Source organism: Cucumis melo, chromosome 6 (assembly GCF_025177605.1).
Source record: "Cucumis melo cultivar AY chromosome 6, USDA_Cmelo_AY_1.0, whole genome shotgun sequence".
In the NCBI taxonomy this organism is placed as follows: Eukaryota; Viridiplantae; Streptophyta; class Magnoliopsida; order Cucurbitales; family Cucurbitaceae; genus Cucumis; species Cucumis melo.
The window spans coordinates 29,058,409-29,129,689 of record NC_066862.1 but is presented as its reverse complement, the minus strand read 5'-3'; the positions used below and the strand labels follow the sequence as shown (position 1 = coordinate 29,129,689).

General features: G+C 30.4%; 7 protein-coding genes, 2 long non-coding RNA genes and 1 other non-coding gene across 22 annotated transcripts; 3 read left to right on the top strand and 7 right to left on the bottom strand.

Annotated features, from left to right (window-relative positions):
- Positions 1-6,939: 6,939 nt before the first annotated feature.
- LOC107990965 (glycine-rich protein 23-like) lies at positions 6,940-7,272 on the bottom strand. The gene has a single exon (XM_017045102.2). It carries the CDS (start codon positions 7,270-7,272, stop codon positions 6,940-6,942), a length of 333 nt encoding a protein of 110 aa, XP_016900591.2.
- A 4,067-nt stretch (positions 7,273-11,339) lies between these two features.
- Positions 11,340-16,874, bottom strand: LOC103490852 (uncharacterized). 8 transcript variants are annotated; one of them, XR_007821840.1, is made up of 5 exons: positions 16,607-16,746; positions 14,824-14,892; positions 13,458-14,318; positions 13,041-13,056; positions 11,340-11,606 (listed from the first exon to the last, which is right to left on the bottom strand). XR_007821840.1 is itself a non-coding variant. In XM_051086450.1 (3 exons), the coding sequence occupies exons 1-3, from the start codon at positions 16,872-16,874 to the stop codon at positions 11,570-11,572; spliced, it is 321 nt and encodes a 106-aa protein (XP_050942407.1). In that variant the 3' UTR covers positions 11,340-11,569. The 8 variants fall into 8 exon arrangements, 2 of the variants coding, with proteins under 2 accessions (XP_050942407.1, XP_008448788.1); XR_007821842.1 differs by having other exon boundaries at positions 13,582-14,318; XR_007821838.1 differs by having other exon boundaries at positions 11,340-13,056.
- Positions 16,827-20,679, top strand: LOC103490854 (F-box protein At5g39250). 4 transcript variants are annotated; one of them, XM_051086449.1, is made up of 4 exons: positions 16,827-16,976; positions 17,828-17,935; positions 18,296-18,353; positions 19,352-20,317. In XM_051086449.1, exon 4 carries the CDS (start codon positions 19,392-19,394, stop codon positions 20,139-20,141), a length of 750 nt encoding a protein of 249 aa, XP_050942406.1. In that variant the 5' UTR covers positions 16,827-16,976; positions 17,828-17,935; positions 18,296-18,353; positions 19,352-19,391; the 3' UTR covers positions 20,142-20,317. The 4 variants fall into 4 exon arrangements, with proteins under 4 accessions (XP_050942406.1, XP_050942404.1, XP_008448789.2 ...); XM_051086447.1 differs by lacking the exon at positions 18,296-18,353; XM_008450568.3 differs by lacking the exons at positions 16,827-16,976; positions 18,296-18,353 and adding an exon at positions 20,427-20,679 and having other exon boundaries at positions 17,688-17,935; positions 19,352-20,181.
- Positions 20,680-20,760: 81 nt separating this feature from the next.
- LOC127143769 (NAC domain-containing protein 2-like) lies at positions 20,761-24,418 on the top strand. 2 transcript variants are annotated; one of them, XM_051086445.1, is made up of 4 exons: positions 20,761-20,977; positions 22,618-22,686; positions 23,285-23,669; positions 23,821-24,418. In XM_051086445.1, exons 3-4 carry the CDS (start codon positions 23,287-23,289, stop codon positions 24,404-24,406), a joined length of 969 nt encoding a protein of 322 aa, XP_050942402.1. In that variant the 5' UTR covers positions 20,761-20,977; positions 22,618-22,686; positions 23,285-23,286; the 3' UTR covers positions 24,407-24,418. The 2 variants fall into 2 exon arrangements, with proteins under 2 accessions (XP_050942402.1, XP_050942403.1); XM_051086446.1 differs by lacking the exon at positions 20,761-20,977 and adding an exon at positions 21,630-21,647.
- An 847-nt stretch (positions 24,419-25,265) lies between these two features.
- LOC103490837 (uncharacterized) lies at positions 25,266-29,502 on the bottom strand. Of its 2 annotated transcripts, XR_537938.3 has the most exons (6): positions 28,771-29,502; positions 28,007-28,105; positions 27,773-27,817; positions 26,910-27,047; positions 25,725-26,310; positions 25,266-25,645 (listed from the first exon to the last, which is right to left on the bottom strand). XR_537938.3 is itself a non-coding variant. In XM_008450550.3 (5 exons), exons 1-5 carry the CDS (start codon positions 29,161-29,163, stop codon positions 25,954-25,956), a joined length of 1,032 nt encoding a protein of 343 aa, XP_008448772.2. In that variant the 5' UTR covers positions 29,164-29,465; the 3' UTR covers positions 25,266-25,953. The 2 variants fall into 2 exon arrangements, 1 of the variants encoding a protein (XP_008448772.2); XM_008450550.3 differs by having other exon boundaries at positions 25,266-26,310; positions 28,771-29,465.
- Positions 29,503-30,122: 620 nt separating this feature from the next.
- Positions 30,123-31,734, bottom strand: LOC103490836 (uncharacterized). Its single transcript, XM_008450549.3, has 2 exons — positions 31,103-31,734; positions 30,123-30,370 (listed from the first exon to the last, which is right to left on the bottom strand). The coding sequence occupies exons 1-2, from the start codon at positions 31,419-31,421 to the stop codon at positions 30,354-30,356; spliced, it is 336 nt and encodes a 111-aa protein (XP_008448771.2). The 5' UTR covers positions 31,422-31,734; the 3' UTR covers positions 30,123-30,353.
- A 3,568-nt stretch (positions 31,735-35,302) lies between these two features.
- On the top strand, positions 35,303-35,374 carry TRNAW-CCA (transfer RNA tryptophan (anticodon CCA)). The gene has a single exon. It is a non-coding gene; the product is annotated as a tRNA-Trp (tRNA).
- A 2,376-nt stretch (positions 35,375-37,750) lies between these two features.
- On the bottom strand, positions 37,751-58,750 carry LOC103490835 (uncharacterized). The gene is made up of 5 exons (XR_007821835.1): positions 58,209-58,750; positions 58,026-58,095; positions 57,871-57,935; positions 57,076-57,269; positions 37,751-38,166 (listed from the first exon to the last, which is right to left on the bottom strand). It is a non-coding gene; the product is annotated as an uncharacterized LOC103490835 (long non-coding RNA).
- LOC127149952 (uncharacterized) lies at positions 41,883-57,066 on the bottom strand. Its single transcript, XR_007821836.1, has 2 exons — positions 52,049-57,066; positions 41,883-45,524 (listed from the first exon to the last, which is right to left on the bottom strand). It is a non-coding gene; the product is annotated as an uncharacterized LOC127149952 (long non-coding RNA).
- A 1,745-nt stretch (positions 58,751-60,495) lies between the features above and the next one.
- On the bottom strand, positions 60,496-64,422 carry LOC103490834 (serine/threonine-protein kinase SRK2A-like). The gene is made up of 9 exons (XM_008450548.3): positions 63,954-64,422; positions 63,141-63,215; positions 62,344-62,445; positions 62,169-62,222; positions 61,969-62,061; positions 61,773-61,865; positions 61,502-61,606; positions 61,293-61,391; positions 60,496-60,998 (listed from the first exon to the last, which is right to left on the bottom strand). The coding sequence occupies exons 1-9, from the start codon at positions 64,074-64,076 to the stop codon at positions 60,720-60,722; spliced, it is 1,023 nt and encodes a 340-aa protein (XP_008448770.2). The 5' UTR covers positions 64,077-64,422; the 3' UTR covers positions 60,496-60,719.
- Between the last annotated feature and the right edge of the window lie 6,859 nt (positions 64,423-71,281).

The window sequence follows — 71,281 nt, the reverse complement described above, 5'->3', positions numbered from 1 at the left end:
TGTAATCATGTCCTAGTGTAAGTATAGAGACATTACGTATCTATATATTGAAATGCTTAATTATATCGATACTGTAATCTTTGATTTTGAGTGATCATCAACGTTGATCTCGAATCCCTACAAAGAATCGACGACAACGAGCTTTGTTATTTGATGGTTGTAATTTAATCTCATAACTTACGGACAGTTCGTAGATTATTTTCATATGATATTTACATTAAAGTAATATAAAATAATGATTACATGTATTAGTACTCAGGGTAGGGGTGGATTAATAATGCTTTTCATACAAATCTAAATAACATATTTATATTAACCATTAATCAAATCCTAATGATATTTTAATCATAAATACATCATATCTTAAAATAAATCATGGTTTTCTTGACCACAAGATTTTTTTCCTTCTAGAAAATGATATTTCTACGCAAATCACGATAAACAATCGATATATCCCTAAATTGGATCCGATTTTAGTCATGTTTATAAGATGTTTCAACCTTTTTATTTTATTGAAAGCGACTTGAATTTTTTTCTTTTTTTTATTTGTGCTCATCTCAATTTTAAGAGACATTGCTAAAAATAAAAAATTGATAAAATATTTACGTTTCACTGAAAAATTAAGAAAAAATATTTTTTTTCATTTTTTTCTAGTTTTTTTTTTTAAAAAAACCTTTAAATATTTTATCACTCTTTATATATTTATTTCTAATTTTAAAATTTGTGTAATTATCTTTTTAAAAAATTTGAGTAAAATCTCATAATATCTAATTTCTAAGTGGACATTTATTGGCATGACAATTTGATTTAACTAATTTGTTTGTTGGCACCTCAATTCATAAATGCATATTTATATCAAACTATTTATTTATTGTTAATTTCATATAGTGACAAAAATTATATATATATATATATATATATAACATTTTATAGATAACAATTAATTTCCAAATCCATAAGAGTAGCAAAACTTTATGCATATGTAATTTTATTTTTCATAATTATTCAATTATTATTACATAAGATCTTAATAATTTGTGTATAAATTCTTATATTTGTTACACATCACATCACAACCACTTCTCTTTCTAATTTGACAATATTTCCAAGGGAAACTTATAAACTTTATATTCTATTTTAATTGTTCAAATTTGATATTTTGTTACAAATTTTAAATAATTATTCAATAAATTTCTATTACATGTCAATTTGATGTATATTATTATTAACATATATTTTCTATTTCAAAATTTCATTGGAAATCAGTCTTATATTATTTTTTTTAAAAGAAAATTCTTAATCTCAATCTTCAAAAATTTTAGATGGGATAGTAAAAAAAATAAAATATTAAAATTATTTACATAATATAGCAAAACATAAAGGAGAATAGTTGTGGATAGCAAAAAATTGAAACTATTTATAAAATATAACAAAAAAATTTAAATAGACTGCATAGAATTTGTAGATTTTACTATACTTTGTAAATAATTTTAATACTGTCTTTGTATATGTATATGTATATATATATATAAAGAAACTAGGTTAAAATATTAATTTGTTCTATTTTATTTTAGTCCCTATATTAGTTGACGTTTAAATTTAATCTTTATACATTTGATGAATTTTAGAATTAATCTTTATTTTTTTTATAACTTAAAATAATAATTAGTTTATTGTTATTCTTTTCTTTCTTTAGAAAAAAAAAAAAAACTCACTAGTTTTCTTTGTATAATTTTGAAAACATATTTACATTATTTTTTTTTTATAGAAATTTCAAGACTTGATTAAAATGGCACATTTTTAAAATATAAAAAATTAGTATTGAATGAAACTTAAAATACATCACTAAAATTTTAAAGTGAAAAGCACGTATTTATTTCTTTTTATTATATACTCATTTTGGTCTAAACACATTTTGATTGCACCTTTCAGTAAAGTCCAAATTTAAAGTACTCTTTATTTTCTTTTCTTTTCAAAAATCTAAAGCTTTCTGTCATTACATTTTTTTTTTTTAACGCACAAACCCTAAACTTCACTACTTTATATTTTAGCTACTATACATAAAAAAATAAAAAAAGTAAAATTTTGTTATATTTGTGAAGTAAATTTGTTCATTTTGTAATATTTAAAGCATGGTCTCGACTTTTTAGTTTGATAAATATCTAATTTAACCTTAAGGACAAACCTGACTTGTCACGTCGATGAAAATTGGATGCTTGGCTGGAATGGTACTTGCTTTTGTGTGACATGGCCCTCTTTGTCTTTGGGGCACATGAATTGTTTAGAGGGAGAGAGAGAGATTCTCTCTCTATATGTTCTTTTGAGCATTTTGAATCTTAGCCACACAGATGGCTACACCAAGAACCATAGAACATGAACAAACTTACAATTTTAAATATATATATATATATATATATATATATTATGTATATATTTGTATTCAAAGATTTAAATGCAAAAATACTACTTCTTTAATGAACCTTTTTTTAAAATCACGACGAAGAAAAAAAATGCATACAAATTTCGACATTTTTTACTCACCAAGTTTTAAAGAATATGTGTGTTGGATAGTTTTGGAGAATATATAAGTTTTAGAAATTATTTTCTTTAATTTAAAACGTCGGATAATTGTTTAAAATAAAAATATAAAGTTATTTGAATTGCTTTTTAAACTTATTTTAAAAAATTCATAAATACGAAAAATATATTTTAAAAATTCATCAAATTGATTTGTTTTTGTATTCACAAAGACCGAAAGAAATGTATATTTTTAAAATTCAAAAACCAAATCCACAAGTTTGAAATTTAGAAATTTAAGAAGGTAATTTATTTCTATTTTTTAATTATAATTATTGATTTAAACGTTATTCCATAAAAGAATAAGATGATTTTAGTAATTATTTTAATTTTTTTTGGATATTCTTCAACTGCTTTCCTAGGATTGTTATTTGTGTAATGAAGATGTTAATTAATTATGCACTATTGATATATCTTTGACTAATTAAGTACTTCTTAGTTCAAATGTCGTGGTCGGATTTAAACAAATACGTCTTAGTCAGTTAAATTGTATTTGGATTTGGTTTTATAAAGTGGTAGTTGATAAAAGAGGATTATCAATATATGTGTTATTGTCGAGAATGAGATAGATATACCATAAGTATAATTCAAAATTTTAAATCAATATTCATTATTCTATTTATAGGTTCGTGAGTTATTTTAGTCAGCTAATATAATAAATTTAGTCTCTAAATACTCAATTTGTGTCTAAAGTATTTTAATGGATCTTGAAGTTAACCGATTAAAAAACTGGTCTAATAAGCTCTTAAACTTTTAATTTTATATCTAAGAAATTAATAACTTCTCGAACATGATTAAAAATTCAGGGATATATTAGACATTATTTAAATTTTATAGCAAGATAGGCATAATAAGAAGTATTTTCACAGACTAAACTTACTACAATCAGTCTAAGTGAGTTTTCCGAACAAATCAGACCATAAAACTGACTACGGCCTAGCAAATGTTTAAACCAACCTCAACCATCGAGGAGTAAAAATCGGTCAGTTAACCAACTTTATTATTTTAAAATTGTCAATTTGGAATTTTCCAAATCAACACGAACTTACCTCTCCTTTTCTCCACCCGATTAACTATCTTCGATGCGACTGATCGACTCGATTTTTTGATCTATCAGGTTGATCGTCAAGGTGACAAATAAAAAAGAAGTGAGTAGAATATAGGTATGGTGTACATGCACATAGAGGATTATATTAAACCATGGGGGCTTTTTCTAGATTATTCCATGTGGTTGTGCATTTTATCAAAATTTATATGGTCCTCTATAATATATATATATATATATATATATATATATATATATATATTATAATGTATGTATGGTCCACTAATGACTTGTGCTCTATAAAGTCAATGGCTAAATGGGAGATGAATACAATCACCACAAATTTCAAGTTTTTACTTTTCAATACTTTGCTAAACTTTCACCACTAATAAAAAGTACTTTTTATTTTTATGTATAAAGAATATGAGTTATAGTTCTACTTTTACATTTTTTTAAAGAAAATATTCTTTTTTCTTTTCTTTTTTTTGCAAAAAGTAGAGCATAAAAAAATTTATTTAAAAAAAACCATCAATTTTAAAAATTTTAAAAAGCAAAATTAATTGACTTAAAAAGAAAATCTTTACCTAAACCACAATTACCATATAAAACTTATAATCTCGACTATGAGGTTATAAGTTTAACTTTTGACTCCACATCAGGTCAAGAAAAAACCATCAACAATAACAAAAATTGAACCAGCAATAAATGATTGATATGCAACTTTTTGTTGAAATAACTGCAATACATCAAACTCACAAATAATTTCAACTGAATTTAATACAATTTCTTAAGAAGTTATGAATGTATTAAAATATATAGAGAAAAAAAGTGACACATTAAAAAAAAACACTAGAAAGTTTGTGGGTATTATGTGTATATAAAATCATGAATGAGAATGAAACAATGAGACTTACAATCATGCATTATACTCATTTAAAGAGGAATTTTAGTTTTGTATGTGATGATTTTAAGGTTGAAGTCACTGTTCTTAGTGGTCAATATATAGACCATTTATATAATATCAATATATTAAGTTTTTGTTGAGTGGTTTTCATTCTTATTGCAAACCCCACAATTCTTTTTGACATATATATGAATAAAGTTTAGCCTTTGTGTGGAAATGTCCTATTCCTCACATTGTATTATCTTCTTCTTCTTCTTCTTCTTCTTTTTTTTTTTTCAATATATTTGGAAGTTTATTAAATCAATTTAATATTAGTTTTTGTATTTTGAATAAATATTAGTCTGACGTTTTCGTTGTGAGAAAATTAATCTAAAGCCTCTTAGTTTTTAGTACATACCGATGATGTTTCAGTTAAGTTAAAGCTCTTTTGAAAATATATTGCACATATTACACTTTCTTACATTAAAATCGTCATCATTATTTAACCAATTTCAATACAAAAATAAGTTTGAGGAGCTAAACTTAATATTTTAATTAAAACGATAGAACTAAAATTGGAAAGTATACAACAAATTTGAAAATACGAAGACTAAAATGATACTTTATCCATTTTAATTGTATATATGTTTTAAATGAAAAAACTATTATAAATAGTAAACGTTAAGTAACATAATGTCACTGTTTGTCAATATCTATCAGTAATAAACGATAACAGTCTACTAATATTTCTCGCTGGCTATATTTATAAATATTTTGATTTATTTTAACACACACATATATATATATATAACACTTTTTATTTTTTGTTACTCATTTGCATTTGTCCTCAAGGGTCCTTTCTCTCTCTCTTTTATTTATTTAGGAAGAAAATGATATTACAAGTGGAGGGCACTAAGTTTTAGAATTTTTTTTTTTATTACATAGAACTATACTTTAAAGTATTCCTTTTAGAAAGTAGTCTAGACCATTTGTGGGCTATATGCATGCATTTTTCATATATATATATATATATGTATGTATTTTTTTTATAAAAAAAAATAATTTAAAACATTTTTACCAAATAAATTTGATTGGTTGATTTTAGACAAACATGACCAATTGATTTTATTATTGTTATTATTATTATTATTATTTGTGTGAAACAAAGGCATTGGATTTGATAATTGGATAACAAAGAAAGTGTATGAGAAAGGAATGATTTTTGTGAAATAGGCCAATAGGGGATGGAGGGCAATTTGGGGAAAGAAATTAATTTAATGGATTCTAAATTGTAATAGGACCAATAAATAAAATTAAATTAAATACCAAAAAGAATTTTTTTTTAATAAAAATACTTTTCTTTCACTTTTTAGTTTTTTTTTTTTAAAAAGAAAAATATTTTGTGGTTAAAACTATTTTTCTTTCTTTTTATTTGTATTTCTGATATCTAATTGTATTAATTGAAAAATCTAAATTGATATCTTAAAAACTATTATGTGGTTGGTTCAATTTTAGTTTGTATGTTTCAAATGTACAATTTTTGTTTTGATATTTTAATAAATTTTAAATTTAATTGTATTTAATCCAAATTGAGCAAATAATAATATCTTTTCCACATAAAAAAATATTATAGAATATATTTTAAAATGTTAGAGTTAAAATACTAATAATAAAAAAAAGAAATCAGCAATAAACTATCGGTGAAGATTAAATTTAGGATTTTTTGAATGTATATGAACTAAAATTGAATAAAGTTCAAAATTTGTAATTTAACCTATCTGAAAATAGAAATTTTTTTATACGAATGTCTGGATCTTTAAGGTGTTAATGCAAAATAATAGAATTCTAAAAAAGAATGAAAATCAACATTTTGTTGATGTTAAGGAGGAGAGACGTCACTCCATCACAAAATATTCGAAGCTCTAACACATTTTTTTTAAAATCAACGACTAACCAACAAGTGGTTAAAAACAAAATTACACTAGAACTTCGACCATTTTACGATAAGTGAAATATCCGTAATGCAATAAGATAATGCACTTGGGATGCTTTAGGACGTAAGTAGAAAGATAATTTTCATTGATGTTTTAGAATTAAGTCACTCAACATTAACGTTAATGTTATTGGGTCATCTGTGTAAAAATCTCTAAAAAAAAATAAAGCGATGACGTGTTGGAATTTGGAAAGGGTTAGAGTAGGTAGCATGGAAAAAAGAATAGAGTGATGGGTAAGATTAAATTTGGCTCTATGAACTTTCCTTTTATCTTTTTCTTTTTCTTCTTCCTCTTTATATATTAATGATTTTCCCCCATCTTCTCCCTCGCTTCAATCTTTCTCCTTTCTTCTGCTTCACTTTCTTCCCAGCTATGGCTTCCGCACGTGCCATGCTCGTGCTCCTCCTCTCTCTTCTTTCTCTCTTTTCCTCCTCCATTGCTCAATCTCCCTCCCCTTCTCCAGGTCCCGCCTCCTCCGCCGCACCTCCCCCGTCAACCCCACCGCCAGTAGCACTTCCCCCGACCACACCTCCCCCTGCAGCTTCACCCCCGCCTAGCATCTCAACTCCACCGGCAGCGACTCCTTCCGCCACCCCCCCACCGATGATGGCATCTCCGCCGCCAATGGAACTGAGCCCAGCCCCAGGCCCAATGCCCGACAGCCCACCATCGCCTCCAAGCGAAAGTCCAGGCCCAATGTCTTCACCGCCTCCAGCTCCAGCTCCAGGTCCATCCCCGCCGTCGTCTCCGCCGCCTAACGCGGGATTGTCCATCTATCAAGGTGGGTACAAGGCGGCTGTTGCGGCGGTGTTGGGTGGCGTGGCCGTCGTATTGGTTTAACACAGCATAGTACTTGAATTTGCTGTAGATTATTATGAGCTCCATACTCATTTGTGTATTCTTTTTAATTTTATTTCTTCACCATTTCCATCTCTTGAGAGCATCCTTGAGTGAGTGATATTTGTGGGATTTGTTAGCATTTTCATTTTTTCTTTTTTTTTTTTTTTTTGCTAGTTGAATAAGAGAGACTTGTTTCTTGTTCATGCTTTCATAATAATTTACTCAATTATACGTTTTATTTTCCTAGAAAAAAATAAAATAAAAATCAATCTTGGGTAATTTCCTAAAGTTTATAGATGAAAAGATTTGAACTATAGACATTCTAATTGTTATCGTATCGTAAATGTTAATTGAATTGTTCTGGTTATGATTGTCTATGGTTCAATCTCCATTGCTTTAGTTATTCAATTAGGTTAGAGATGTCTGATTAGAATTATGGAGGTAGCGATATTAAATAGTTTCTCCATAAGAGAAGGAGGGGGTTGCAATAATTTGACAATGGGGCAATAATGCTATTCTCAACTATTTAATTGTGGAGTTAGAGTAAGCAATTATCAAGGAGAATGCAAATATGAATCCAAAAGGCCAAAGTTAAAGTAGTTGAATGGTAAAGAAGGGGGTCACAATGAACTGAGTTCAATAATAATTGATATGAAATTATTCTCCTCATCGACATGTTGATATTCCATCCTCAAAATTAGTTATTAAAAGAAATTTAGTAGTGTCAAAATGAGTCAAGTTCAAACATAATTGAACTGGCTTTCTTCTTTAGAGGTTCGAACCTCATTGACGAGTTAAAAGAAAAGGTGGGGTTAGTTGATAGGGGTAGATGGAGGAGTTGTAGGGAAGAAGAAAGGAGTAATGAGGTAATGGATGGGTGCTTTGTGGTGGGGAAGGGAATGGGGGGGTGAAGAAAAAGTTAAAGAGACAGCTGTTGAAATAAGCATTGTGTGGAAGCCAAATTCCCCTTTGGTTTTGGGAATTTTGTCCACTTGAATCTCTTTTTAGCTAGAAGGGATAGGAAAAAAAAAAAAAAGTATCCAATTACAACCTAGCTATTTTCACATTATTTTTAAATACGTCGATATAAACATACATAACTCATCACATACGGTACCGATTGTCATTTTAAAAGAAAATGAATTTATTTCGACAAAACCTAAATTCTCTTAAACACAACAATACAAACTCATCGGTCATCAATCATCAACCATTTTTTCTCACTTGGGTTTTAACTATTAGAGGATCATATTAAATTAACAATCTTTTAAGATCGAAATCAACATCTTATCTCTTGAACAATGCTCAAATTGTGTAAAGTTTCAATCTTGACGGAAGATTTTATATATATATATATAGAGAGAGAGAGACTAAGTTAATAGTGGTGGTGGGGCTAGGAATTATAAGAAAATTGGTGAGTGGGAAAAGGATGTTCACATGGGGGGCTTTTAACAAAACAAACACCAAAATCCAACATCAAGAGGTGAAATATGGAAATATATAAGAGAAAGGAATGGGAGGAAGATGGGTAGTGTTTTTTTTTTTTTTTTTTTTAAAATCTTTACTTGGTGATTCTTTCTTTTATATGAATAAATTCAAGAAAACGCTATTTCATTTGTTTAATCGTAGTTGGTGGTAGTTAAAGCTCCATTAATATGTTTACTAATTAATATATATTTTTTTTCTCTTTACAAAAAAAAAAAAAAAAATCTTGTTTTGTGTTCTTCAATAATACTTTTCAAATGCATGTCAAATTTAATAAAAAACATTGATTTTTGAAAAACTACTTTACATGTGTGTGTGCATAAAATAGCCTAGCCTTTTAAATGATATAGGACAGACAAATTTGTAAATAAACTAGGTAGTTTTTTTTGTTAGTTGGTTAGATACAATTCTACCTATTGACTGTGAAATAAAGAAATGAAAGTAAAGAAACTTGTTCTTAAAAATAATTAATAAAGGCATAAAACCGATAAAAATAATTTTACATCCTATTAGTAACATTGATAAAAACTGATAGAAGACAACTTTTATCGTCTATCAATGATCAAATATTAAATTTTACTATATTTGTAAATAATTTTAACAGTTTTTTTAATCATTTATCATAATTTTCCATTTATATTAATTTTTTAAATAACAGTTCCGGTCACACAATATATTGTACTTCTAACACAAGAATATGCCCGTTTAATTGGGAGGTAAAAGAATTAGTTTAAAGTACACATAACTCTTTAAATTTAAGTTCGTGTCGATTTGTTCTTCAAAAATAGGTAACTTAAAGTAATTTTGTGTCTATTAAATCTCTATATCTTAGAGATACTTAAACTTCATGTTTATTACGTCTCTAATGTTTTTAGTTTCATATTAAAAATTATTAACCTAGTCAACATTTTCTAGAATTCACATATTTGTTAAACACAAAGTTAAAAGTTTAGAGTTTTATTGAACATATAATTCAATTGTATATCTATTAGGCTAACTAGTTTTTACAAATTTTGAATATGTGGATGCTTTATTGGACACAAAAGTGAAAGTTTATAAATTCTTCAAACATTTTTAAAGTTAAAAAACATATTAAACTTTTCGAGAAGAGTCGGGACATAAGATAACAGATGTCTAAGACATTCCAAATATTGCAAGATCAAATCAATTGTGTACATATAACCTGACTTGAACAATTACAACCAAGAAAATCAAAGATTATAGTTACCAACTTAAAAGTTTTTAAGACTACAGCTTGAAATATGACAAAAAAGTTAACATAAATTATGAATATAGACAATAATGAAACATTAAATTGCAATGTGTGTGTGTGTGTATATATATATATGGTAAAGCACCAATAATCCATGGTGAAAGAGAAGAGGGATTAGATACTGAGAAAGCATAGACGAGAGTGTCCAAATCAATATTTGATTTTAAAAGATGGAAGAATAAAGGCATTGGATTCCATTCCACCTTCAAAAGAAGCTCTCTAACAAATTAAGAATCACCTCATCCTTTTATCTTCACCTTCCCCCCTACCTTTAGAATAGCATATGATAATGGCATAAAGCTATAAAAGTAAAGAATGATTGTTGTTTTTAAATCAAATAAAACTATACTTAAAAACTCACTATCTAATCATTACAATCTTTCTGAATCATCGCAAGTAAGCATTAAACTACACACAAACACACTTTATTATTTTACTATTTAAATCCACAATCATTTGACATTACTGTCCCAATATACTTGGTTTTGAAAGTAACTCTAGTAGGAATGTATTATTACTTATTTGTTTGATTCAGCTTGTTCTGAGTGTCAAGATGAAAATGAACCACTAAATTTATTAAGACATATAGGAAATTGAATCGACCAACAAACAATTCGTTCGGTCTAAGTAATTCATCACATACATCTTAAAACTCAAGACATAAGGAATCGTTGTTTCATCTCGAAACCAACTATACCGATGACACCTTTCATTATACTAACTAAACTTGATATATATTTTGATAACCAGTTAGTTTAGGTTGGTTTACTTAGTTTGTTGTCAAACTCAAACCCAATAAAAAAAAATTTTGTTTTCTTTTTTAATTTTCAAGTTACATCACTAAACTAACCAAAACTTGATGAGCAGTTTTGATTGATTTAAACAATTTCTTGTTGTGCCTTTCCATGCATCCTAACTCGTAGGATATTAAATTCCATGTATGTGGCTTAATTGTTAAACTCATTCTTTTTATACAAACCCAAACGTAGTTTTCACTGTTTTTATGTAAAATTATCATATCCAAAAGAATCCAATTGCACGTTTGATTAATTAGAGTGTTTTGTGCAACGGTGTTTCTAAAACGTTTACTAAGACTTTGTAAAATTCCTAAATTCTAAATAAAAGCACTTAATAAGTGTATGTTCTTTTCATTTAAAAAGTTCACCCCTAAACATTCTTTTGACTCCCCCCAACCTGCCTAAACTATATTCAATCTAGTTAAGAAAATTCAACATCAAAATATAGCAATTAAAGCATAATAGATAGAAATAATAGTTGAGTCATAATGAAGATGAAAAAGAAAAGAAGAGTGAAGAGAACAGAAATGGCTTATCTAGAACAACAACGACTGCTGCACGACAACCCTTCCTGTGAATGCCATTATGTGGGGGCAATTTAATCCACCTGTTTTCATAGGATTCTTTTCATCTTCCACTACTCTCAGTTGCCCAATGTTTTATGCCACAGAACCATCACGGGAAGTTTTTCATCCTCAGTTGAATAGTAAACCTGCCAACACCATCATAAACTACAATTCGTGAATATAATCCATGATAAACTGCTTATGATTAAATCATTTTTCAAGTGCTTAGATCGAAAAAGAAATGTTTTTCCCTTTCCTCTGGGTGGTGATAGATAAGCATAAACAAAAATACGATAGGGCTCAACAATAATACACCGATTTCTAAAATATTAGAATATAGACAAGTTGAGAATATATGTAAATTTAACATAAAATACTAGAGGTACTCCGGTGAGGAAACATATAATGTCAACTATGAAGTTGATTAATTATTATAGTTTGTATGAGTACAAGACAACAAAATACATTATCCAACATTTAGAGTAACAAAGTTCTCAATAAAAAAATGAAGACAAATTTCTATACAAAAAGTAAAAACTAAAAACTAAAGGCCTACAAGAAATATAAGCTTAGTTTGTAAAATAATAGGTTAAGGTATATGTGATTTGGACAGAGTTAGAATTTAATCTTTAAAGCTTTAAAAGCTATAACTTGTCCATGTGATTTTGATAAAACCTCGTTAAATAGTTTCTATGGTTTGATAAAATCCTCATAAATAACACCTATATGAAAATTATAGGACAACTAAATACGAAGACTTTATCAACACAATAGAGATAGATTAATTTTCTCTCAAGTATAAGAACCAAGTTTGCAATCTAACTAAAAATATAACTTCTAATCTCTGCCATTTGTATTAAAATTCTCACATTCTTTCAAAAGTTGCATGAGTACCAAGATATGAATTATATTGATTAAGAAATACAAAATAATCCCAAGTACAAAAGAACCTGGAACCTCCCTCGTGAGTGTACTCACCCAAGCCCTAGAACACTCCACAAAATAGCCTCCCCTCCCTCACCCACCCTCCTATTTAGGACATTCAGTATTGACTATTAGTTACCAATTCCTTAACTAATTACCCTCATACCCCTAATCTCATACTAATCATCTAGTATCTAACATTACCTTGGAGTAAAAATCCTTTACAATTTTGAATGAAAATTGGGAATTAAAATAGGTGCGGAAATAACCTAAAACGGTGTGGGGTTCAGGTCTTAATTGACATATTCAGTTTTGAATTTAATTAATTTCTACCTCAATAATAGTTTTGAAACAATTACGAAAGGTTATGAATAATATTGCACATCTCAAAAGAACAAGGATATTTTTGAAACGATGGACAAAGTTCAAGAGTAATAATTGCAATTTAGCCCTGGAAAAACTCTTGTTTTTGACTTTAAAGGCACAGCTATATTTTCATAGAACGAAACCAATGAAATGGGTGGGCGCCTTCCAACATACTATGCCCTACCCATCAGATGCACAACAAAATTAAACAATGGAAGATTTCAGACATCACAACAAAAAGAAATGACATCGAGCCATCATAAAAAGGAAAGTAAATTAAGGGTACTCACAGACTCTGGGCCAGACCTGCACAAGTCATATCAAAGTGATGGGACAAATAAACGGTTAGTATGAATATCATCATAAGAAATGTATGCAATGAACATACTGAAAACCTTGGTTTCTTATATGTGTTTGATTCTTTTGGCTTTGCCCTTCCAAATGGGAAGCACAATTTCTAAAGAATCAAACGGTAACGTAAAGCAATTCAATTGAGAAACAAGAAGTTGAAAACAACATTCTGCTTATTGATCTGGGGAATTTATGCTACACAAATTACAGAACACGATTTCAGAAATTTGTCTGTGGGTCCTAAATCCACAGAAAACCTGACTGATTATTAAAATATGGTACTTCACCAGCATCATATTACTGGGTGCAACAGGAAAATGTCAACAAAAAAAATATCAGAGGGTCAAATTTAGTACCTAGGTTGTTCTACGAACAAACAATTCAAATTTCAAACTAGCCAGACTAAGAAAAGATTAAGGATAAAGACAAAGACATGAAAGTATTAGATAATTGAAGTGATTCGGCTCTTATTGAGTCTACCGGAACCAATATTCTTGATTCAGAGAATAGAAGTTTTGAATATAAGCTCTTATTTAGTCCACTGTCTATCTATCACCTAGGGTACATATAAGTTAAACTTTTTTTAAAAAATATCTATGAATTTTGTGTTTCAAAAGTATCTTATCCTTTTAAAAATTGTCATATTACCATTGATCTTTCATATCCGTGTCAAAACTACCCTTCAAGCATTTAGCATTTCAAACAAAATTAGGACCTAAAATATTGTGGTGATCCAAATTCCAAAATTTCATTTTATGTCAGCAGACTCACACCCACATTAATCTGTGGCTCTTAATTTCGCTGTCTAAAATTCTAACGTTTATGAAAGGTCAAGGGTGATGGTGCAATTTTAAGTACAGAGGTGTTTTTTAAACAAAACACAATTTTGAGATAAGTAAACAAAGCTTTTTAACAGTTAGACATGTGGGAATGACAAACTAACACACCGAGAGGTCAGTTTTTACATAAATAATCAAAGATTTCAAAGTGCATTCTCATGCGTACAAACTTAATAAACATAGCATACATCATAATTCATACGTTTATTTAATGAACTGTATTTATTGGAAACTAACAGAGCTTAGTTGCCCCTGTTAATTACAATATCCAAAAAGATAATTTGAGTAAGTGATCCTTTAAGTAAGGTTTCAGAAGTAACAACTTCATCCATATCTGTTGTCCTAAACTGAGGACAAATTCATAGACCATAACAAATCCTGAAAGTAACAAACTCTGTTAATGAATATGAATTAAATATCAAAATCAGATTTTTCAACTGTTCATGAACATGAACGTATCCACATAAACTTATATTGACACTCCTACTCTTTTTTCCTTATATATGTCTCAGTGTCTGGGCTAGTTTGCATGTACTTCAGCTATGTAATAACAATTATTTGCCACTACGATATTTGGTCGTCGTGGATATTCTTAAGATATTAAGTCCTAAGTAGATTGTAACCAACCATGGGCTGAACACTTATTGACACTCCCAATTATTTTCCAAAAATAAAACAACCATTCAAGCCATAGAAGAATATGGATTCACTCTTCAAATACCTTCTTACCTTGCCACGCAGAAGCTAGGAGATGGAATAAATAACATCCTAACACATAGCATAGTGACTTGTCTAAATCCTAAGAACATCTCATAAAAGGGTGACTTGACTGGCTGCCATCCTAGCTAAGAAGGAAAACAATTCTAAAATAGAATGATGCTACCTGAGGTATAGTGCCACACATGAGTTCTATGACCTTTTAGGCTTTGTTACGTGACTAAGTGTTGAACAGCTGTACATAGGATGAGTACCGAGAATTAGATTTTTACATTCACCAAAAAGAGAAGTTACAATTTTGTTTTGCACACTGCAGTACAAAGAAAGGAAGAAAGACAGCAATATCTACTGATATATTCACTTATTTTATGATGACAACTGAGATCAGTACATGGCCCCTTAAATATACAAACACTGAGGTTACAAGTAGTAGAATATAAAAATTCTATACGAACAGAACTTAAATATACCTATTATATACAATCCATGAGGGAGCAAGACATTAGGGGTATTTGACTAAACAAGAAGACCTTTGAATGTAATCAAGGACTGCATAAAGCAAGATCGGAAACCGGCTCAAACATATGGCAGAAACTAAACAGTCTACAGCGCAAAAAAAAGGTAAAGTCCACTAATGGTGGCTAGCCTATAGAAGCTTGAATAATGGATATCCATGAGAAGCTACAAAAGAAGTTTAAAAATTGGATGATCTCGCCTTCTATTTGTTGTTTATACCTTCAAGAGGAAGAATCCACTGATCACTTGCTTCTGCATTGTCCTTTTGTAGTTAAAAGAGTGGCTGGCAATTCTTAAAGCGTTAGGGATGGTTTTTTGTTTACCTGAGAAATTCATAATTGGCCTATGGAGTTGCTCCATGGTATGTTTTTCGATGGCAAGGGAAAAGCCCTTTGGAAATGTGCTACAAAATCCCTCCTATGGGACCTTTGGCGGAAAAGGATTAGCCAGTGTTTGAACATAAGTCTTTCTCTTGTAGTTCCTTCTGAGTTTTACTCCAACACAAAGCCTCTTGATGGTTTACAAATCATACAAATTTTGTTTGGTTGGCTTTGTGGGGAGGGGCAATCTCTACCCATTGCCCTTCGATTTTTATTGGGTTCTGTTGAGGTATATAAGCTTCCATTCTTACCCAAAAAAATAATAACAGTAATAGAATGGTAATAAGCAGTTTACAGCACCAAAAATCACACTAGTAACTAACCTTCACCATTCATCCTTAAAATTTTAAACGAATTTATACTCGAAGAAAAGAGAAGTCAAGAGTAGTAGACCATGGAATACTCCATTCTCGTGTCTTTTTCTTTAACAACATATGGTATCTGAACATTTATGTTCAAGAGATACCAAGTTCTCAAGTTTGGAATTACACGATACGGAGAGCAAAATATCAAATTGATACCGAGTCAAGTGACATATCACATAATAAAAAGAGAAAATCAAGCAATACATTCACAAGAAAGCTCCCAATCCAAAGAGTATAGTATACACTTTCATTTGAAAATTTCTTAGCTACAAAGCAACATCGTGTTCAATTAATTCCAACTCCGAGTCGCTTTGTAGTCATGAAGCTTGGAGTTGGAATCTGTATAGTACAGTATACACTTTCAAGTCTTTCAACAGTTTTCAATAAGCCATCACAGATTCACAACAACTTCCCCACCAATCCTTGTCCCCTCTAGTCAATCAATCGTTTACAGTATCAAAATAACAAGCGCATACATAACGACAACAAGGTCTACAGACTGGATTCCCAATGATTTTAAGCACTCTGCTTGTTCGTGTAATCGATAATCCATTGGTATCCACAAAGATATTTACAAGCCAGGCGGCAATTACTAATAAAATATATTTTCTTTAGCTATTTGTCATCTTTAATATTCAAATAGTCGATCTCGATCTACGAGCATCTTTCACTCGAGTAATTTCAGTACCTGGATCGGAGAATAACCACAGAACGATGGCGCAAAAGAGAATGATGAAAGGGATGGAGTGGATGAAAATCTTAGCGAGCTTAAGATGGCGACGTTTCTTCTCGGCAGCGTGAGAGAACGGACTGAACGTTGGCAGGTAAGGCTCTGATTCCAAGCCGAAACTCACACTCGAAGATCTGAAGATTGCGGATTGCGACAAAGACGACGACGACGACGAATATACGAATCTCTTATCTGAGACTATGGAGGCACTCGATGATCTCTTCATCTGCTTCGCTTTCCGGTCGCCGGGGAAATCCAGGGGAGTGGATGACTTGAGAGCTCAAGTTTGAGATATGGCGGAAAGTGAGAACCCGCGGTCAATTTATAGGTAAAACTGTCACGCCTCGTTTAACCCATTTTGTCTCCTAAAAAAAATAAAAATTACTTTATGTGTGTTTGATCTCAAAACACAAATTTGAAAAGAAATGATTAAGAAAAACGACGTGATTAGCAAATGTTTATATATTTATAAATCATAAAAACTACTTTTATTTATCTTATAATAAATTCTTGTTAATTTCTTTGTAAATATAATTTAGGTATAAAGAATTAGTTAAACCGTAGTTTTAATCTTGAGAAAGTTAGAATTTGTCCTATAGTTAGATAACATATCATATATATATAGTCCTTATATTTTGACAACTTTTCTAAATAGTTGTAATATAGCAAACAATGGATAGAGTTTGATTTAATTTGTTATTTTCTATTTATTAAAATGACCTTAATAACATAACAACGATGATAGTTTCAATATTTTTCTATTTTTTAAAATGTTTCAATAACAACCATAAATGAGTTATTGAAGTTTTAAAAAGTAACGATTTTGATACTTTAGATATAAAAAAAATGAAAATGAAGAAAACAAAAATGATCATTTTTCAAACGGTTCGATTACGGAATAAAATGAACATTTTAAAATTAGATTAATACGAGAATGAAAATATTCATTTTAAAAATAACTAAATCAATGAACAAAATAATATTTAAATTAATAAATAAATTGCATGGAAGTGGTCATTAACTGATAAATAAATGTAAAAGAAAAAATGACAGACAAATCGTACATACTCCTAGCTCCCTCTGTCTCTCTCTCTCGTCGGACTTTTGGGAGTGTGGTCTATCTCTCTCTCTTTCTTGTTCTGATCTCCATCTAATCGGAGATTTTATTGATTCCGTCAGATTTTGAGGTGCGAAATTTTCGATCTTGTAGCATCTGTTCCCTCCACATCATCAGATTCGGAGTCAAAACCACTGTTCTTCATCTTCTCGGGCGTTTAATCATCTAGGGTTTGATCTCTCTCTCCCTCTTTGCCATTTTTGTTTCTAATTGCTAGATTCTATACGTTCTGGTTTTCCAGTTGACTGTTAACACATACCATTGTCATCGAAGAACTCAATAGTTCAAAATGCGAATGTGTGTGAAGCTGGGAAACATATGATTGTTTCTTCTGTTACTAGAAATGTGATTTTTCATTTCCTGTTTCAAATTTTATTTATTATTAATTTCAGTTTATGATGATAAGAACACAAGAGTAGTGAGAGCCTTTGTGCACACATCAGCCAGCGGAAAGTTGTGATTGTATGTGAAGAATTTTAGGGAAACCATATAAAACGTTATCACTAATAAAACTTTATCGATTTCAATAGGAGACAATTGAGATGGCTACCTAATTATCATAATAAACAACCACAGGCATGGGCGAAGGTACATGGACATTAGAAAGTAACTGAGTGAATCAAACCAACTCACTGGAGATACATGCCACTGTTCGGTACTTGGCCTCAACAAAAGTTTGTGCCACACCACACCTTAGTGGGCTATTTTGTAGATTCCCCTAAAATGACTCTAAAGCCAATAATCGAGCAATTGGTATCTGGGAAAGAACCCCAATCAGCATCTAGAGAAGCTCCAAGCTGAAAAGTAGTAGAAACTCATAACAAAATTCGTTGGCCAGGGGAACCTTTTAGTTAATGAAGTAACTGATGTACAACCGTTCAAACCTCCAGATTGAGGGTGTTTAAGAAACTGAGGAGATGAACTGAATATGAAATGTTTGATTTGACTATATATTGATTGAGGGTCCTTGATAGATATTTAACTGAATAGTGTCGATCAGAATTAGCTGATTAATTACTCAATGTTTAGCTGTGTAGTTTTCAAGGATCTTACTTATGATGACATTAAAATAATTATTGCAATGTTATAATGGAAACGACTAGCATTGTTCTTGTAGCCATTCCTTAAAAAATTTCGTCATACAATGTACGCAATGAATAGCATGCAAGCCTTCCACAGAAGTATGGAGATCGTGATTTTAAAACTTTTGTGGTAGCATTCTTTTCATTGTCGAACAACATTAACCTTCTGCCGTGGCCTGTGTGTATAGTTTGATCTACTTGGATTCTCTCATATTAGCACATAGTAGCCTCTCTTTTCTGTTCTTTTTTTTTTTTTCTATTTAGCTTTTTATTATTTTTTTTAGAATGAAAGCTTGTGTTAGTTTCTCTTGAAACTTGTTCTATGCAGAATATAAATTATGCATACCACATAACTTCTAAATGTAAATAATATGATCTTTTATGTATTATGTTTTACTTTCCACCAGAATGTGCTGACTCCTACGAAAATTTCCATCACAGTTATGACTTTCTTCAATGTACTTATGTGTTGTGCTGATCAATCAATGCGGTTTATTGCTGCAGGATCAAACCTTCACGCTCTTGTTATACTTCTGTTTAGAAAATGACATGGGAAGAAGTTTTGAAGGTAATTTTTCCTTTGCTGGAAGGTGTGGACCTTGCTTCCTGCATGGCAGTGTGCAAGCAGTGGAGAGACATCGCTCGAGATGATTACTTCTGGAAATGCTTGTGTGCCAAGAAGTGGCCTTCAACTTGCAAAACGTCCCATCCTCCGACAGATACCTACTATAAACTTTATAGAAACTTTTACAAACGCCCCAATAATCGACGGCTTCTCCCTCCTCGACTTTCCTTTGATGATTTAGAGTTTTTTATCGACATTTGGAGTGAAGACAGATTAATCTTCTCAGAAGCTGTTTCAGGTCGAATCCTCCAAAATGGTATGAAGAGCCCACCACCTGGTACTAGTAACGTGCTTAGTTATCATCTCGAAGTCCCTGAGTTCAAGATGACACTTCCTGTTGAGCCAAGGTTCTCAATTCCAATATCCAATACCGTAAGCGCATCTGTGCTTGTGGGACGCAAGGATTCCAACAAAGTTGCAAGGATAGTGAATAAATCAGTATTTGATTATATTGATCGGACTTCGTATAGGGCATTGGCTTTTGACTACCTCGATTTTTCACCTCTCCACCCATTTGTCTCCGGAATCCGAGCATGGATCTCGTTGCTTTTCATGGACGATGGGAATGATGGTGCAATTGATGTTTTTGGAATAGTAATGGATTTCTGTGATGCTGCAAACACAAAGGATGAAGTATTATGGCTTTTAGACTTGCTTGATTGGAAATGAAGGTGTTGCCAACGTCAACTTTCAAAAACTTTAATTTCTGGTAAACCCATCCCTTACTTGTACATAATTTTTCATTCCATTTCATCAATAAATACAAACAAAGTTCTTTCATAGAAGAAAATCATATTTCGAAATCGATTGAAAGGAAACTTGCCTCTCTGCTACTTTTAATTAAACCTTCATCTTCTTCTTTTCTCTATACCCTTTTTCCTTTTTTTCATTTGAAGTTGTTCATCTCTGTGTTCATTATATTGAACCATTTTTGTAATTTTTTTGTTTTTCTAGGTTTAATATATGGTACTGTAGAGACAACAATTGTGTAAGCATTATGTTTTTCTTCTGCTATGGCCGGCCACGAGGGAAAATATTACTGAGTCGTAATGAGGGAAAATATTATTGATGAAAGTTTTGTGAAATTAATGAAACTTTTGGGACAAAAGATTAGTGATGGAACTTTTGCGGAATGAAGAAAGCTAAGATAATGTGTATGAAATTGTTCACAAATATGGCAGAAAGAAATAACAGTCTTATGCTCAGATTAAATTTGGTCTACAAATAATAATATTAATTAATTAATTAAATAAAATAAAAAGATTTTTGGCGCTCTCACTTTTCCAAAAATACCCTTAGTTGTTGAAAGCCTATAAATAATTAACTTTGGGTTCAAGATCTCAATTAATTTCATTAAGAGGAAAGAGAGAAAGCGTAAACTTTCTCTCTACCGAATCACTTCCCTCTCCTTCTCCGCCCTCTCACTCACCATCACATTGCGCTGATTCACCACCACCATCTCCTCTGCTGCTTGACGTCTCACCGGCTCCGATCGTGAAACTGTGGTATAATAATCTAATCTTTGCTAATGGACTGTAATTTCTTATTATAATTATTTCCTTGTATCCATGTTAAATTGATTTACTTATACCATAGTTCATCTCTAATTCTTAAGAATAAGCAAGATATTTTGTTTTTATTAAAAGATTCATATAGTAACTATCAGGGGCGGATCTAGAAAATATATTGACGGGGACTAAAAGAAAAATAAACTAAGTAGGATTTCAATTTAGGTGGGAATGGGAACTGACAGTCAAAGTAACTACTAAGCTAATTATAACTATTAATTAAATTATTAATTATAGGTATTTATAAATTTGATAGTTTTAAATAATTAATTTAATTGCATCGGTTCTTTACCATCTATTATGTCCAGTTAATTATGTATTTAGAGTTTTAATAATTAAATATATCAAATAATAAGATTCAATCTAATAAAATAACCAAAATATTATCAATGTATCCATCTATATAACTTTAACTATTGATATTATTAATTAAAATTAAATTACGTCTAATAGTTTTGTTTTTTCTTTTTTTTTTTCAATGGTTTATTTGGCTTAGGATTGAGGATTATTTACTATATTATTATTATCATTTACTTTATTTTATATTTTGATATTAGATTCTCAACTTCAAGATAATTTCCTGACATATTGTCCACCACTTAATAAGGTATTTTTAGTGAATATTTGATGAGTTTTGTTATGTTTAAGTTCGATTGTTTCTTTTTTAGAAGAGATTTGAAGTAGTTTTAGATCAAGTCACATCTACGGTAACTCTTTAATGAAACATTTCTTAGAAAAATCATATATACAAAAAATAAAATATAAATTTAAATTAGTAAATAATCATTTTATAATTCTTAAATGAGTTAATTAGCATGTCTACTATAATTATACATCATTAACATTTTGTTATTTATTTTGTATGTTAGTGAATATTTTTGTGTGTGATATAATAGAAATGTCAATCTAAATTTTATGTCAATATGAACCTATAGAAACATGTAAATAACAATGAATTTATATCAACATGTCAACGAAAATTTAATACTATATTACAACACGTAAAATAATAATAAGAATAATAAATGCTTCCAACGACCAACCATCGCTTGAGGTCTCTCCATATCCAATCGAGAACAGTATAGTAATAATCTAAACTTTGATAATGGACTATTATCATTTGCGAATATAATTAATTGCTTTTGTTGTATGTATATGTATTAAATTCATTTACTTAACCATAATTCATCTCTGATTGCTAAGAAAGATACTTTATTTTTATGGAAAGATGAAAATTGTTTATACATTGGTCCGATTATAGTTCTCATTAATTAAACTTTAATCAATTTGGGAGGAACTTCTTCAATACTGAATTATGAATTTATAGCTTTAATAATTAAATAAATCATGTAATGGAACTCAATCTAATAAATAACCAAAGTAATAAAATATTATTAATTCATCCATACTTTAACTATCCATATAATTAATTAAAAATATATGTCTAACAATTGCTTTTCTTCGTTTCCATTTGTTTATTTGGTTATAATTTTGGATTATTATTCGCTAAATTATTATTATCAATATATTTTTTTTTCTTGGAGAGATATTAACTTCATTTTATATTCTAATCTTAGATTATCAACTTCAAAGGAATTCCTTGGTATACGGTCCGCCACGTAATAAGACCTTTCAATAAATATTTGGTGAGTTAATTCAAAGTGTTAGCTCTTTTTCATCCATTATCGGTTATAGATTTTGAACCATAAACCTTAAGATTTCGTTACATTTAGGTTCGTTTGTATTGTCTTTAGAATAGATTTGAAGTAGCTTTGGATCAAGCCATGTCTACAGTAAACTCTTTAATGGAAAGACTATCTAGAATGACTTCGTTTAAAATATTGATTTCGACAAAAATATCCACATCATTATAAATTTATAGAAATTCCAATGAAAATATGATCAAATGTCAATATGGATTGATATTTCTTAGAAAAGTTACGCAAAAGTTTAAAAATAAATTTAAATTAGTAAATAAACATTTTATGATTATAAAACAAGTTAATTAGCATGTCTATCATTAATTATATCGTTATTATATATTAGTAATTAACATTTTGTTCTTTATTTAGCATGTTTAGTGAATTTTTTTCCTATGAAATAATGGAAATGTTGATTTACACTTCAAGATAATATCAAACATATAGAAACATGAAAATAATGATGAAAATATCACAAAAGATATATATCACGATCGATCATAAATCAAAAATAACTTTATTTTCTTTTTTGCCTTTTGTGTAGCAATGGATTCTTCTAGTGGTTATTTACCATTACCACTTAACCAATACGTTGGCGTCAAGTTTAGGCCAACCGATCAACAACTTCTTCATTATCTTTATAGTAAGATTAATGGTCAACCATATTTTCAAGGAGCTATTTTCGACTTTGATCTTTATGGTGGAACCGAGCCATGGGAAATCTGGCAAAGTTTCAAAGGAATCGATGGTGAAGATCTCTACTTCTTTACTAAACTCAAGAGGTCAACGAAGAACTGTGGACAATTGTCAGCACACATCAGTCACAAGATTGGGTTAGCCAACGTCACTTGGAGTGGCGAGAATTCAGCCACTCCAATTTTCGCAAATGAAGATGATGAACAAATAATTGGTTACCGCAAGCGCTTTAGGTATGTTCTTTGGTTTCAGTTTTTGTTAAACTTGTTTTCGATATATGTTGGCATTGCCTCGTTGTTGAGTTTGTTTTAAGTTATTAGAAAATTGTCATGGTGTTGCTTTATATGGTATTTTGTGATAAATGATATATATGATTATGTACAGGTATGAGAATGACCAAGTGGAAGAACACCATGGTGAATGGATAATGCATGAATATAGATTGCACCAAAGTTATTTGGCGTACCAAGATGTGGATCATAATTATGTTTTATGTCGAATAAGGAAGAATGAAAGGGCTAAAAGAAAATTAGAAATACGTGAGTTGCAACAACCCAATAAGAAAAGAATGACGGCACCAAAAATCTATCCTAATAAAAGACTAAAGACAAAAGCAAAAGAAAGTTGTTTAGTTGATCAGTTGCAACCGATAGAGCCAAGATTAATGATACGTCAGACGATCTACAACTCGAATATCATGCCTGATAAGACCACTTGTGAAGATATCAGTGTTGTGGACCACGTACCGAATATGACTGCTAATCAACATAACGTTTATACGCCTTTAATGGCCACAAATATTGAAAGCAATAATTTGGGTACTGGTCTAAATTTAGGTGACTTGAACGACGACGAATGGATGAATTGTATAAATCTCGATGAATTGAACGACGTTCACTTTCCATTTTACACCGAGGGCAACTTCGACGAAATTAAACATCGTGTATTTTCAAAGTTTGATGAGAGATAGTTATTCATTGTAAAGACGTTATATGAAACTTATTATTATTAATAAAGTATCATTTATTTCTCATTTCTAATACAATAAATATCATTCTATGTCACTCTCAATAACATTTTGGTTTGCTCTTTATAAGTACTTGTTCAACCACTAAAACGAACATTTTAAACGTATATAGATTAAAAGCAACAAATTAGTTTGAATGTGTATAAGAACAAAAAAGAAAAAAAAAATTATCATTTTAAAAGTTTAGGGACCAAATGAGTATTTAACCATCAATTATTAAAATGAATTTAGCTTAGACGTAATTAATAAGATCTTACGTTTTAAAAATGAGAAGTTCAATTCTCATCCCCAAAATTGTCGTACTAAAAGAAAGGCTGTTATTAAAGTGATTATATTTTATTAAAAATGTATTTATGCTAAACTCTTAATAATCCTTGTACCCTGAAAAAGCTATGAATAGACATTAAATTTTACTATATTTTTTTTATTTTACTATATTTAAAAATAATAGTTATAAAGCCGTTGAAAATGATACCTAGAAACATGTATTATTATAAATGACAAAACAGTTAAAAATATTATAAAATATTGCAAAAGTTTATATTATATCAATGATAGATATCGATAGAAATAGTAATTGTGAACTTTTTTTTTCTTCTCTAAAATAATAAAATAGCCGTCAATTGCAATATGTAATTCTTTTCTCCACTCATCTGAGCTTAGAACTTTAGAGTGGAGGGAGCAAACGAAAAAATTTCAACAAGAAGAAAAATACCAATGCTTGTTCTTCTTGTTCATGTCACTCATCAAACTCCAATCCTTGAGTCTATGAGAATATCCTCCATAAACTGAAGAATTGATATAGTGCTAAACTTCAAGATATCCTTTCTATTGAAATCATAAACTTGTGAACAACAATTTCATACGCGCAAGTTCGGTTGCAGTTACGAATCAACCGAATGTAGTTCAAAAACAAAAACAAAAGATCATCTGAGAATTGTGTTTTCTATGCAGTCTTCTAATATATAAACCTGCTAAACCATTTTTTTAATGGCCACATTCATATAACAAATTTTAACAAAGTGGAAATAAAGCAGAAAATTTTGAACTTAAAAAGGGCTTCTAAATGAATTCTAATAACAATACTCATCTCAGTTAGCAGAATTTACATCTTACAGTGCAATCATCTCTGATCTTCAGCAGCTTCCAGCACAAACAAGGCTTTGAGATTAATGTAAATATCTGCAAAATCAGTTTTATCAGTTGAATTTTAAGACATTGAAGAAGAGATTGGAGGTGGAAAGGAATCCTAATATGCAACCTTCTGTTCATCTGCTTTGCTTCTATACTCAGCTTTGTTTCTTCTCTTTAGCGGCCAAATCTAGAAATGATTTTTTCTTTCTTTTTTTTTTCTTTTGTCTTATGAGTATAAAACTTTGCTAGTTTTATGAGGTATAACAAAAATTGTTCACAGTAGAATATATAAGAGTGAAACAGCTAAAAAGAAAAGGAGTTGAAACTTGTAAAAAAGAACTGGCAAAGTAAGAGTATCAATCTGATTTCACGTTGAGTTCTCCACGACTCTTCTTCATTCTAGTAATCCGTAACGACACAGGTTTTTGCAACACGGAGACATTGATGTTGTTCCAAACGTCAGGCTTGGTAGGGAGTCGTGCAATTTTTTCGGCAATTTCCATGTCTTCTGGGAGAACTGAACCAAACACCGTATATACTTTGTTCCATTCTTGGTGGTTTGCAAGACTTATGAAGAATTCAGGTCCGGAACCAACCCATGCTACCGAACCGCGCTTTATGTATGGGCAAACTTCAGTGGGAATCTTCTTAAACTGAATCCCTTGAGATTCCAGTGTTCCTTGAACAAGTGCAAAAGGAGGACCTAAAGGAGCCTGGCAGTTCAAAGAAATTTAAATAAGATATATGGTTACACCTCATGGCCTCGTATGGATTGTCTTTGAACTAACAACCATGGGACTAAAATTTATTGCATCATTATTTGGGGTTTTCACTCAAAACATACCGTGCCATAAACAACAGAAAGGACCTAGGTTTTGTTTTCAGAGCCCTCACTCGAGATTATCAACAATTGATGCTATGAAAAAAAATCTAAAAGCACCTTCTAAAATATCTTGTAAAAGTATGCCCAAACAGCCATATCAAATAAGATTCATTAATATTTTAATCCTAATAGATTAATAACTGAATCATGTTTTCATGTTCCTGATCCAAAGAGTTGTTTGATACCTTTACATCTCTCCCATGAGCATTATTACCAAGGAATCTTAGCCTAATTGTTATATGAATGAGGCCATTAACCATGGAAACTTATAATTGATCAAGACTAATATCCAAGTCATCAAATTTGATGGACGTGAAAATGCGATTATAACCACGGAATGCATTCAATGCGTTGAGTTATCTTTCAATTTTCGGTCAAGAGTGTGAAATATCAAGTATGCACACGAAATTAAAGGAGATGAATTCTTACGTTTTCGATGTGGTTTCCTTTTGAGTCCCAAGATTCCCCTCTACCCTCCGCACGGTAAAAGTGACAACCAGCACAATGTCGCAATCCCAATAACTCGAGAATATAAGCAACTGAATGAGGAGCACAATCAGGGAAGAGCTGCATAAATTCAGAAAACGTCACAAACACTAAGTATAGTCGTGCAAGAGTGGAAGAGGTAAATTTTCACAATATGAAGATGCACGGAAAAAAAAACCCCGCCCCTTAGTTATGTATAAAACAACTGATTTCATAATGCAAGTATTTTAAATAACAGATCCTCTAAGAACTTGAAACTAAAACTTTAAAGTTACATGGCATGAAGCTCTTGAAAAATTAAAACACAATGCCAGATCAGCAAAAGAAAAATTGAAACACATTAACTGTTATGTGCTAATTTATGCATTTATCAATTAGAGACCATTGTTATCAAGACTTTAGATAGAAAAACTACCCATACGAATGTCAATTTCAGAATGGACAAAGCCATAACACTCGTCATTCTGGATCTTGGACCATTTCTTTGAACCTCATGAGATAAATTTTCAATTCATGCTTGCTATGTAATTTAAAGAGTTCTATAGATAAGATCTTGTAGTTTCTATTAGTGAAAAATATTTCAGATATTCAACTGTTTGGTCAAGACAACAACAACAAAAACTTGAAACGTAGTTGACGGAAGTATGGAAGAAAAATTCCCTGTTCTGTATAAGAAACATTAGAACAAATAATCAAACACAAGTTCCATGAGTTTGGAAAGGTGGGAGAATTTTGATGAATTGAGAAGTCAACTCTAGAATCCAGAGAACTACGAATTTAGAGCACCTACAAGTAACGGAAGTTACCTTGATATGAAGGGTACCATAATATGTCTCCAGCGCAACGATTCCCTAGGAAATAAACCATTGGAGACCCATCAACAGACTATATCAGCCGAAGATAACGCAAACAAGCTTATATCTAAAGAGTTGGTGAACGCAAAAAATGGCCACTTTCTTCATGATATGTCTATAAAATTTGGAATGGGACATTCAAAACTATCTACTTCATTGATAAAAACAATCACAAACATTCTATACCTCTCCTCTCCCAAAAATAATCCCAGAAGTCCAAATACTTGTTGTCCCGCCTTCCTGCCGATCAGGAGCCAGTGTATCCTTCTGCTTCTTCAGCCAGCACTGTCAATAAAGATAAATCACACATAAATTCAACTGACTCAACTACACAACACAAAGCACAAAATGTTGATTCAAGTCCATATTGCACAATCATAAGACAAGAAAAGCTACAGAAACTGATCTCATATTGACCAAACCTGAACTTCTCTAACTCCTTGGCTGAAGGAAGGACAGAAGATTTTCCTTCTTTCATACTCAACAGAACTACTTCAGAGGTTAACATTTTATGATTAGATGAGTTTTCCCTAGGATAAAAACCATTTGACATTATCTAACTAAACTAAGTAAACTCGTCTTATAAATCAAATGGCTCAACTACACAAATAGAGCATAAAACTTAGTTTCAGGTCCATAATACACAATCAGAAAATAACAAAAGCTACAGAAATTGCTCCATAATGACCAGAAAATGAAACTCCGTCTCTCTCGTTGGCTGAAGGAAGAACAGAAGATTTGCCTTCTTTCATACTCAACAATACCACTTCAGAGATTAAGATCTTTTGGTTAAACATATGTGTATTCTTCTCTAGGATAAGCAACTTTTGAAAATGATCTAACTAAACTAAGCAAAAACGTATTAGAAAGTACACTGAAAAAACAGAAACAGATTAAGACAATGATTAGAAGTAAAAAAAAGTCATAAACTAAGCATTAATGGAACTTACTTCACCATATTTAGGACCACATTTCTCTTGATCTCCACAATACACCCAAGTATCACACAAGCAAGGCCCATCATTCCCACTACACATAGCTTTACAAGCCTGACAACACAGCTCAGAGGAATTGAACTTAAATTCAGAACCCCACTTCACAGCCGGTCCCCAAAGCTCCAAATTCTCAATTCCCCTGCAACATTTCTCTCCCCCTTCATCCAAATTTCCACCATCGCCATCTCTAATCACTGCAAACGATTCAAGTTTCGAAGGATCCCCGCCATTGAGTCTGAGCAAAAGAGGAAGAAACGTATACACGGCGGCACAGGAGATGAGGCTCACAAAAATTAAGATCGGGAGAGTCAAACGAGATGATTCTTGGTCAATTGGCTTACGACCCATTTGAGAAATGGCGACGAACTACAGAACCCAGATGCTAATTCCAGTTATTGCAATCAGAGACCCGAATTAGAGAAGCGGGACCAGCTAGAGAAGCGTTGACTGTGGAAACTTAGGTGGGTTTTGCACGTATTTCGAACATTTCATAGCAGAAGTTTCGATTTTCGAATTTTCTGCGAGTGTTATTCATGGGTTACGACATTGAAATCAGGGTGGAGCATTGGCAAAAGAGCAAAATGAAAGAGAGATCATAGTCAACGACTACCATGAAGGCGAGTGGAGTTGGGTGGCAGCGCAGTAGGAGAAAAGAAACGACAGCGTATTGAGACGGAGAATAAAAAATTACTTTCATGACTATTTTAATTTAGGTTTAAATAGGTTGTTTGAAATTTATTCAAATATTAGTACCAATTTTAGTAGTTATATTTTTTTAAAAATCTTTAATTTAGTCCTCCAAAGTCATTTTCTAATATGTATTTATATTTTTGAAATTTACGCTAAAACTATTAATAAAAAAATAATTACAATAGTGGAGACTAAAAGTCTCGAAACTAAACTTAAATATTTAAAAATACCAAAGTTAAAATTGAATAAACTTTAAAATATAAGATTCAAAATGATATTTTAACCTCTAATTATACGGAAAAGAAATTAAAAGAATCCAATTTTAAAATAAACTTTTTACGTTTTTACGGTATACATTTCAATTATTGGAGTAAATAATTTTTTAATGTTACATTATAAAATTTTATATATATTAAACCTCCGATCTTCTATAGACGAAAGCCTTTGTCAATTCTACTAAGTCAAACTTATTTTGATAAAAATATAAAATTAATAATAACTTGATATGCCATAGAAGATTTGAGATATTTATTTAATCTATTTCCTCAAACTTATTTTAATTATAGTAGTAATTAGTAGTAATAATAAATAAATAAATAAATAACCACAAGACAAAGTTATTCAAACCTCATATCTTCACTCATATATTTATATAAAGAAAAACTTGAACACATTAATTTAACTATATATTTATTTTAACTAAGGTCATAATTAAAAGTGATTCATATTAATTAATATCAAACAAAGTGAAAAGAAAAACAACACACATCACTCAATTCTTCATCTCTATTCATCTTTTTCTTTTCTTTTTCTCTTGAGGTTTGCTTGGATAATCCCAATGTTATATTTCATGGAGTGGTATAGCCTGCATTTACAAAACATTAATTTCACTTATTTAGTTTAATAATAATAATAAAAAAACCACATATTTAGATAATTAAGTTTCACATGCATTAAAAATTAAATAAATAGGAAAAAAAGTTTAATATTTTACATATTTACAAAAAAAAAAAAAAAACTGTCCCTCCATTTTATATCTAATATAAATTTTTTTTTTAAATATTAAATTATAAAAAAAAGCTCTAAACTCTGTCTTTTATTGAAAAAAAAAATCATTTATTTTAATACAACAACGTTGGTATAAAAGGGATTTGAGTTGGACCTTTGTTATTTCAAAAGTTTCACTATTATCATCTTTTTCTTACCGAAACGATTATCGAAAGAGTAATACTTAGATTTCAATTAAAAAAGGAAAGCAATACTTAGGAGCAATCTCACTCTATATCAATAGATATAATATCCTTTTTAAAAGTATATATAAATTAACACATGATACTATTTATTTTTTCTTTATTAAAATAGAACTCTTGATTTTTAGACAAAAAAAAAAAGATAATATTTTATTAATGTTTTTATTGACTATTTCAAATATATTCAAATTTAAAATAACTTATCATTTCATCGTTTATTAATCTTTTTTCAAAACCAACTTAGTGATTAAAAGATCGAAGAACAAAGGAACAAAAATCCCTTTTGTGTAACGGAGAATCAATTAGGAAAATTCAAATTTAAAGAGAGAGTTAGAGAAGTTGATTACTTCCACATTTGAAATGGCGAGGGACTCTACGGCCGCAGCTTTGAATGAGTCGAATGGCGCGACTAGGATCAACATAAGTCATAAGCTTAGAAGTAACTGCTGGGCAAATACACTCTGCATGGCTCACTCTCGCTCTCTCGCAACACGCCGGTGACGGATTCCTCCCGAACACCACTGCTAAACACTTCTTCACTGCCATATCTCTCTCTGCCTTACATTCCGCCGCCGTCAGTGCTGCCACTTCCCCCACTCCCATCGCCATTACTGCCAGTACCACTGCCATTACTAATCCCCAACGACCCTCTCTAATGCCTACCATCTGTTTGATAAAAGTCCTCACTCAAACAAATGCCCTTTAGCGTTCCCCCTTTGCGTGGTTGATTTATTTATAGTGCTGCGTGCGCGTGCGCGTGCGGGAGGGTCTTGCAATTTCTTTAATGGGGAGGAATTGACTTGGGAGTTGTAATGTGCAACCTCATTCTCAAGTGGTCAAGGGATAGAGAAAAAAGAAAGAAGGTATATTTACATTTTAGTCCTTGTTTAATTAATTTAAGTTTTAAGTTCCTTTCATCTTTGTACGCTATTTGAAGTTATGAAGTTTTGAATAAGAAATTAATAAGGTATAGAGTTAAAATCAAACAATTGTATGTTGGCTTAATGACAAACAAGAAAACATGGTTCTTAATAAATAGCTAATAGGTCATAACTTCAATCTAATTTCCTACTAGTTTTCTTTTATATTGTAAGTTAAATTTAACACTCGCGAATATCAAAAAAGAAAATAATTGAATTAAGAGAATATTTTTTAGGTATGAATTTTTTTGGGTAAAGCCCAAAAACAAAATAATTAGGGTTTATATATGCTCAAAGTGAGCAATGTCATACCATTCTAAATGAACCATATTCTCGATGGTATGGCTTGTATGACTTGTTTCTTTTAATTAAGTCATACATAGAGGAGACAAGGAATATTAAGTTGTATGATACAATGATAAACAAAATAAAGTCCAAGATTCTTGGTTTGATTAAATGAAAACAAAGGCACTGATTTGTTTTTTGTTTTTGTTCTTTTTCTTTAATTGATTGGCTTGAAATTAGGAATGGAAATAGGGTTAGGATTTGGGAGTATACCAACTTGGAATTGAATACCACAATTTCATTTGTTATTGGCCTAAAATTCTAACAAGTGGTGTACGGAAAATAACACTCTTTTTCATTTTTTCAATACATTATCATGATTGGGTCCCCATTTAGGGCACCGTCCCCTCAATTTTGTAGGGCCTAGTAGTCAAATTTTCATATTTTGAGGTGCCCATTCTAATTCCTACTCATTTTCTCCCTCGCCTGATATGCCATTGACTATGAAATTTTGGGAAGTGGACTCTTATTTCTATTGGAAATGGGCAACATTGTTCTATTTGATGTGACCCATGGTTAGATGGGCCATGTTCGTTAGTGGTTTAATAACAAGGGATTATCTTGAATATTGATAGTTCATTTCATGTGGAGGTTGGTGATTTCCTATGTCCTGATAGGATTTTGATCTAGCTTTTCACTTCTATGACTTTGGTTGATCTTTCTGTTCATGTTCATTTTATTAATGCGGAAATTAAGGAGGATTGTGTAATTTGGCTCCCCTGTCGATCCGGTGTGTGCTATTACTCAGGAGCCTTTATGTCCTAAGTAGCATGTGGTTTCTTGTGCATACCTCCTTTGGTTTGGAGTCAATATACCTAGGCACACCTTCATTTCTTGGTTTGCTATTCCAAATCGTCTGCAGACTTGTGATCATGTTGGACGATGGTGTTCTAATATTCCTAATGATTTTGTTTTGTGTATTGTTGGCATGTAATCTAGAGATCATTTTATTCTTTGATGTTATTTTAGTAAGACTATTTGGGAGGACTTGCTTTTTTGGATAGGTGTTTCCATAGAATAATATTATTTTAGAATACCAAGTTCGCTTGAAATTGTTACTTTAGCAAAAGGAATAGGTTAAGGTATAAAGTTAGGAGAGTTATTAAGTGTGTTGTTATATATACCATGCATATTTGTCGTGAATGCAATGGTGTATCCATGATGTACCTTTGTGTTCTCCTCAAATGATTAGTTTGGATATTCATACGGAGATGTTTATTTGTTGCTCTAAGTGGTTGAGGACTTCTACTGTCGGGAACCAAGAGGATTTTTCTTGGTGGAACCTTAAGTTGTGGTTTAGTTTCCCTTTGGATATGCTTGTTATATTGAGTTTTTGCGTTTTATTTGTGCTTTGATATTAGGTAGCCAGGTTTTACTTTTCCTTATTGACACATTACATTTCCATATATATATATATATATATATGAACTAAATTTTAACTTTTAAATTTATAACAAACTTGACTTAGATATTTGAACGTTTTTTTAGTACAAAGTGAAGGGAAAGAATTTGAACCACAAACCTTTTGGTTCTTCGTATGTCAATTGAAATAAACTTTAATTCACACAGTATTTAAACGTAACTCTGAATATATGTTTTATATATTTTACTAAATATGTTTCATTGTTGTTGTAGTCGTTAGGAAGTTTATAAGAATTTTACGTTGAAATGAAGATGCACTAGCCTCTTAGGAAAAAAAATTAACTATTCACTTCGAACACTTTTTTTGGTTAGAGGTAGGAGAAATTGACAATTAATTGAAACTAAAAAATAAAAAAGATTCATTTGATTTAGTTGAAACCTTAAACGAAAAATTGAAATCTGAAAAAAGAAAAAAAATGGGAAATAATTCTCACTAGAACCTAATTTCTAGAGTTTCTACAAGAAATTTTCCACCACCTTCCTACAAAACTTAACATGAATTTTCATATCAACATCTCTAGTATCTCGAATTTTATTTCTGCTTTTAATCGGAAGTTTTTAAAAATATAAAAACAAAATATTTGTACTTCATAGAAAAAAATCATAAAAAAAAAAAAATTAAATATTTTATCAATTTTTTATTTTTTTAAAATTTCCCACATATATGCATAACATTATTTTGTATTTAATAAGTTTATACTTATTTAAAAAAAATCCAAAAATTAGAGATTTATCCTACATTCCTAAATCAAAGAATAAGCTAAATATAAAAAATAATTTAAAGTCTTTTAAAGTTTATGATTTATTTAAAAGGTTTAAATTGTTATATGCATAAGTTTTTTTTTCTCAAATATGACAATTTAGTAAAATATTTAACAACTAAATAGCCCAACAATAAATCATGTCCGGTTATATAATTACAAAAATATCCTTTCTTTGAATGAGAAAGTTCGAATTATTATCTCAGTTATATAACATTATTTTTGTTATATATAGATGGTAAATAGTTTAATATTTTGTTATATATTTGTAAATTAAAATTTTTAAAAAAAGAAAAAAAAAATCAAAACGTTGGAAACCAAATAAAAGATAATAATGATCTCTTCCACTAGGGAAATTCACGAAACAATTTCCTTTTATGTGTGGAATAAGTTAAATTAGATGTCCACAATAATATGGAAAATAACAGTGGGTCAATAATAATTATTATATTGAACCATTAAAAAAGAAGTTGGTCGGCCAACGGGTAAAAAGATTTTATCTAAATATTTATAAATAATAGCAAAATGTCATTTTTCTCATATATATCTATCATCATCTATCAATATTATATGATAAAATTAATAATATTTATTTACTAATTTTCTTTTTTAAGTTAAAAATAAGTTTTAACATCTATAAACCAAATATCAAAATAGTAACCAAAATCAATATTTTCTTTCTTGTTCTAGGTCTATAACACAAAACCGCCTAGACCAAAATCTACGAAGAATACATACAACCTAAGAAGAAGAAAAATAATAACGAGAGATTCGAACCTCAATTTCTTGACATGTTTATTCGTTTAAATGGAAAGTAACAAAATATATTTATATATAAAAGAAACCATTAATTCCTCAAAAGATTGACTTCATAATATCCCAATTGATGGATAAAGATGGGATGGAAAGTGAAAACAATCTAATACATAATTAATAGAACTTAAAACTCCAAGAATTAAAAGAAGAAATTGAAAAGTGACACATTAGACAAAATTAATTATATGTTTAACCTAAAATAAAAATCGTCTTAATTATATATATATTTATTTATTTAGCCTTTTTGCAAATTAAACAAAACTATTTAGTTGTAAGAACAAAAGGATCCGTGGCGCAATGGTAGCGCGTCTGACTCCAGATCAGAAGGTTGCGTGTTCGATTCACGTCGGGTTCAATTTTTATTTATATCATTTGTTGTTATAATGTTTTAAGCAAAATTACTTTTATACCCTTTTGTTTGTTAATTTTTTTTATAATATTAAAATGAAATTACTTTTGTACCCTTTTGTATGTTATTTGAATATTCAAGAAAACGTCCTTCGCTTCCCTTTCGGCTGTGAACTTCTTCAACGTTGACCTTTGAACCTTCTTCCCCTTGGGTCCTCTCTCATTATCTTTTATTTTTAATTACAATTTGAAAATTTGTGTTTACATTACGATACGATTGTAATTAGATTTAAAGTATTAATATATTGCTACTTATATATATATATATATATAGCAAAATTTGTCATAGTGCATATTGATTGAAGTCGGTTAGGTCTATCATAGATAAACTGTAAAATTCTATTAAGGAAATGTACGATCGATAAACTTTGATGTATTTACATTTTTCTTTACAATGTTGTTGTATACTTCGATTATTATTTTTTAAAATTACTATCAATTATAATTAATTGGTTGTTTTTTCTTTTTAAAATAATTTCTACAAGTATCCAACCGACTATCAATGATACAACGAATGAAGATGTTATTCTTTATTTGAATAGTCTCTTATTTAGAAATTATGTAGTAAATGGAAGATTTGTAGGTATAGACTTTTCATGTTCTAATTTCATAAGCAAGATGAATCACTTGGAAATTTCAAAACAAAGGAGTTAGAGTGTAATTTAGTAATTAGGCAATTTATACTCTTAAATTTTGTGTATTGCATCAATTTAAATCTCAAACTAATTATTGTATCAGTTTAAAATTTGAATATTTGGAGTTATTTAAACCCAACTTTCACTAAAGCATCAATTTAATTTAAACTTGAACTTTCATCAATGTATCAATTTAAACCTTAACTTTCACAGATGTGTTCAAGTAAAGCATAATGTTCCACTAAATAAATACACTTGTATAAGCTTAGGGTCTGTAAAAGTTTAAAGCTTAAATTGGTAAAATTTTCTAAATTTTAGGATTTAAATTGATTTAACTATTAATTTAAAATTTAAATGGATACAAATTCCAAAGTTGTGAAATTTCCCTTTAATAATAATTCAACTCAATATTTTTTAGTCACGTTTATATAAAGAAAAGATTATTTTTTTTAGTTCAACCATGTGAATAGAAGAAACTCGAATATTTTATTCTCTTAATTATTTCAATATTTAAACATTTAAAAAATAATTAATATCTCTAGATTTATTAACACCTCTAAAAATTTTACAAGTATTTATTTTTTAATTAAAGAACATCTCTTTCTTCCAACATTTTTTTCCTCCTACAATTTAATATACCCAAAAAAAAAATCTAAAAATCTAAGAAAAAGAGATATATATATATGAGTTATTAGGGTGCAAATGTTCATCAAAGTTTTATAAAAGAGCTACGAGAAATGGGAAGGCCAATTCTCGTCACCCATGGTGGTGCCTTTGGAGATGTCACCTTGTTCACTTCCAGTGGCTTATTTTTGCTTTCAACCATCATTCTTTCCGTCTCTCTCATTTCGATGATCATATTTGCTTGTAGCGACTTAAGAGAAGATATGGCGGCGGCGGCGGCGGTGGAGGTTGCAGGGGCGACGGTGGTGGAGGTGGTGGAGGTTGTGGCGGTGGCGGCGGAGGCGGAGGTAGATGTTAAAGGCATACATGTTTAGTCTCCCTTATATTTGTTTCATTAGAATTCTAAAAGGATAATTTTATTCGTTATCCTAAAGTAATTACATTGTTAATCTTGTATGCTTTAGTTTTTTACATTATGAGTTTGTTTTCTTATTGTATATTAGTTTGGTTGTGTCTCATATGTACCATATTAATTAATTATGACAATAAATAAACATTGGAACGACTTTACAGAAAGAATTGGCAGGCATGTACTCATCTTTTCTTTGATTTCAGAGATTTAATCATCCACTTTTGTACGTAATGGTTGGATTAATCAAGCCATTGATATTAAATAGTTGACATGTCTATATATAAATATAAAGGTCATGGATTTCTTTTATTGAAGTAATCGTTAAATGTATATCATTTGGCCGTCCAAAATGAACACTTTGAATTGACTTTCTTGAATGAAAATCATTGATGTGACAAGTATATAAATATGACAACCAATTTAATTAATGACCTTTCAACCCAAAAGGAAAATGACATGGAATTTTCAAAACAAGAGACTTGGGATAATTTAATTAATGACCTTTCAACCCAATTGTTTTTCACACAAATTTGTAATACTCATTTAATAAAGAATAAGCTCATATTATTATTATTATTATTATTATTATTATTATTATTTAGTTCCACAATATAAGGTAGAAGAACTCAAATATTTAGCCACTTAGTTTTGATTTGTGTCCAATTGAATCTCTTTTGATCGGCTAGCTCCACTTAATAATTTAAAAAAATTTTACATTTTTTTCTTCATCCTATTCGGAGGAAAGAAAACGTTAAAAATTCAAATAGATATCTCAAAATCTCTCACCCCCTAATAGTACTATTCGACCCAAACATACTAAAAATTTCGTACATGTGCATGCACACACACACATATAGTACAACTCTACATATATTAGTTATTATGGTGCAAATGTTCACCAAATGTAATAAAGATAAAACATAAGAATTAGGTCGATTCTTGTCACCAATGTTGGTGGAAGAGGAGATATCACTTTGTTTGGTTCTAGTGGTTTACTTTTGTTTTCAACCACCCTTCTTCCAATTTCTCTAGTTCTCGTTTCTCTGGTCATATTTGCTTGCAGTCCCTCTCGTAAGAAAAAAGAAAAGAAAAGGACTATTAGCCGAGGTCGTGGTGGAGGCAGCAACTGCAAAGGTAAATCTTAATGACACATACTTTTTTGGTCACTCCATAAGCTAGTGTTAACAAGGAGCGGAGACCATAGTTTTCCTTCAATTATTCTAAAGTTAGTATGCTTCATTTTAGCGACGAATCTACACAAGGGCCAGAAGAGCACACGTATCCCCAACTTTTCAGGTTGTGTATTTCTAATATATAAAATTTGAGTAAACTTTTAACAATATATATGGAAAAATCAAACTTAAACATAATAGGGATTGTGGTCAAGCGACAGTTCTATTTAGTAAATTGTAGGTTTGACTACCGTCTTTTGCATTTCAGAAATCATTTTTCTTATTTTCATGCAAAGTTGTATTGTTTTTGTCTTTTTAATAAACCAATCGTATCTTACCATACGATTGCAAAAACCATTGCTAAAGTTTTTTAGGGTAGATTGCAAAAACCATTGCTAATGTATAGTTAAGTTATAGTTGTTACAATTATACCTTCGAATTTTCAATAGTAATAATTGAACCCCTAAACTTCTATAAGTGTTAAAATCATATCTTCATGCTCACAATTAATATGATCAATATAATATATAAGTTTGAATAAGTTTGAGGTTCAATTTTTAAGAAGTATAAGGGTATAATTGCAAATACCAATCATATTTTAGGAGTGGTTTTTACAAGTCTACTTCTTTCAAGAGTTAGATTTTGTTCATCTTCCTTAGAAGAATAGTATCAGAGACTAGATAGAGGTGTTTCTCCTCAATCTACCTTTGTTTGAGGAGTTATTTATTCTTGTAGTTTTGTAGGAGTGTACTCTCTGTCATAATATATTTATATATAGTACTTGTTTGGCCCAAGGAGTAGAGTAGAGCTCACGAGTTAAAATAATTGAAGATAACCCTAATCAGCATGACTCAGAAGCAACCGAAAGAGAGAATGAGATCTAGTGCAAAAGAGATCAAAGAATTGAGAAAGATCTTAATCAGATTGAAAAAGAGGAGATAAGAGAATAAAGGCCTCCACCAAAGAAGAGATCGAGGTAGTAATAAGATAATTTGTGGCTCAAAATTGCATTTAGAAATTAGGGTTTGTAGGTTCGACCACCATGCACAGGGTGAAGAAGAAAATTGTAGAGAGAAATTGGCGACAGAGATTATCATGGAAGGTTGATTGGTTCAATGAGTTGCGTGCGCACAATAAATACCCAAGATTCAAAAAAGGGTTGTTTTTAAGCTTCTTCATAGTTGCTGCTAGCTACATTTTACCTTCCTTCTTTTAGTTATTACTAGTAATCAAACACGTCCATAGCACACTAAATATTGAGGTTTTAATTCAATGCAAATTATATAAGTAGAAGATTTTCTGTTATGGTTTCAACATTTTCATGATAATCTACTTAAAAAGAAAGTAACAACGAGGAAGAAAAGAAAAAAAAATACACCAAATACACAAAATACGATTCACGATTTTCAAGGAAAGAAATCTTCAAAAGAGAACTGAAAGATAAATAGAAGAATCAAAGAAAAGAAACATATAGCGAGGAGTTTCCATTCCGCACTCCTTGTACTCAGAAGAAATTAGTGTTAAATATTTTGCACAGAACATAACAAAATGCATCTCATAATATAATAAAACCAAAGAAAACAATAATATATAAAAAGTGTACCAAATAATAGAACTACAAGAACAAGAATTTCACAAAGAGACAACATGGGTTGAAATATTTTCAACTATCCAACAAATATAAATTAGAAATGAAATATACAACGAAAATGAGTAAAAGCAAAATTAATATATCTGCACTGACAAGAACAGTTTTCAAACAGCCAACTGCTCCTCCTGGGAACTTCTCGTTCTCCTTTCGTATTGCAGATTTGAGTGTGCAAATTATTATATTCAAATGGGCTCCTCTTGAGAGAGTTGTGAAGTTTTTTTATGTTTTTAGCTATCAACAGTTGTTTCGCCTTGAAAAGGCTTCGTTCTGTAGGTTACGTTTCTGTTTCACTTTGATTGTCTAGGCTTTCTTCTTCTTGTTGCCTAAGTAGTCACTTTAATTTGTTTTCTCATGTTCCTTTGCTTTTATTACAATACTCTTGTACTATGTGCTTTAAGTCTCATGTATTATGATTAAAAAGAGGCTTTAATCCTAAACTAAGAGTATAATATCAATGCCACACTTCAGCAAGAGCTTTAAGTCCAATGTATGTCAATGCCACTAGAGAGAGTTGTCAAGTTTTTGCTATGTTTTTTACTTTCTACAGTTGTTTCATGTTGAAAAGATTTTATTCTATTTTTTACGTTTCTATTTGACTTCATTTGCTTAAGCTTTCTTCTTGTTGCCTAAGTTTTCGCTTTCTTTTTTATTCCCCTAATTCATTTTCTCTTAGTACAATACTCTTGTATTTAAAGATTTAAGTCTTATACATTATTATTAAAAAATAGGGTTTAGTCCTAAACTAAGAGTTCAACACCAATGCCACATTTCAATAAGAGTTTTAAGTCCAATGCCGACGTCAATGCCACACATCACTAAGAGTTTTAAGTCTAATGCCACTAGGCAGAGTTGTCAAGTTTTTGCTATGTTTTTGGCTTCTACAGTTGTTTCGTCTTGAAAAGGTTTTATTCTGTTTGTTACGTTTTTCTTTGACTTTGTTTGCTTAGGTTTTTTTCTTATTGCCTAAGTTTTCACTTTAGTTTCTATTCCCCTAGTTTCTTTGCTCTTAATACAATATTCTTGTACTTTAAGCTTTAAGTCTCATATATTATCATTAAGAAATAGGCTCTAATAAAACTAAAGTAAGAGTCCAATGTCAATGTCACATTTCACTGAGAGCTTTAAGTCTAATGCCAATGCCACTTGAGAGAGTTGTCAAGTTTTGCTACGTTTTTAGCTTCCTATAGTTGTTTCATCTTGAAAAGGCTTTATTCTGTTTATTTCATTTCTCTTAGATTTCGTTTGTTTAGGCTTTCTTCTTCTTGTTGCCTATGTTTTCACTTTAGTTTCTATTTCCCACGTTCATTTGCTTTTATTACAATACACTTGTACTTTAAGTTTTAAGTCTCATATATTATCATTAAAAAAGAGGCTTTGACCCTAAAATAAGAGTCTAACGCCAATGCCACATTTTACTAAGAGCTTTAAATGTCAATGCCACTTGAGAGAGTTGTCAAGTTTTTGCTATGTTTTTAGCATCCTATAGTTGTTTCGTCTTGAAAAGGTTTTATTCCGTTTGTTACATTTCTCTTAGTGCACTATATCGTTATGTTTTTAGCTATCAACAGTTGTTTCGCCTTGAAAAGGCTTCGTTGTGTTGGTTACGTTTCTGTTTCACTTTGATTGTCTAGGTTTTCTTCTTTTTGTTGCCTAAGTAGTCACTTTAGTTTGTTTTCTCATGTTCCTTACTCTTGCACTGTGTGCTTTAAGTCTCATATATTATGATTAAAAAGAGACTTTAATCCTAAACTAAGAGTATAATACCAATGCCACACTTCACCAAGAGCTTTAAGTCCAATGCCAATGTCAATGACACTAGAGAGAGTTGTCAAGTTTTTGCAATGTTTTTGGCTTCTATAGTTGTTTCGTCTTGAAAAGGTTTGTTCTGTTTGTTACGTTTTTCTTTGACTTTGTTTGCTTAGGCTTTCTTCTTGCTGCCTAAGTTTTCACTTTAGTTTCTATTCCCCTAGTTTTTTTGTTCTTAATACAATATTCTTGTACTTTAAGCTTTAAGTCTCATATATTATCCTTCAAAAAGAGGCTCTAATAAAACAAAAGTAAGAATCCAATGTCAATGTCACATTTCACTAAGAGCTTTAAGTCCAATGTCAATGCCACTTGAGAGAGTTGTCAAGTTTTGCTACGTTTTTAGCTTCCTATAGTTGTTTCGTCTTGAAAAGACTTTATTCTGTTTATTACATTTCTCTTAGATTTCGTTTGTTTAGGCTTCCTTTTTCTTGTTGCCTAAGTTTTCACTTTAGTTTTTATTCTCCTAGTTCCTTTGTTTTTATTACAATACTCTTGTACTTTAAGTTTTAAGTCTCATATATTATTATTAAAAAAGAGGCTTTAATCCTAAAGTAAGAGTCCAACGCCAATGCCACATTTTACTAAGAGCTTTAAATGTCAATGCCACTTGAAAGAGTTATCAAGTTTTTGCTATGTTTTTAGCATCCTATAGTTGTTTCGTCTTGAAAAGGTTTTATTCCGTTTGTTACATTTCTCTTTGACTTTGTGTGTTTAGGCTCTCTTCTTCTTGATGCCTAAGTTTTCACTTTAATACTCATGTACTTTGACCTTCAAGTCTCACATATTATCAATAAAAAGAAGGCTTTAATCCTAAACCAAGAGTACAATGTCGATGTCGCGTGTCTTTTTCCAATATCATTTGTATAACAAAACCTTTTTTCCTATGTTCATGTCCATAACAACTCACCTCATCCTCCAAATAAAAACTTAATCCAATAGGCTTCAGCTCACTCAATGGACTCAATACTTCATCAAATTTAGTAATTCTTTCTACAAAAAATGACAAGAGTTATTTAATATCCAATACTCTCATATCATATATCTCGTTTTTGTGTCGTCTATAGTCCTTCATGTTGTCTTTTTCCAATATTATTTCTATAGCCAAATGGTTTTTTCCTATACTCATGTCCACGACAAATCACCATATCCCTTAAATAAAAACTTAATCTCTTGGTGCACTAATTCAACACTAACTCAAGTTGATAATCCTTTCTCATAACAATGGCAAGAGATACTTAATTTTGAACTTGACGTTCAATGTCACACTTCAATTCAAAATTCGCATATCCTAACATATCTTTTTTCCTGCCTACAGTCCTCGTTGTGTCTTTTCCTAATTTCATTTTATTGGCCAAACTTTTTTTTACCTAAATCAGTGTCCACGACAAACCACATCGCCCCTTGAATGAAGTTTTAATTCAACTAGATAATCATACTTTCGGAGCACCATCTCAACACTAATCCAATTTGATAATCCTTTCTCCAAAACAATAGCAAGAGTTCTTTAATCTCAAATTTGTAGTTCTATGTCACACTTTCATAAAAAACTCATACCCTAACCTTTTTTTCTTTGTTGTCTATAGTCACTCATGAGTCTTTCCAATTTTATTTGTATAACCAAACTTCTTTTCCAATATTAATTTAATCAATGCACCATCTCAACATTTAATCAAATTTCATCAATTCTCCAAATAATGGCAAATGTTATTTAATCCTATACTTATAATCCAATGCCACACTTCAATCTGAATCTCCCCTATTTTACCTTTTTTTGTGTCGACTAAAGTCTTGAATGTGACTTTTTCCAATTTCATTTGTATAGTCAAACTTATTATTCCTATATCCATGTCCACAGCAAATAACATTAACTCTTAAATAAAAATTTAATCCAATCGGCTAGTCACACTCTTAGTCACTATTAACTCTTAATCGAGATTAATAATCCTTTCTCCAAATAATGGCAGGAGTTCCTCCTTAATTGAAAACTTGAACTCTTATATCTATCTCCATGAAAAATCACTTCATCCCTTAAATAAAATCATAATCTAATTCGGTAATCACTTTTAGAGCACTATCTCAACACTAAATCAGTTTCATAATTCTTTCTTCAAACAATGAAGAGAGTTCTTTAAACCAAAACTTGTTGTCTTATGTCATACATCAATCAAAAGCTCTCATATCCAAAGTTCCTTTTTTTTTCTGTCGTCAATAGACACTTGTGAGTCTTTTTCCAATTTCATTTGTACAGCCAAATGTTTTTTTCTATGTCCATATCCAAAGCAAATGACCACATCCCATAAATAAAATCTTGATCCAGTAGGCTAATTTAACTTTTTGTGCATTATTTCAACACTTAATCCAATTTGATAATCTTTTATCCAAACAATTGCAAGAGTTCTTTAATAATGACTTGTAGTCCACTGTCACACCTCAATCCATACTTTTCTATTTGAGTCGTCTATGGTCCTCAATGTGTTTTATTCCAGTTTCATTTCTATAGCCAAACTTTTTTCCATATATCCATTTCAACCATGAATCACCAAATCCCTTAAATAAACACTTAATCCAATTGGATAATCTCACTTTTAATGAGTTATCTCAATATTTTATCTCAATACTTAATTCATTGTTTTATGTTAAACTTTAAGTCCAATGATAAACTTCAGTCCAAAACTCTCATATACTAACTTTTCATTTTACTTATCCATGCCCACGGCAATTCACCTCATCCCTTAAATAGAAACTTGATCCATTAGGCAAATCTCACTATTAGTTCACTATCTCAACACTTTATCGAATTGAATAATCCTTTCTCCAAAAAATGAAAAGAGTTCTTTATTCCACAACACGAAGTTCAGTGCCACACTTAATCTAAAACTCGCATATCCTTAATTTTCTTTTGTGTTGTTTATAGTCCTTTCATTTGTCCTTCTCTAATTTCATTTGTATAATCATACTTGTCCACGGTAAATCACTTCATCCCTTAAATAAAAACTTAATCCAATTGGCTAATCTCACTCTTAATCAAAGTAGAAAAATGGAAAAAGAAAATACCAAAATAAAAGACAAGAAAATAACAAAAAAAAATCATTAAAAAATCAAGAAAAGTGAGAAGACGATGATTATTAATTTGGTTTTTAACGGTGGATGGTACCAAAAAGTATTTATTACCCATCATTACCCTAGTCCGGCTCTAGGGTAATGATGGGTAATACATACTTTTTGGTACTATCCTCTACTAAAAATCAAATCAATAATAATCACCGCCTTGTCAATTTTCATATTTTTTCTTTTTATTTTCTTGTATCTTATTTTGATATTTTCTTTTTCCATTTTCTTACTTTGTTATTTTCCCCTTTCAACTTTCTCGTTTCTTCCCTTCCTGCTGCCTTAACACTTGATCTAATTTCATCATTATTTCTCCAAAAAATGGCAACCAATTCCTTATTCTTAAACTTGAAGTAAAATGTCACACTTCAATCCAAACCTCTTATATTCTAACTTTTCCTTTTACATCGTCTGCGATCCTTTATGTATTTTTTTCCAATTTCATTTTTACAACCAATGTTTTTTCTTATATCCATGTCCATAGCAAATTACCACATCCCTCATATAAAAACTTAATCCAATAGGTAAATTTTATCTTAGTGCACTATCTCAACAATTAATCAATTTGAATAATTATTTCTCCAAACAATGATAGGAGTTCTTTAATCCTAAACTTTCTGTCCAATGTCACACTTTATTTCAAAATTTTCATATCCTAACTTTCCTTTTTTGTGTCATCTATAGACCTCCATGTGTTTTCCGTAAATTATTACCAAACATTTTTTTTCCTATATTCATGTCCAAAGCAGATCACTCATCCTTTTAAGAATAACATAATCAAAATAACTAAACTCAGTAATAATGTACTATCTTAACATTTATCCAATTTAATAATCTTTCCTCCAAATGGCAAGATTTCTTTAATCCAAAACTTGAAATCAAATACCACACTTCAAACCAAAACTCATGTATCTTTATTTTTCATTATCCGTCGTCTATAACCCTCCATGTGTTTTTTACCAATTACAATTACATAGCAAACTTCTTTTCCAACAATCACGTCCATTCGAAATCACATAATCTTATACACAACAACTTAATCCAATTATCTTATGTTACTCTTATAGTGCATTATCTCAACACTAATCCAATTTAACCAATGGCAAGAGTTATTTAAATCAAAAGTAGAAATATATTGCAACACTTAATCTAAAACACTCATATTCTAACTTTTTCGTTTTGTGCTACATATAGTCCTCCATAAGTCTCCTTCCGATTTCATTTGTATAGCCAATCATTTTTTCATATAACCATCTTCATAGCAAAACACTTCATTCCTTAAATAAAAAATTTATCTAGTACGCTTATCTTACTCTTAATGCACTATATCTCAACATTTAATCAAATTTAATAATTTTTCCTCCAAACAATAATGGTCAAAATTAATAAATCCTTAACTTTAAGTCCAATGCCAAATTATTTAACCTTTTTTTTTTTGCCGTCTATGATCCTTAATGTGTATTTTTCCACTGTCATTTGTATGGTTAAACTTTTCTTCCTATACCCATGTGTCTGCGGTTAAAAACCTCATTCGTTAAATAAAAATTTAATCCAATTGGCTAATCACACTCTTAGTGCACTATATCGACACCAAATCCAATTTGATAATTTCTTTCTACAAACAATGGTAACAGTTACTTAAATGTAAACTTGACGTCCAATACCACACTAGAATCCAAAACTCTCATATCCAAACTTTTCTTTTCATGTCATCTACACTCCTTAATGTGTCTTTTTATAATTATATTTGCATAGCCAAACTTTTTTTCCTATAATCATGTCTGTGGGATCTCATCTAATACCTTAAGTAAAAACTTAATTCAATTGGTTAATCTAACTTTTAGTCCACCATCTCAACACTTAATCCAATTTGATAATCCTTTTTTCATACATGACAAGAGATTTTTAATCCAAAACATGAAGTCCAATGTCACACTTCCATCCAAAATATCCATAACCTTACTTTTCTTTGTGTCCTTTATAGTCGTCCATGTATCTTTTTCCAATTAAACTTGCATAGCCAAACTTTTTTTTCTATAAACATGTCCACGGGATCTCGCCTAATCCCTTTAGTAAAAATATAAATCCAATTAGCTAATCTCACACTTGGTACATGTCTCCACATTTGATTCAATTTGATAATTCATTCCCCAAACAATGGCAAGAATTCTTTGATCTCAAATTTGTAGTCAAAGCTCTGATATCCAAAGTTTCCTTGTGTCGTCTATAGCAACTCATGTGTCATTTTCCAATTTTATTTGTACAACCAAACATCTTTTTCTATATCCATGTCCAAACTAACATTTTGTGCATTATCTCGATGCTTAATTCAATTTGATAATCTTTTATCCAAGCAATTGCAAGAGTTCTTTAATCCAAGACTTTAAGCCCAATGCCACACCTCAATCTATACTTTACTTTTTTGGTCATCTATTACCTTCAATGTGTTTTTTTCCAATTTCAACTTTTTTTTCTATATCCATCTCAACGACAAAACATCACATCCCTTGAATAAAAGCTTAATCCAATTGGATAATCTCACTTTTAGTGCATTATCTTATTACTTAATCCAATTTGATAATTCTTCCTTCAAACAATAGCAAGATCTTATTTTATGCTTAACTTGAAGTCCAATGCCAAACTTCAATCCAAAACTCTCATATATTTGTATAGCCAAACTTTTTTCCTATAACCATGTCAATGGGATCTCATCTAATCATTTAAGTAAAAACTCAATCCAATTGTCTAATCTCACTCTCAGTGCACCATATCAACGTTTAATCCAATTTGATGGTCCTTTCTCCAAACAATGGCAACAATTCTTTAATTCAAAATTTTCTTCCATAGATGGATAAATTTAAGCCTTGCTGCTTATGGTAAGCTTGATTGATATGGCTTTTATGTTTTGGTCTCCATTTTTTACGACTTGCCAAAGGGGAGTTTTTTCTGGAGTTCTTTTGGAATCAATTTTGTTTGTTTTGGAAACTTTATCCTAGTTCCTTTGAGTTCCAAATGGCACTGACAAAAACAGTTTTCAAACAGCCAACTGCTCCTCCTGGGAACTTCTCGTTCTCCTTTCGTATTGAAGATTTGAGTGTGCAAATTACTATATTCAAATGGGCTCCTCTTGAGAGAGTTGTCAAGTTTTTTTATGTTTTTAGCTATCAACAGTTGTTTCGCCTTGAAAAGGCTTCGTTGTGTTGGTTACGTTTCTGTTTCACTTTGATTGTCTAGGTTTTCTTCTTTTTGTTGCCTAAGTAGTCACTTTAGTTTGTTTTCTCATGTTCCTTACTCTTGCACTGTGTGCTTTAAGTCTCATATATTATGATTAAAAAGAGACTTTAATCCTAAACTAAGAGTATAATACCAATGCCACACTTCACCAAGAGCTTTAAGTCCAATGCCAATGTCAATGACACTAGAGAGAGTTGTCAAGTTTTTGCAATGTTTTTGGCTTCTATAGTTGTTTCGTCTTGAAAAGGTTTGTTCTGTTTGTTACGTTTTTCTTTGACTTTGTTTGCTTAGGCTTTCTTCTTGCTGCCTAAGTTTTCACTTTAGTTTCTATTCCCCTAGTTTTTTTGTTCTTAATACAATATTCTTGTACTTTAAGCTTTAAGTCTCATATATTATCCTTCAAAAAGAGGCTCTAATAAAACAAAAGTAAGAATCCAATGTCAATGTCACATTTCACTAAGAGCTTTAAGTCCAATGTCAATGCCACTTGAGAGAGTTGTCAAGTTTTGCTACGTTTTTAGCTTCCTATAGTTGTTTCGTCTTGAAAAGACTTTATTCTGTTTATTACATTTCTCTTAGATTTCGTTTGTTTAGGCTTCCTTTTTCTTGTTGCCTAAGTTTTCACTTTAGTTTTTATTCTCCTAGTTCCTTTGTTTTTATTACAATACTCTTGTACTTTAAGTTTTAAGTCTCATATATTATTATTAAAAAAGAGGCTTTAATCCTAAAGTAAGAGTCCAACGCCAATGCCACATTTTACTAAGAGCTTTAAATGTCAATGCCACTTGAAAGAGTTATCAAGTTTTTGCTATGTTTTTAGCATCCTATAGTTGTTTCGTCTTGAAAAGGTTTTATTCCGTTTGTTACATTTCTCTTTGACTTTGTGTGTTTAGGCTCTCTTCTTCTTGATGCCTAAGTTTTCACTTTAATACTCATGTACTTTGACCTTCAAGTCTCACATATTATCAATAAAAAGAAGGCTTTAATCCTAAACCAAGAGTACAATGTCGATGTCGCGTGTCTTTTTCCAATATCATTTGTATAACAAAACCTTTTTTCCTATGTTCATGTCCATAACAACTCACCTCATCCTCCAAATAAAAACTTAATCCAATAGGCTTCAGCTCACTCAATGGACTCAATACTTCATCAAATTTAGTAATTCTTTCTACAAAAAATGACAAGAGTTATTTAATATCCAATACTCTCATATCATATATCTCGTTTTTGTGTCGTCTATAGTCCTTCATGTTGTCTTTTTCCAATATTATTTCTATAGCCAAATGGTTTTTTCCTATACTCATGTCCACGACAAATCACCATATCCCTTAAATAAAAACTTAATCTCTTGGTGCACTAATTCAACACTAACTCAAGTTGATAATCCTTTCTCATAACAATGGCAAGAGATACTTAATTTTGAACTTGACGTTCAATGTCACACTTCAATTCAAAATTCGCATATCCTAACATATCTTTTTTCCTGCCTACAGTCCTCGTTGTGTCTTTTCCTAATTTCATTTTATTGGCCAAACTTTTTTTTACCTAAATCAGTGTCCACGACAAACCACATCGCCCCTTGAATGAAGTTTTAATTCAACTAGATAATCATACTTTCGGAGCACCATCTCAACACTAATCCAATTTGATAATCCTTTCTCCAAAACAATAGCAAGAGTTCTTTAATCTCAAATTTGTAGTTCTATGTCACACTTTCATAAAAAACTCATACCCTAACCTTTTTTTCTTTGTTGTCTATAGTCACTCATGAGTCTTTCCAATTTTATTTGTATAACCAAACTTCTTTTCCAATATTAATTTAATCAATGCACCATCTCAACATTTAATCAAATTTCATCAATTCTCCAAATAATGGCAAATGTTATTTAATCCTATACTTATAATCCAATGCCACACTTCAATCTGAATCTCCCCTATTTTACCTTTTTTTGTGTCGACTAAAGTCTTGAATGTGACTTTTTCCAATTTCATTTGTATAGTCAAACTTATTATTCCTATATCCATGTCCACAGCAAATAACATTAACTCTTAAATAAAAATTTAATCCAATCGGCTAGTCACACTCTTAGTCACTATTAACTCTTAATCGAGATTAATAATCCTTTCTCCAAATAATGGCAGGAGTTCCTCCTTAATTGAAAACTTGAACTCTTATATCTATCTCCATGAAAAATCACTTCATCCCTTAAATAAAATCATAATCTAATTCGGTAATCACTTTTAGAGCACTATCTCAACACTAAATCAGTTTCATAATTCTTTCTTCAAACAATGAAGAGAGTTCTTTAAACCAAAACTTGTTGTCTTATGTCATACATCAATCAAAAGCTCTCATATCCAAAGTTCCTTTTTTTTTCTGTCGTCAATAGACACTTGTGAGTCTTTTTCCAATTTCATTTGTACAGCCAAATGTTTTTTTCTATGTCCATATCCAAAGCAAATGACCACATCCCATAAATAAAATCTTGATCCAGTAGGCTAATTTAACTTTTTGTGCATTATTTCAACACTTAATCCAATTTGATAATCTTTTATCCAAACAATTGCAAGAGTTCTTTAATAATGACTTGTAGTCCACTGTCACACCTCAATCCATACTTTTCTATTTGAGTCGTCTATGGTCCTCAATGTGTTTTATTCCAGTTTCATTTCTATAGCCAAACTTTTTTCCATATATCCATTTCAACCATGAATCACCAAATCCCTTAAATAAACACTTAATCCAATTGGATAATCTCACTTTTAATGAGTTATCTCAATATTTTATCTCAATACTTAATTCATTGTTTTATGTTAAACTTTAAGTCCAATGATAAACTTCAGTCCAAAACTCTCATATACTAACTTTTCATTTTACTTATCCATGCCCACGGCAATTCACCTCATCCCTTAAATAGAAACTTGATCCATTAGGCAAATCTCACTATTAGTTCACTATCTCAACACTTTATCGAATTGAATAATCCTTTCTCCAAAAAATGAAAAGAGTTCTTTATTCCACAACACGAAGTTCAGTGCCACACTTAATCTAAAACTCGCATATCCTTAATTTTCTTTTGTGTTGTTTATAGTCCTTTCATTTGTCCTTCTCTAATTTCATTTGTATAATCATACTTGTCCACGGTAAATCACTTCATCCCTTAAATAAAAACTTAATCCAATTGGCTAATCTCACTCTTAATCAAAGTAGAAAAATGGAAAAAGAAAATACCAAAATAAAAGACAAGAAAATAACAAAAAAAAATCATTAAAAAATCAAGAAAAGTGAGAAGACGATGATTATTAATTTGGTTTTTAACGGTGGATGGTACCAAAAAGTATTTATTACCCATCATTACCCTAGTCCGGCTCTAGGGTAATGATGGGTAATACATACTTTTTGGTACTATCCTCTACTAAAAATCAAATCAATAATAATCACCGCCTTGTCAATTTTCTTGTTATTTTCATATTTTTTCTTTTTATTTTCTTGTATCTTATTTTGATATTTTCTTTTTCCATTTTCTTACTTTGTTATTTTCCCCTTTCAACTTTCTCGTTTCTTCCCTTCCTGCTGCCTTAACACTTGATCTAATTTCATCATTATTTCTCCAAAAAATGGCAACCAATTCCTTATTCTTAAACTTGAAGTAAAATGTCACACTTCAATCCAAAACTCTTATATTCTAACTTTTCCTTTTACATCCTCTGCGATCCTTTATGTATTTGTTTCCAATTTCATTTTTACAACCAATGTTTTTTCTTATATCCATGAAAATTACCACATCCCTCATATAAAAACTTAATCCAATAGGTAAATTTTATCTTAGTGCACTATCTCAACAATTAATCAATTTGAATAATTATTTCTCCAAACAATGATAGGAGTTCTTTAATCCTAAACTTTCTGTCCAATGTCACACTTTATTTCAAAATTTTCATGTCCTAACTTTCCTTTTTTGTGTCATCTATAGACCTCCATGTGTTTTCCGTAAATTATTACCAAACATTTTTTTCCTATATTCATGTCCAAAGCAGATCATTCATCCTTTTAAGAATAACATAATCAAAATAACTAAACTCAGTAATAATGTACTATCTTAACATTTATCCAATTTAATAATCTTTCCTCCAAATGGCAAGATTTCTTTAATCCAAAACTTGAAATCAAATACCACACTTCAAACCAAAACTCACGTATCTTTATTTTTCATCATGCGTCGTCTATAACCCTCCATGTGTTTTTTACCAATTACAATTACATAACAAGCTTCTTTTCCAACAATCACATCCATTCGAAATCACATAATCTTATACACAAAAACTTAATCCAATTATCTTATGTCACTCTTATAGTGCATTATCTCAACACTAATCCAATTTAACCAATGGCAAGAGTTATTTAAATCAAAAGTAGAAATATATTGCAACAATTAATCTAAAACACTCATATTCTAACTTTTTCGTTTTGTGCTACATATAGTCCTCCATAAGTCTCCTTCCGATTTCATTTGTATAGCCAATCATTTTTTCATATAACCATCTTCATAGCAAAACACTTCATTCCTTAAATAAAAAATTTATCTAGTAAGCTTATCTTACTCTTAATGCACTATATCTCAACATTTAATCAAATTTAATAATTTTTCCTCCAAACAATAATGGTCAAAATTAATTAATCCTTAACTTTAAGTCCAATGCCAAATTATTTAACCTTTTTTTTTTTGTCGTCTATGATCCTTAATGTGTATTTTTCCACTGTCATTTGTATGGTTAAACTTTTCTTCCTATACCCATGTGTCTGCGGTTAAAAACCTCATTCGTTAAATAAAAATTTAATCCAATTGGCTAATCACACTCTTAGTGCACTATATCGACACCAAATCCAATTTGATAATTTCTTTCTACAAACAATGGTAACAGTTACTTAAATGTAAACTTGACGTCCAATACCACACTAGAATCCAAAACTCTCATATCCAAACTTTTCTTTTCATGTCATCTACAGTCCTTAATGTGTCTTTTTATAATTATATTTGCATAGCCAAACTCTTTTTCCTATAATCATGTCTATGGGATCTCATCTAATCCTTTAAGTAAAAACTTAATTCAATTGGTTAATCTAACTTTTAGTCCACCATCTCAACACTTAATCCAATTTGATAATCCTTTTTTCATACGTGGCAAGAGATTTTTAATCCAAAACATGAAGTCCAATGTCACACTTCCATCCAAAATATCCATAACCTTACTTTTCATTGTGTCCTTTATAGTCGTCCATGTATCTTTTTCCAATTAAATTTGCGTAGCCAAACTTTTTTTTCTATAAACATGGCCATGGGATCTCACCTAATCCATTTAGTAAAAACATAAATTCAATTAGCTAATCCCACACTTAGTACATGTCTCCACATTTGATCCAATTTGATAATTCATTCTCCAAACAATGGCAAGAATTCTTTAATCCCAAATTTGTAGTCCCATGTCACATCAATTAAAAGTTCTGATATCCAAAGTTTCCTTCTTGTGTCGTCTATAGCAACTTATGTGTCTTTTTCTAATTTTATTTTTACAACCAAACGTCTTTTTCTATATCCATGTCCAAAGCAAATATTCCCATCTCATACATAAAAACTTAATCAAGTAGGCTAATCTAACTTTTTTTGCATTATCTCGATGCTTAATTCAATTTGATAATCTTTTATCCAAGCAATTGTAAGAGTTCTTTAATCCAAGACTTTAAGTCCAATGCCACACCTCAATCTATACTTTTCTTTTTTGGTCATCTATTACCTTCAATGTGTTTTTTTCCAATTTCAACTTTTTTTTCTATATCCATCTCAACGACAAAACATCACATCCCTTGAATAAAAGCTTAATCCAATTGGATAATCTCACTACATTATCTTAATAATTAATCCAATTTGATAATTCTTTCTCCATTGTACAATGGCAAGATCTTATTTTATGCTTAACTTGAAGTTCAATGCCAAACTTCAATCCAAAACTCTCATATACTGACTTCCCATTTTGCATCGTCCATAGTCTTCCATGTATTTTTTCACAATGTTATTGTCAAACATTTTTCCTATATTCATGTCCGAAACAAATCACCTCGTCCCTAAAAGAAAAACTTAATCCAAATTGTTAAACCGACTCATGGTGTATTATCTCAAGACTTATCCAATTTAATAATCCTTTGTAAAAACTTAATCCAATTGGCTATTTTCACTCTTGATGTATCATCTCAACACTTATCCAATTTGATAATTCTTTTTTCAAACAATCGTAAGAGTTCTTTGATCCGAAACATGAAATTCAATGTCACACTTCCATCCAAAACTCACATATCCTTACTTTTTTGTGTGTCGTTTATAGTCATTATGTGTCTTTTTCCAATCATATTTGCATAGCCAAACTTTTTTCTTATAAACATGTCCATGGAATCTCACCTAATCTCTTAAGTAAAAACTTAATCTAATTATTAGCTAATCTCACTATTAGTGCACTATTTTCCACACATAATTCAATTTGATAATCCTTTCTTTAAACAATTGGCAAGATTATTTAATTCAAAACTTTGAAGTTCAATGTCACACTTCCATCCAAAACTCGCATATCCTTACTTTTCTTTTTGTGTCGTTTATTGTTGTCTATGTGTATTTTTCCAACTATATTTGCATAGCCAAACTTTTTTTTTTCCTATAACCATGGTCATGAGTCTCACCTAACCCCTTTAAGTAAAAACTTAATTTCATTTGATAGCCAATTTTTGTTCTTATTCATGACCAAGGCTAGTCACTTCGTGAATTATATTGACACTAAACCCAATTGGCTAATCTTATTTCAAGAAATGAAGACTTCTATAATCAAAAACCTGTAATTGAATAAATGCTAATCTTATCTGTCCTTTATAATGTTCAATGATGTGGTGTATTGCTATCCTCCCATATCCATGTCCTTGACAAATGGCTAATCCAAAACTCTTATACCCTAAAATTTCTTCTTTTTTTTTTTTTGTGCAATCAATAGTACTCCATGTGTCTTTTTCTAATTTCATATGTATAACCAAGCTTTTTTATCCCATATTCATGTCCATGGCAAATCATTTCATCTCTTTTATATAAACACTTGATCCAAATCACTAATCTTAATCTTTTATCCAAAAATTTTTATCCTAATTCATCTTCCTTCCTCAAAACATACATAGACATAAACCTACATTTTAAGATCGTCTTTTTTTCTTTTTATGATTATTCAACCTAATATTCCTCCATGTGCCTTTTTCCTATTTAACTTACGTAGTCTAGTGTGTTATCTTTCCATATTCATGACCTATCGCTTAATCACACTTACTCTACTATGTTAATCTTTTATCTAAAGAATGAAAAGTGTTTTTCAATTGAAAACTTAAAGTCCAATGTCACACTTTAGTCCAAAATTTTCGTTCTTAACTTATGTTTCTTCCATTTAATAGGTCTCCATAACCCTTTTTTAAATTTCATTTCCATAAACGATGTTTTGTTCCCAAATTCATGACCAAAGTAGATCACTTCGTGTATTATATTCACACTTAACCCAATTGGCTAATCTTTTTACCAAAGGATGAAAGAACTTCTTTAATCAAAAACTTATAGTCCAATCTCACTTTTTTATCCAAAATTCGTATATCTCAACTTATCTTCCTTTCTCATTACATACATTATTCTACTCGATAGTCCTTTCCTAGTTCAGTTGTGTGGTATATTGTTACCCTCTCCTATGCATGTCCATGGCAAATGACACTTAGTGGACTATTCAACACTTTGCCTAATTGGCTAATTATTTATCCAAAGAATGAGAAGATTATTTTAATAAAGAAGTCCAAAGTCACGCTTTAATCCAATGTTATCTTCCCTTGTCCATATCTATGACATATCACATAACATATTACTTAATGTAATATTTGAACACTTAATTCACATTGTTAATCCTTTATCTAAAGAATGACAATTTCTTCAATGGAAAACTTGAAGTCCTATGTCACTCACAAAGGCAAAAAAAAATTATTGTCCAAGGCAAATCTTTGCATGCATTATATTAAACTTATTCTAGTTGGCTACTTTATTCTTTGAATCGAGAGCTTTTACCTTTCATGGTTGATCTTTGTTTTGTATTGGGTTGTGATCGCTTATCTATTGTTGTTTTTCTTTTTCTTATTATTTCATTTTTTAGTAATTTTTTAGCATTAGTCTCTTTTCTTTTTATCAACGAAAAGCTCTATTTCCTCTAAAAAAAGTTATATAAAAGTGTCTTTTAATTACTTTTTAGGTCCTTTGTTGCTTATTCGAACCCTTTTTGATTTTTTCTTATGTTTACTTTGTATTCTTTCATTTGATCTCAAGCTTTTTTCTTATGTTTACTTTGTATTCTTTCATTTGATCTTAAATGAAAGCAGGGATTTTCATTATAAAAAAAAAAACAAAACAAAACAAAAGCCAAAAAGGATTAATCGTAACTACCTAAAATATTTCAAGAATATTTTTATTCTTTTGTGAACTCCTCTCAAGTTCAACAATCACTACAATTAGCTATTGCAATATATATAATTATTTACTCTCAAAACAAAGAGATGTTGAAAGTTTTCTTTAAATCCATAAATAAACCAGAAAAAAATTGCAAAAACAAATTTGAAGAGAGAAAAGTTTGAAAGCAAAGAAAAAAGGACAAAAGAAAAAAGTATGTGAGAAAAATGTTTTGTAAAGAGTTTGTAAATATAATTTGCAGTGAATCTTTGATCTTCTGGAAAACAAAAGAATGTTGCACGGTTATGATATTAGGTTATGGACTTATCACCTATATGTCGGAAAGAGTATTTGGTAATGATGCCAAAAGAAACATTAGAAAAATTAAATTCGCATTACCTATAAAAGTTCACCCAAAATGCAGGATTAAAAAGAATTGCATTTAACAGAACCTAACATAAAGCCTGCGAGCAAAAATTCAAAAGTGGAACGGTTTTACCTTTTGTTTCAGTCAAGCCTTGCTCTAAAATAGAAAGCCACGTAGAGCAACCAGGAATCACTATGTACAGCAACAAGAGATAGCCAATCCTTTTCTGTTCATGCCATCTCTTGCAAAATTAATTCCAAGTGCAGGCTCTTGAACCACTTCCCATGTTTCATTAGGATGTCCATACAGACACAAACTTCCCTCACCTGAAAATGTAGTAATCAAAGTTAAAAATATATGAGAAGCATCATAAAACGTAAATCCCTGCTCTTAGATAAGAAATGAAATAGAAAACCGATCCTGGTACACACCCGTTACTGCCTAATTGAGATAAACGTACGTCAGTAAGTATATGTGAAAACAATTCCAGGATCTCAAGGCAACATCATAGAAATTATACTTCGAATTCAAGGAAAAAACATCAAAACTGAAGCAACTGCCAATCCTTTGTCATTAAAAGAGACTAGGGCATAATATCTCTACTCATTATGCATCAACTGCTCGTTTAAATTCGCCAGAAATTTGACATTCAGATAGAAAAACAGTAAATATCCTGTTTCAAAAAAATCATCTAGAAAGAGCGGTGCAGAATTTATAAAAATTGAACACTTCGAATTCAAGAAACAAACATTTAATCTGAAGCAATTGCCAAAACTATGTAATCAAAAGTGATTAGGAAACAATATCTAAACACATTATGCATCAAAAGCCTGTTCAACTAGCCAGAGATTTGACATATAGCGAAAAACAGTAAAACAAAGACATGATGTAGAAAGATACTAGGCAGAAGTAAGAAAGCCGAATCACCTGGATCACAAGAATTAAGAAAGCCGCATGACCTGGATCACAAGGACCGTAGAATTCACCGGCATCTGAGAATAAGAAGAAAAGGAAAAGGAAAATCAGTGATGCAGATGTTATAAGGAAAGAAAGGAAAGAGAGAGGAGGGAGGTAGAAAAGACCGTAAGCGAGGGCGAGAACAAGAGCGGCAAGCGGGCGTAATCTGAAAATCTCTTCGACGTCATTTTGGAACTGGTGGAAGGAATATCCATGACGGAACGAAAACAAAAAGATCTTAGAACTTCAAACTCAAAACCCTAAACCAAAAATTTATGAAGAAGAAAAGTAAGTGACCAGCCACTTACAGCCCAAGTCCACCCTTCGAGAAGGTCATGAATAGCAGCTCGATAGATGCTCCCGAAGGTTGTGCAAAGCCTCACGAATTATAGCATTCTCGGAAACCCTATAGAGAGCAGAAGAACCCAAAGCAGAAAGGGAAGGAAACGAAGTGGATAATGTTAATAGGCAGAAGCAGCCTCGGCAACAGAATGGTCCAAGGATTTGGAATGAGATGAAGAAGGTACTCATGGCTTCGGCGACCCTCCCATGACTCCACTGCTCCGAGATCCTCAACCGCAGATCCCACCCCACGAAGGGAGGAGAACTCTCAAGTCCTTCCACGAGACATGAAAGACCAGAGAATAAAGTCCCCAAAAGAAGAGATCGAGGTGGTAAGAGATTAGGGTTTAGAGATTCGACCACCGTGCACGGAGGCGGAAGAAGAAGAAGAAGAAGAAGGTTGAATGGTTTGAGAGTTCAAAAGGTTGCGTGCAAGTGACGAGAGACCAAGAAGAAAAGTAAATAAACCTAAAATTTTCATCGTTGCATTCCGTTGATTAAGTTTGAAATTAAGACAGCTGGGCATGACATTAATCCTAAATAACAATAATTAATTTGGATGTCGTTGCCACGTGGTTCGCACGAGAATTATTGGAAAAAAAATATTCTATTGAAACGAAACCAAATCGATACTATTCTTCAAACTACAAATGCCTTTCTAAATATTTTAATTATTATTGTTGCGTGTATATATTTTTGTTTAGAAAAACAAAATAGATATTGCTAACTATTAAAGATGTGGTTTTTTGTTTAGAAAAATACCCCAAAAAATAAAGACTACAATGAAATAAGGGAAATATTTAAGTAACTAAGAGAAGATTACAATTTAGAAAGAACAAAGTAATTCGGCAAATAAATACGGTATTGTTTTCTTATGGAAAAGAAAAAGTAGGAATATGGTCAATTCGACTTGATTAGAAGTCATTAATTTACGAAGCCTCGAGAGGATCGTGAAGGAAAACAGTAGAATGAAAGGCGAGGATGTTAAAATTTGAGGTTAAAAGAACAAATCTATCATTTGGGGAAGAATTTTAGGTTTGGGTTTTAGAAGAATTTGGTATTGCTAATATTTTTACGATAGATGTTAAATCTAATAAAGCGTAAAGCATCTATAGATCATTTTTTAAGCTCTTCATCAAATCATAAACTTGTTAGAGTTCTCGTTGGCATGTTATTGATAGTGATACAAACGTCAAGATCAACCTAGTAAAATCCTTATACGTAATCTAAAGAGGTCGTACCTAACACTATTTAATAAAACTTTAGCTTTAAGTGGTATTTATCAAGAAAATATTGATATCTCTTGTTGGGCCAGAAGTGTCCAATTTTTAAATCTATATGATAAACGTGGATTCTATTACATATAGAATTCAATTTTAGATCCAATAGTTCGATTTTAAGGATCTAGTTAGATTGATTTTCTAAGTGTTTATAAATGTTGTATGTTGCACTTAGGAACACTTATTTACATACTTAGAAAGTCAATTCAAACAAGTTTTAAATATGCAAAAACCTATTAAACAAAAATTGAAAACTTGGGGACGAATTAGATAATTTTTTAAGTTAGACTAATTAGATATCATGTTGAAAGCCGTAAAACTTGTTTGACACAAATTTAATAGTACATGGATTGAACTTGTAATTTAACATTTTATCTTTTCAATTTAAAAACGTACTGAACCTCCTTGATTCATCATTAAATATAAATATTTTAATGGGTACATTTGATCGATCATAGGACTAAATTAAAGCTAAGTTCAAACCATAAAAGCCTTACTTACACATCTCAAACTACACGAACAAAATTCATCTTAGGCCCAAATCATTAATATAAAAGCTTTAACCTAAACTAAAGATATATTTGTTTGACTTATGACACACATGCGCAAACGTAAATATACATAAAAGCTTACGTGCATTTATAGACATACATGTATGTATAGTAGAATAGCATATTATACATAGATACATACACATACATATATACGTAGAATGGTAGATTTATATGGACATTAAACAACTTCATATTTAAAGAAAATTTGTGTCGTGAGTTATGATATGAAATCTTTTAACCTCTATTTCTTAAGACATTAAAACTCCTACTTATTCAAATTAACTTATCATAATTCTTGGTGGGGTTGGATCAAATCCATTGCCAATCTTCAAGTCGGCAAGTTTTGCAACTCAAATAATTGAGTTCAATTCAACCAACCATCTCCATCCAACTCAGCAAAAAAGACTTTAATTTTCCAATGATTGAAAATTTTATGCATTTTAAATTAGATGGTATTTCTTTTCATCAACAAAAAATGGACCATCTTATTGTTGATACAATGAACATGTATTGGGGAGTCAAAGCATGTGCCCCACAATGTTCCATGGCTTCTATTTTCTCTGTACAATGTGATTTTGACATCATATGTGCTTTGTTTCCATACAACTCTTTTTGTGTAATCAAACCAAAAACCGAACCATTCTCAAATAGCAGTTACATAGTCACCACTAACATCAACTTCAGAATCTATATCGGCTTCCAGATCGTCGAGCCCCGATCCTCCGGCCAATGCTTGGTCCCCAACTTTAGAGGCTTCTCCTGGCGTCATTGCTTCTTGAACAATCTGCATGATTTCCTCGACGCTCTGCGACAGTTGGTTGTGTTCTTGTTGTTTGAAGTTGGTTTTCTCAATCTCAATTAGCTCCTTTGGCAAGTTCTTGAAAAACCATGGCAGCTGTTTTATCTCTTGGATGGTGATCCTCTTCAAGCAAAGGAATGAAAAAGATTGATGACCATATATATAAGTAGACCAAACAGAATTTGACAAAGTAATAAATTAGATTAATATATCCCATTTCAAGTTCAGTCAGTCCTAAATCAACATGGTATCCCGAGTTTTTCGCTCTACTAGTCTTTAAAATGATTGGAATCCTCTTCCATGGGCCTTGAAAATATGTATTGATTGCAACAAAACTCTTAAGTTCAGAGAATGATGAATAAATGAGACTTGAGTTGCAAATTGTAATACAAAAATCTGGAAAGAACTGTGGGTTACCTTTGCAGGGTTGGCGACGAATATGCGAGAAAGAAGGTTGCGACATTCCACGGACACACGTACATAATCGGGTATTGAGTATTGAACACTCAATATTCTCTGTATTCAAGATTAGGGAGACAGACATTGAGTTTTCCCTTTTCAAATGAACATTCCTGAAGTTTATTATGAAGAAACAAACTATAATGTATTTTTTGAGAGATACTTACTGCTATCGTCTTTCGAAAATTTCTTGGATCTTCAGGATCCTCAAATGGGTATGCTCCAACCAACATCACATACAATGTCACTCCACATGACCAAACATCTGCAATCTACAAGCAGTAACACCAAATCATCATTCTTACGATTTCTACACCAAAAGAACAGTTGCATCCTGCAGAAGAGTACACCAATGCCACTAGACAGAAACATGCCACATACAATGGAATGTTTTCTACACCAAAAGTATATTTACAAAAAAAATTTGAACTTAGATACCTTGCCATCATACTCCTTTCGCGATAGAACCTCCGGTGCAATATATGCCGGTGTCCCAACGGTCGATTTTGGTTGCGAGTGTAATAAAGCGGACTGTAATGAATCAAAAAAAGCTGAAGATATGATCCGAAAGTATAATTGTTGACAGTAAAACAGATAAATAGATTATGATTGTATTGGAGGGTAGATTATCAACCTTTGAGTAACCAAAGTCACATATCTTAAGTTGTGGAGTAGGACTTCCATCCAAGAGTGTGTTTTCCAATTTCAGATCCCTATGACAAATTTGCTGCGATGGATAGAAAATGATTAGACCGAGGCAACCGTGCAATGAAGACAAACAACAAGAGAGTAACATATGCTTTAGACAATGAAAAAGAAAATTGAGTGTTATACCATGGAATGGCAGTAGCTGACACCGGATATTAGCTGTTGGAAGAAAAATCTTGCCTGATGTGCAAAGAGGTTCCAAGAAACCGGACAAAAGGTGACTTGAGAAATGGATTATGATAGAAAATGGAATAGAAAAAATGAACAAATATACAAAAGCAAGAAAGGGTAACACTTCAACCTCATCTTCGCTAAATCGACCAGCACTGCATATTCTTCCAAAAAGTTCCCCACCAGCTGCATATTCCATGACAATGGCTAAATGAGTTGAGGTTAAGAAGACCTGCAGGCAAACATCACTCATTGAGGTGTTTCATCCATGTGGAATCTTTACAAAGTCTAAGATAAGAACATTACAAACTGACTAATGAATTGCTATACAGTTTGCTCCTTATGGATTTTGGTTTGTTTATTTGTGTATTATATTAAGAGAAGGAGATCAATGGATCAAGGTAGAAAAGTAAGATTTTGTTTGATAACGGTTCTGTTACTTAAAGTCAAGTTTGTTCTCAATTTACTTTTTGAAGTAACAATTTGAACTTTTAGCCCATAGCCAACAACCAATAACAAGTTCTCAAGAACAAGAATATCGTGAAATAAAATTGTTAAACATGAACCATAAGCAAGTAATCTACTTGGCTAAGGGGATGGGTTACCCTTCTGAAAATTAAGGATTGTGTTACAGCCTCCTAGGTAAAAACTAATCTTGCATTGTGCAATTTTACCAAAAAAGAAAAAGTAAAGGGCATAAGTAAGCTAATGAAGTCTTTTTCTTTGAACAAGAAACTGAGATATGATATTATAAAGAACAGAAAAGAGGCAACGAAAAAGAAAACCAGCCTAGGGGCTGAGAGTTGACTTCGTTATTTTTTTTTTGATAATGAAGTCAAATTTGATGTCATAAAACCCCTTATAAGAAGATTATTATTCCCATTACATTTCAAATACATGTAAATCCCAACCCATTTCTATCATTACCTCCTTGAATCTGATAATGTTTGGATGCCGCAACGATCGATGATTAATGATTTCTCTTTGAACTTTCTCATCAATCTGAAGAAAATAATGCATATATTCTATCATCTTAAATGTTCAGCTGTAAAAATTATTTCAGAGAAAGAACTTTAAAAGACTTAAGAATGATCTATGCCTTCAAATCAACCATTAACAAACACGTCAATGAAGAATCCACCATCAAGTCTAAATGGAAAATAACTAAACAAAATCATTAAATATCTGTAATGAACACAACCATTGTTGCATTTGCTTAAACATTTGTATATGAATCATTATCCGGCTTTGTTCTATAACACATTGAACAAACTAACTGGCCAGCCATCATCCAGAAAAAATTTAAGAATGAAATTGAAGAAGTTAACGAACAAACTCCCACATAGATTTCACATAAAGAATGCAGCAACACCACCATCCATTAAAAAGAAAAGGAAAAAAAAAGACTTCCATAACTTTCTCCACAAGTCAACAGAAGAAAAAGGGAACAAACAGTGGGAAGCCGTTAAAGCACCAAGCCAAAAATTAATCAGAAACAATCACAAATGAAATCCCATTAGCAAAAGAATGATCAAACCCAAATCTCCAAATCCCATCATTGTTTAAGCAACTTAAGCATCAAGTCCAAAGAGAAGCCACTAAAGCATCAAGCCAAGAGCTAATCAGAAACAATAACAAGAGAAATCCCATCAGCTAACAATGAAATCAGACACAAAACTAAAAATCCCACCATTGTTTAAGTAATTTAACAGCATTAAATCCAATTAATAAGTTATTTACCTTCTTCCCTCTCTCAATGTACTTGACTGCAACAAGCTCGTTTGTCTTCTTGTCTTTAACAAGCCTAGCAACTCCAAAATTTCCAGAGCCAAGGTCTTTCAATGGCTCATACCGATCCTCCATTAGAACTCAATTGAAAAGAAAACCAAAAACAAAAACCCCCCACAACAAAGTTTCAACAAAAACGAAAAACCAAATGAAAACACGGGGAAACTTAGGATAAAAGGAGATGGGTTTGGTCAAGATAAAAGAAGAAATAAGAAATGGGTATTGTTAAACGTGAAGCAGGGTTTTTATGGCTTTGATAGTGGAGCAGTAGAATGAAAGATAAATTGCTCGGGTATAGGCAGCCGCAAAGCAACACACCCTTTTCCTTTTGATGATGAACTTGCTCGAAATGGGAATAATTTTCAACGACCCAAAAATTCTTTTTACACAGAGAAAGACAACTGTGTTGTAATTAGTGGATGAATGAATGATTGTCCACAAAGGGTAAAGTTCCAATTTTTAGTTCATGTGGATAGATACGAAAACGGTAAACCATTACTAAATACAAGTTTAGCCCATAATCTTTTTAATTAATAACAATTTACGTGGGATTTATACTTCAATTATAGAGCGTTTTATTTTATGTTTTTGAAAACTAAATTTATAATAACTTTGTTTTTTTGTTTTTAGAAATGGATTAAGAATTCAATTGTTTAGCTAAAATAGTTGAAAACTATGGGTAGGAAATTGTTTGAAAACACAAACGTATTTATTTATTTTTAAATTGTTTGACTATTACACGTGTTTTTGTGTAACTAAACTTTATTTATTTTTTTCTTTGGCGAGTTCATTAGTTTAAAAAGAAAAATTATTAGTTCAAGAAATTAATAGGCGTAAAATTGAAAATGAATCAACGAGGTAAAGTTAAAAAAAATATGTATTTAGTTAAATGTTTAGAGGCTTGTTAACCAAAAGTTGATGAACTACATTTGTAACTTAAGAGTATACGTGTAACACTTCATGACATGAATTTAAGAAATAATACTACATTTTATAACTATTTGATTTATAGGTTTTTTGTTTTTGTAAATTATACTTGTTTTCTTGTCATCTCTTTACCAAAAATTTATTCTTTCCGCTACCATTTTAACTAAATTTAAAAGACAAAAATAAGTTATTGTATTGTCGGCTGGTTTTTGAAATGCTCGTTAAAAATAGACAATAAACACAAAATAAAAAGACTTCATAGAAACCGTGTTACTAAAAATCAAATAGTTATAGAACGAAAGAACACATGATAATCGTCGAGTTAACTGGGAAATAAACAAATTATGAAGTGTTATAATTGTTATAAATTTATTTCAATTATTTTCGTTTATTTTCTCTTCTTTTAATATTGATAGGAGCATTTGAAAATACTGAGCTATAGTTACCATTAAAATAACCGTTATAGTCTACAAGTTATAATATTTCATTTGTAGGATACATATTATCTTGATTTGGATTATAATAATATGTGTTTGAGGTATATGTTATTTTAGTGTAAGTAAAAAAATAGATATTGTAAAAAAAAGAATTCAAATAGTGTCATTAACTATAATTTTGTAAGTTATTATTATAATTCGAGTCTCTAATACCTACAGCCTAGAGCCTATTAAAATTAGGGGTTTAATCGTCGTTTTTTTGTTTATGTTTGTCACTTAAAATTTTAGATAATTTTTTACTTATGTCAACTTCAATAAAATAAGGTATAATTAATCATTTCATTTGCAAGTAAATGAATATGTGCTTCTAGACTTGCAATGATTATAAATGGAACTAATGCCTCAAAACAAAATAAACAATTATTTTTACAATAAAAAAAATGTTGTTCTTAGTAACAATTTATGAAACTAAATGTGAATTAATACCAAACAACATAGTGTTTTCCCTCCTATCCAATTAATAACTCAAAAGAGTTTCCACCTGAATATATACCAACAATATACACGAGTGGTTAAAGAATTTATAATTATATAAAAAGTCGATAGTATGATCTCTCTGTCACGATCTTTTAACTCAAACAGAGTTATCAAACAGTTTAAATTCTATTATATTTTTAGTTAATATGCTTATGACTGTGATATTTTAGTTCTTGTACTCTTAACTATTACCCAAACATATATAGTATAGATAAATATTTTGTAAATATGTTTTTACAATTTTAAGGATGCTCGTGCACCTTTCTTTCTAGAAAAAATATAAAAAATAAAATCATTAAAAATAATTTTAGAAATATTTTTAAAAATACATAAATAGAAATGAAACAAAACTAAAGAAAATGAAATATTCAAAATGTTTTTTTAGTACAATAACTATGGGGTAGGAGATTGAATCTTCGATCCCTAGAAAACGAAAATGATAGAATTTTCAAACGTTGTTTCTTCTTTAATATATATACAATCATTTCATTTGTCAAGATGGATATAAATTCCAAGTTGACGAAGGACGGAAATTATTAAAAGTATAATATATAGCTAAAAGGTTAAGCATAATAATAATACATCAATTTTTCATTAAAGTTGCTTTTTTGAAAGATTCATATTTAAGCTTTTTAGAAAAATATATTTGGAGGAAATAATTATTTGTGAGTTGAAATGATAATAATAAAGAATGGACCAAATTCATTATATTATTACATTAGAAATTAAAAGGATAATAAAAATTAAAGAACACGTAAGCTAAAAAAAAAAACGAGTCGTTACCAGCAAAATCATTGACCATGACAGTACGTGACTGTCCACTCATCTTTCGCCACGTGGTGAATGCAATCCTAAACGTCGCGCATATAAGGTGAAGCCCTCACGGCACGATAGCGAGATGTGACCAACGAGAAACGCGTGACTAAAATGCGCCGCTTATGTGGGACCCACTTGCGTAGCTGTCGACTAAACGAATACAATTCTAAAATTTGAATTCGTCGTATCTGTGGTTTTATTGATAGATCAATCGTAATCGTAACAAGTCGGTAAATATTATTTAGTTGTTTTTACGAAGTTTATTTAAATTATAAATTTTATCAAATTTATTATTTTCGTTACGGTTTTGGGTTTTAGGTTTATTGATCACCCTTTGTTTATTAATCAAATTGTCGCTTTTGTTTATGTATTTGGAAAATGTAGAAAATAAATAAAAAACACCAAACATAATCGCATGAGACTTAAAATAATATTTATAGTTTTTTGCTTTCGTAAAAGTAATAGTTTTGTGTATGAATGTTGAAAACAGTTTTAGTTGTTATCTTTTCAAAATCTATAACAATTTGATTTTATTTTGAAATATAATCATTAAAGTTTAATGAAATGATTTACACATGCATATTAATAAATTGATCGGGAATCATTTTTTAGAAAGAATTTGCTTTAAAGATAAACTACTAAAAATATAACAAAATGCCATGGTCTATCTACAATAAACTTCGATAAACTTGAATAGTCAATACCTATGTATTAATTTATGCTCGATAAAAAGTGAAATTTTGTCATATTTATAAATATTTTGACTTATTTAGCTATGTTTTAAAACAAAAATTTTCAAATATATAAACTATTAAGATCAAGTTATTACCTAATAAAAACTTATACTTAATTTAATTTTCATGATAGACACTACGTTATTATAAAACTTTTAAAATGTATGAAATTATGAGGTAAATTATCACTTATCAAAGTGGAGGGATGAAATTGTTATATATTTAAAAATGCATTGACTAAATGGTTGTCAATTAAAGTTCAACGACTAATTGTTACTTATTTAAAAGTTTGTTACTTATTTAAAAGTTTACGAACCAAAATATAAATTTTAACAAATAATAATGATGTAACATCAAGTATGTGTTAAACATGTTAATACGGGATGAACATGAACATGATTTTTTGAAGACAAAGATAGATGTGATTAGCAATAACCTACTTTATAATGTTGTTTTAAAATAAGTGTTTGCAATTAAAATAGAGATCTTAAAAGTTTAAAAGATCATAATTAAACAAAACTAATTGAAATTTTAAGGCCATAATGAGCTTTAGGAAGCATAGCGACAAAAATAAAGCAAACTTTAAAAGTTATAGATTAAACTAAGATTTAAAGTAATGTTTATTTTAATTATTTGGATTATAAGTTTAGGTACAAAAAGTTCACAAAATGGGCCGATGGGCTTGTTGTGTTCATAAAATTTAGGGCCCAATTATTAAATTCTTCTTTTGATGTCAACCCTAAAAAATGGGCTATCCAATAAACATAAGTGAACTTGGAATAGATTTAAAAACAAAAAAGTTAGGGAAAAAAAGTGGGAGATTTGGACTTACTTAGAACCTCTTGATTCTCGATATACATTGGCGTTGATTAAGTTAAACTTTTGTTGACGTCTCAATAAACCGTCTTAGTTACACATTTGTCTAAACTTTCATATTATTTCACACAAATATCTTAATTGGCTATTGTATATATTGCACAAAAGTTTGATACTACTTTTTCAACTCTTCTTATATAACAATAATACCCATATTAGAAAAGCTCATCACACATATTATGAGTAACGTATGAGACATCTTTATTTATCTCCTCGAGAAGTCCTTGGAATTATCACTGCTTAGCCTTCAATTTATCTCTAACCATCAAATAAAATGTGAATGATCAATTGGAGCACTTCTGGTTCTATCGATGTTTGAAACAATTTAGTTTTTTTTTTCCATATTACTATATCTTCAGAGTCAATAATTTTACATGAGGAACTATTGAACTCCATCACTTGCTGTCGTTGCTCTTCAGTTTTCTGACGAGATTTATCCTGTGGAGGTACTCAAATTGGATACCTGATCGATGTTTCATCGTAAACCTAATTGGTTACTTCCAATTACCTAAATCAGTAGTTCAACCGCACTCAAAGGTAGGGCTTCCCATTTTTATAGGAACTCCAAAACTGAATTATTTTCAAAACCTATACAAGTAAAGAACGTTTATCCAAAAATTGAAAAATTGTTCATGAAAATATGAACCTACAAAATATTTTAAATAGTAAAACAAGATATATATCATACACATACATACATATAGGACAATATATTCAATATATAATTAAGTTCTCTAAAAATAAGCTAAAGTATATTTGATAAGTACACGAACGAAGCATGTCGATACATCACACATACACAGAACGATATATTCAATACACTAAAACCGATCAATGGATGATCCAACAATACATGCAAAATATATTTACACTTTACTTCTCTCAAACGCTATCTTTCCTATTTGAATTCTCAATCTTAAAAGAGGAAAACAAATTCCTTTGGATTGATTGATTGCCTTAAAGTACTTTTATCAAACGTTACGAGCAATGGCTTTCGGTGGTATTACTTTTGCTATTTTCTATTGCAATGGATGAATTGTCTTAATTAATAATTAATGTTGGATAAATATTGGTCAACTTTTGATTTTAATATATATATATATAATGCAATAATAGAGGTATGGTGACACGTTGGCATTTTATTTGTGGTGTTCAACAATCTTGTCCCCTTGAAAATGGAATAGCCATTTTAAATAATTCTTTCTTCTTCTTTATATACTATTAATATTTATTCCATATTTTATATAAAATTTGTATATGGAAGGTTTTCTTATTAATTTTAATTTCTAATAAATAATGTTAATTTTTATTCTTTTTAAATGTAGTTGGGAGATGGAAACATCAACGACTAATTAAATTTTTTATGAGAAAATTGCATTTAAAAATAATTTCTAGAAAAAAAAAACATTTTTATTAAAAAAAATTTGAACTTAATTTCCATTTTATGCGACATATTTAAACCCTTACGTGTTTGATAACCATTTTTCAAAAAACTAAACCTACTTCGGTCTTTTCATTTCGTGTTTTGATTTGAAACTTTCTTAAAAGTACAATAGCTTAATTGTCTAGCAAATATTAAAAATAAAACTTTTTAAAGCTACTTTTTTTGTTTAGTTTTTTTAAAATTTGGCTTGATTCTTTAAAATAGATATTGGTAAAAAATATATAACAAAAGAAGAAATTTAGAGGTGAAAGTAATGTTTATAGATTTAATTTTTAAAAACAAAATGGTAGTAAACGACGATTTAGTTTTTAAGTAATGAAATTGACATCAATCCAGTTTTCGGGTTTCAAGTCTATCACAACTTTACTCCTAAGATATGGATTAAATTCTAATATAAAACTCAATAAATATGTGCGAGCATTTTGAAACACGAGAACCATATGGAAGCTAGACTGAATGCTAAATGTTTATAGTACCAGTAGATTCATGTTAATCCATAGTCACTATAATGTATATATTATATTTGGTTTCTTACCTTATTTAATTTATTTCGTCTTTGGTCATAAAATTCCTTTAAAAAATATAGCTTTCTTAACTACTAAGAACTAAAATATGCTAGCTAGGTTGTTGTGTTTTTTAATTTTCTTAATCAATGCTAACAAACAATTTTATTATTAATGTTGAATTAGTTAATACTTTAATGATCATTTAAAAAAATATACGAAAATGTTTCAAATATTAAACATCTAACAAACTCAATTATCCACCATAATCATTAACTAATCAAAGAATGGACAAATGGAAAATTCTATTATAGGTTTGACTTAAAAAAAAATTATATATTTAATTTTTGGTAAATATTTAATAAAATAAACTAAAAGCAACAAAAAAGGATGAAGAACGAAATAAAACAAACATAAAGGTTAATCATTTCATTTAAACTATATATATAAATATTCAAAGTCAATAGAATTTTGAATTTGGAGTGAATTTTTATTTGAAAGAAAAGATGTTGAAAGTCAATATTTTAAATTTATTTTCTAATATTCTTTTTATAATACATTTAAAGGAGGACTTTTTCAGAAAAGAAATAATAAATTAAGACAACTAGATAAATTAAAATTTTGAAATATTAATAATAGGATAAGATTTTGGATTGTGACAATTTGATCCATTGATGTGACAAAAATTAATGGCAAATGATATATGTATTTATTTCTTCTAAAGATATGCTCCATTTTGATTCTTCCCTTTCAAACTTTTTCGGTACATTAATTATCGAGAATCTAACGGTCTATCTCAATAATAAAATGTCATGTAAATTACTGTTGAGCTAAATTTGCCTTTGTCATTTTTCACTCGTGCTATAATAATAAGTTTGTTCCTCATCAATTTTGTTTGATCAAACCAATTTGTGATTTGAGACTTTTCGTTCGTTAATGCACTAGAACAAAGTCAATTTCGTTGTTTCTCGTTCAAAAAAATTATATTAATTTGGATCTCAAAAAC

Excerpts from the sequence above, each read along its gene's own strand:
- LOC107990965 (XM_017045102.2), bottom strand. The coding sequence starts at position 7,272 with ATGGACAATCCCGCGTTAGGCGGCGGAGACGACGGCGGGGATGGACCT.
- LOC103490852 (XM_051086450.1), bottom strand. The coding sequence starts at position 16,874 with ATGAAGAGATCATCGAGTGCCTCCATAGTCTCAGATAAGAGATTCGTA.
- LOC103490854 (XM_008450568.3), top strand. The coding sequence starts at position 19,392 with ATGACATGGGAAGAAGTTTTGAAGGTAATTTTTCCTTTGCTGGAAGGT.
- LOC127143769 (XM_051086445.1), top strand. The coding sequence starts at position 23,287 with ATGGATTCTTCTAGTGGTTATTTACCATTACCACTTAACCAATACGTT. Across the intron at positions 23,670-23,820 it reads GGTTACCGCAAGCGCTTTAG|GTATGAGAATGACCAAGTGG; the intron begins GTATGTTCTTTG and ends GATTATGTACAG.
- LOC103490837 (XM_008450550.3), bottom strand. The coding sequence starts at position 29,163 with ATGGGTCGTAAGCCAATTGACCAAGAATCATCTCGTTTGACTCTCCCG. Across the intron at positions 27,818-28,006 it reads TTATTTTTGGGAGAGGAGAG|GGAATCGTTGCGCTGGAGAC; the intron begins GTATAGAATGTT and ends TTTATTTCCTAG. Across the intron at positions 27,048-27,772 it reads ATGGTACCCTTCATATCAAG|CTCTTCCCTGATTGTGCTCC; the intron begins GTAACTTCCGTT and ends GAATTTATGCAG.
- LOC103490836 (XM_008450549.3), bottom strand. The coding sequence starts at position 31,421 with ATGGTAGGCATTAGAGAGGGTCGTTGGGGATTAGTAATGGCAGTGGTA.
- LOC103490834 (XM_008450548.3), bottom strand. The coding sequence starts at position 64,076 with ATGGAGGATCGGTATGAGCCATTGAAAGACCTTGGCTCTGGAAATTTT. Across the intron at positions 62,223-62,343 it reads GTCGATTTAGCGAAGATGAG|GCAAGATTTTTCTTCCAACA; the intron begins GTTGAAGTGTTA and ends TTTGCACATCAG. Across the intron at positions 61,392-61,501 it reads ATTTTCGAAAGACGATAGCA|AGAATATTGAGTGTTCAATA; the intron begins GTAAGTATCTCT and ends TCTTGAATACAG.